The sequence below is a fragment of the Sparus aurata genome, chromosome 2 (assembly GCF_900880675.1).
Source record: "Sparus aurata chromosome 2, fSpaAur1.1, whole genome shotgun sequence".
Taxonomy (NCBI): domain Eukaryota; kingdom Metazoa; phylum Chordata; class Actinopteri; order Spariformes; family Sparidae; genus Sparus; species Sparus aurata.
The window spans coordinates 22,600,669-22,672,757 of record NC_044188.1 but is presented as its reverse complement, the minus strand read 5'-3'; the positions used below and the strand labels follow the sequence as shown (position 1 = coordinate 22,672,757).

The 72,089-nt window shown below is 43.4% G+C and overlaps 2 protein-coding genes and 1 long non-coding RNA gene across 5 annotated transcripts in view; 2 read left to right on the top strand and 1 right to left on the bottom strand.

Annotated features, from left to right (window-relative positions):
- Positions 1-1,785, bottom strand: part of ssr3 (signal sequence receptor, gamma) — a 2,356-nt gene extending 571 nt beyond the window's left edge. Inside the window, exons 1-4 of the mRNA XM_030394809.1 lie at positions 1,525-1,785; positions 932-1,058; positions 498-596; positions 1-33 (exon numbers count right to left, since the gene is read on the bottom strand). The exon at positions 1-33 is cut by the window's left edge and continues 99 nt beyond it. Of these exons, the coding sequence (XP_030250669.1) occupies positions 1-33; positions 498-596; positions 932-1,058; positions 1,525-1,657 (392 nt within the window). The 5' untranslated portion in view covers positions 1,658-1,785. The remainder of the gene's footprint in view (positions 34-497; positions 597-931; positions 1,059-1,524) is intronic.
- A 31,467-nt stretch (positions 1,786-33,252) lies between these two features.
- Positions 33,253-55,365, top strand: tiparp (TCDD-inducible poly(ADP-ribose) polymerase). 2 transcript variants are annotated; one of them, XM_030397744.1, is made up of 7 exons: positions 33,253-33,583; positions 34,683-35,735; positions 45,133-45,322; positions 45,789-45,976; positions 49,833-50,144; positions 51,790-52,047; positions 53,948-54,137. In XM_030397744.1, the coding sequence occupies exons 2-7, from the start codon at positions 34,708-34,710 to the stop codon at positions 54,135-54,137; spliced, it is 2,166 nt and encodes a 721-aa protein (XP_030253604.1). In that variant the 5' UTR covers positions 33,253-33,583; positions 34,683-34,707. The 2 variants fall into 2 exon arrangements, with proteins under 2 accessions (XP_030253604.1, XP_030253612.1); XM_030397752.1 differs by lacking the exon at positions 33,253-33,583 and having other exon boundaries at positions 34,708-35,735; positions 53,948-55,365.
- Positions 55,366-61,917: 6,552 nt separating this feature from the next.
- LOC115573502 (uncharacterized) lies at positions 61,918-63,279 on the top strand. Of its 2 annotated transcripts, none has more exons than XR_003982293.1 (3): positions 61,918-61,962; positions 62,305-62,599; positions 62,897-63,279. It is a non-coding gene; the product is annotated as an uncharacterized LOC115573502 (long non-coding RNA). The 2 variants fall into 2 exon arrangements; XR_003982292.1 differs by having other exon boundaries at positions 61,921-61,994.
- The last annotated feature ends 8,810 nt before the right edge of the window (positions 63,280-72,089 follow it).

The following is a 72,089-nucleotide window of genomic DNA, read 5'->3' as shown; positions in this document are numbered from 1 at the left end:
TAGTCAGCGACCTCATTCTTCTTCCACAGGATCCTGGACAAACAGGAAGAAACAACAACACTGTCAGTCACTTTAATGGTCAGGTAAAAACACTAACACAGTTAGTATTATGGAGGCATCACAGAGCACCCTTGACACTCAATAAAGAGACTTATTCTGTAACAGAGGAAGTCAAAGACAAGACTCTTACATCTGCCATACATTATAAATGTACAAGGTGATTATTACTAGAGGCTGTTGTGGAGCATGTCAATGCTTAGCCATTTAAATGTTGATGTCCCAAATTATAATATAGTTCTATGGATTATAGTTGGACTATAACATATATTTGCATATATAAAGATAGACGTCAGCAACATATTTATGTTTAATGCATAATGTCTGGCATCCTGCTCTGAAGTCACTTTTCATCGGTCAGAGCTAACTGTGAAACCAAAAGCAGACAACGAGCATCTTACACACTTTACTGAGGATTCACAAGAGTATGCGTGGCTCACCTCTCGTCTTTCTCCTTGCGGGACATCTTGCGGTTGTCTGCCTCAGACAGCTTCCTGGTTACCTCCTTGGAAACGGCGTCCTCACGTTTCTGGGCAACTCTGGAGGGTGAAGAGAGAAAGGTCAGTGTGAGATGACGATATAAACTGATGTATAAGAATAAATATTAACTACTTTTTTGTGCAGGCAATAATGCCTCCCTAATTTATTTTCAGTGGTTCTTTGTTTACCAGGCAGATAGTGTTACTTACCAGATTACTTTTTCCAAAGTTTCCCAGACAAATGCATCATGTGTCAATGACATTTTCAAAATATGTGTATCAGCATTGTGACAGTAATATAAGTGCACCCCTGATCGTACTAATGCACATGTACAGGAAAATCTGTAAACCCTCCAGAGTAGACACATGCAGAGTAGTGTGTTTATCTTTCTTACTTGTGTTTGAGAACAAACTTGACGTTCTTGTAGGCAAAGGCCACCAGGTAAGTGCTGACCAGAGTCATCACAGCGTACAGAACTGCAGACTGGACAAGGTCCATGTGCCAAATCCTCCAGAAGAGCCCTGGAGAGATAACAGCCATTCACTGATCAGTGAACATGCAGTATGTTGGTTGGAGACGTGTTGTTAAACAGAAGTTAGACTATAACTAAAATCTCATTAAGACTGAGAGTTCATCTTGAGCTTTTTATCAAGCTTTTAACAATAAATCAGCATCATATAGATTACTACATAACTATGTTGTTTATTACCATGCTCTTAACTTGTACTCACACCTACAGTAACTTCACTTTACAGCAGTTAGCAATGACTGCACACTAGCTTTAGCATATCCCAGCCATTCTTTCTGACTATATTGTGCTGTTACACTTTACCGCCTATGAAAGTGTGTGTAGTTTTAAGGTTAACTTGACTTCTCTTGATAAACCCATTATTCAGTCAGTATTTCTTTAATTAGCTTTACTCCTTCAATGAATCAGGGTTAGCTCAGCTAGCAGCAGCTAGCTCCTCCAGACTCTCTGGTACTCACAGATGGGGATGGCAGAAACGATGAGTGCGTTTCCGTAGAACAGAGCGGTGGACTTCGCTGAAAGGTTCCTGCTGAAGTCCTGGAGGAGAAGGTCTTCCTCTGACTGCTGCTTGTTGCTGCCTTTGGGAGCCATGTCTGCGGATTGAGCGGTCTGTGTGCTGCTCAGCTCTGGACACAAGAAGACTGACACGTCGGTGTACGAGGAGAAGAGGGACGCGTCAGCATAAACCCGGAAATACACAGGCGTCCGTCTTCTTCTTCGGTATTTAACTCTTGAAGGAGACACTTCAGCTCACTGCTGCCCCCCGCAGGAACACAGAGACACTGCACCTGTCACACAGGGTGAGTTCTTCCAACACGTTCAGCAAAAACCCAATATCTCGTAATTTCCCTCTTTACTTCATTTGCAAATTTGTGGGGTTATTCATTTCTAAAATTTCTCATGGGCTACTTCCCCTAACACAGCCTAATGGAGTTGAATGGATTTTTAATTATGGTCCTCACCGAAAACCTTTAGTGTCTTAATCTGGCAATTGAACCCTTTTCTAGGAGGAGAAAAAAATATTCCCACGGTGAGTCATAATTACAGGCTAGAGAGTCCTCATTTATCTCATAATTATAACTTATTATATCATAATTTTGACCTTCTTTTAATAATTCTGGCTTCTTATTGACTTACTGAGATTTTTTTTCCAAATCAAAGATACATTTTCATCTATTTTATTTCCCTGTAACTGGCGAAACTTGGCTTCTGATAAATCTAAAAAAACAAATCTGAAAAACACGACTTTTGAGCCACTACCTCAAAATTTTTACCTCAGAATTTCCAGGTAGTAAGTAGTTACATAGACTAATAATCTGAAGTTGTTTAAAGGTTTTAGCTACTTTACTTGGTCATTCTGAGTTAACAGGTTAAATAAAGTCCCTTTCTCAGACATTATATTTATATATGTGAGCAACCAACTCAAGCTGAAGCAAGATTGGAACAAATAGTCCATTTGATAACTGCACATTTTAAAGATCTTAAAACATAGTCAAAGAATATAACATTTATTCACCTGATACCACTTCTATGTTTCATGTAATTTGGGTCAACCGTCTCTTGAAGTTAGTTTTATATCCTTCTTTATTACTGTGAATAACTGTCATATTCTTACTTCTTTATTTTCATTTTCCATATCTCATTGTGGATTTACATTTGAATGAGCTTTAGTTATTGTAACATTTGCTGTAACTGTGACATCAGCGGCGCGAGATATTTGAAACAGATAACTTAAAAACACAATAAAGAGAAAGAAAAAAGGAAGAGGAAAAAAAATCAACGGGAAATATAAACACCTCTTAACTGTTTCAAACAAACGTGCAAACAAACCACGACCAGATGATCATCACTCCTGGCGATTGGGATGCTTATTATAATCTGACAAAAGAGATGAAACAACAAATGGGCTGTTCCTCTTTTCTCCAGAATTCGTACTTCTCCATAAATCATGCTCACTGCCCCACCACATCCCATCTCATTACACTCACATCAGCACATTTATTTGAGAGAACCGTTTGCCAGACATTATTCAATGGTAAAATAAATAACTTTTATGGTGGTACAGAAAATTCACTGCCTTCCTCTTTAGGTCCAATTTCTCGTGCACTGCTTTTTTACTTCTCATATCCACCTTCCTCCTCGGAGACACCACAAGTACTTCTCTCATTGCAGTACCTTAAAAAAAAAAAATACTAAAAATGATGATGGTTTGGAGAATAAGCTCCAAAATCATTCTGCTAGAGCTCCTGAAGCAGAGCGCAGAGAGCGACGTGCTTGTAGGATTCACACTTTGCCCACTAGAGGTCAACATCTACATGTCTCTACATGTCGGTTTAGGTATTCGGCTGACGCACATTTCCTGAGGGACCAGCAACAGTAAATCACAAGGATTACGAACAGACAAGAAAAGAAGGGTCATGGCCTCATTGTGCTTATAGAACTTATAGTGCCAGAGACAAAGTATTTATTTGGTGTTTCAGGATTTTTACAGAGCAGTAACTTTGTGCAGAGAGGTATCATTCAGCGCTGCAAAATGTGACTTACTTCTTGAGGAAAAAATGAGTTTTGAGCCCTGCAGCAAAACTTTAAACTGACCGGAGAGACTTTTAGGAGGCTGAAGGGATAAGCGAGCGATCTCTCCCCTCAAAAGAACAACAACAAATTCAATCTCAGACTTCATAAACAGGTAAGCACATGAGACTTCTCTCTACTCCACAGGCCTGGTCTCAAGTGTGCACACATATTCGAGATCCTATTTTAAAACCCCTCCTCTGCGCACACACATCCTCATCTGACAAACATGCCACAGTCCGTGGTGTGCATGAGGGTGTGACCACACGGCTACAGATGTATAACGCATTAGCAGAGCACGAGCATCTGCAAAAGTCCCTTCTTTTCCTTATCGTGTCCTCCGAGCCCGTCACATGCCTGCCGCTCAAGACATTTTAAGGCCAGGGAGGAAAAAAAAACAGACAGATATTCGTCCTGCTGCTGCTGCCACCGCAGTGCTTAACCCCCCGCTGAGCTCTTCTATGTCTTCCCCTGCGTTCGCAGGAGCAAACAGCATGTGCGTGTGACTGGTGAGTGCATGGGGTTGTGTGCGAGTGTTTTAAAATGCAATGCGGGCCGGCAGGTTTGCGTGATGTCCCTGTCTTTAAATGGGGATAGAGCTTAGGGATTAAGCGTGCACTTCAGGGGTGCAGGAAGGAGTCAAAGAGGAGGAGGCGAGGGAGGAGGAGATGCCGAAAGGCCTGCCAACACAATGCCAGGCACGGCTGCTCCCTTGTGTGTGAGTGCGTATGTTTGTGCCAGATTACTTTGGCTTTGGTGACACCACAGACATGACCACAGGGGCAAACACACACACACATACGCACACACACGCAGAGGCACACAGTGGACTCCTCCAGGGCAGTTTGCCTGGCAATGCTGGTATGTTTTAGCTCACTATGATCACACCCTGAGGAGCATTTATGACAGATCACCTCTCATAGTGACAAATTATTTTTGAGTTATCTTCTCTCACTCGCCCAAAGCTGAACTGCAGGAGCCCTACATCTCTTACATCTGCATGCCACAACATTGTGTGTGTGTGTGTGTGTGTGTGTGTAATGATACCGTGTAAAAATAGCGCTATTGTGCCATCAGCTCTCCAAGGCTTTGAGATCAACATGAGTCTCCTAGCACGTACTATTGAGCTGTGTTTATGACTGATGATTTCTACAGTCACACACAGTTGCATCAAGAGAAGCACGAGAGAAGATGAACAAGAATCTCATGAGACGAGTGTGACATTCATTTAAATGAGCCCAGGCTTATTGGATTTTAAAAGGTTTCTAAAACATACGTGGTAACAGAGCCAAGCCATTTTACACGGTGTTGGAAAATAATATGGAAGTCCCCGGCCGCTGCAAAAATAATTCACAAAATGGTAAAAAAGTATGACTGAGCAGGCACGTGGTCACACAACATCCTTCTGATGGTTAAAAGAGGAACAACATTTATTAATCTTTTATCACTGACATGTGGAATGGATTCATGGAGCAAGTTTATAGATTTTTTCCTCGTCCTCAAAACTGTTGGCTTCTCAGTTTCCTCTCTGAGCTGAGCTGATTCCAAAGAAAGGGATGGCTTCATTCTGCGAACTAGAGCTGAAATGGAGCTGATGTTTGAGCTCATGACGACTGTGAGGTCGTTTTATACAAAATGTATTCACTGGTTCCTTTTTCAAACACTGCTTATCCAATAAAATCTTCTGTTTTTACTCAAAGTGAAACCAATCAAGAACGTTGAAGGCAAGTCAGCCAAACACTGCACTTGGAACACAGCAGATTTGATATGTGATCTGCAGAGTTAGCAATAAACGGAAACAAAACACATGACACGGAAAACACACAAAACACAAGACAAGCACTTTTCATGTACACTCGACACCACAAGAAATCTTCAGTCAAGTCCAATACCAGTCACACCACACACTTGATGTGGTTATAAATGACATATCCCACTTCAGCTGAACAGTGTTGAGAAACTGTAACGCTCCCGAAACTAGACACTCAATTGTGTTTACTGTTGGGAGTGTAGCAACGCTCCATGAGCTCAGCTAACCTGGCTAAGATGCCTAGCACGCTACGGCAACAACTGCTGTAGGGTCCAAATTCACCAGGTAGAACGAGCCAGGTCCATATTCAGTTCAGCCTGTACAGGAAAAGCTACACAGGACATAATGTTACCCAGCCAAAAAATTTGGAAGCAATACACATACCATCACACCCCATTCACACTGAACAATATCGCCAGCATGCTAATGACCATGACCATAGCTGACCAGCTCGTCCATATTGACACCAAAACAAATGTTGCATCACATGAATTTTACACAATGCTTAAGCTAGCTCGTTGATGCTAACACTTAACAAGCTAATGTGAGCTCGTCAGTGCACGCTCACAGTAAAGTTATCTGGTTTTATAAGGATAGCATAACATTGGGTATTATTGTACAGCGTCCATTTTGGATCAGTTTAACCATTGTACCTGTTTCTCATTATCCTGGAGCAAAGAGGGTTGAAGGTCAGGTTGAAGGTCTGGTCCAGTCATTTCAAGCTGCCATCTGCATAAAGTGTGCAAAGGATGAGCCTCAATTTTAGGGCGCAGTTCCAACCCAATGTGCTGGGTCGCTATTTTTAAACTCAATGTAAGGCCAAACCTACCCAACCTATGACCCTGTAGCCTTAACCCAGAATATGGGTTATTCAAATAACCCAGGATTTTTAAACGTGCGCTACGGCCACTGAATTGTTTTGTGTTAAGTTCAACGGTCGACAGGTGAATTGAAATGTTGGACCAACAGTCGACCACCTTGACAGTGTTGACCATTGAACAGAGAGCAGAAGAGGAAGCTGCTGGTAACAGTACTGCACCAGTCATTTTTAGCTACCTCCTCTGTCAGAGTGCCATAGAAAGGAGGCATGGAGGCAGGATGCGTTCATGAGTGGTAAAAACATGAATCGTTTTCCTCCCTGAAGTTATTGTCCCAACAGGAATCAATGTCAGCTTTAGCTTACGTGCAAAGTAAACATAAAAGAACATGGAAATTAGCCCATTGAGCTGTTGTTACTGACTCTAACATTTTCCTGGCCCGTCAGTGTGTTGGCCCACAAGCAGTAGTAGGTCACTTGCTGTGAGAAGTCTTTATCAACAGTTTTGAGTCTTTCTTGTCTTGTATTGCCTGGTTTCAGACGGTCTCAGCTCTTAAGCAGTCCTGGAGGAATCAAGCCAACAGAGCCCAACTTTGGTGCGGTCACTATGGTCAATATTTCCGGTCATGTGATGCACAGTATTTGCAAAATAAATGGTCATAAAACATTTTTGATGTCATGGTGTGTTATCTTAACCTCAGGGACGAATGAATAAGTAGGCGAGAAGGAGGATATGCAGCATGTGAGGAGGTCGCATTACCTTTTTTACCACTTACCATCACCTCTCGGGCCACAGATTGTGATACAGCGATAACAAACAGTATCTTTGACTCAGGGTGAGAGATGAGTGGAGACAGAGGAGGCTGTAAAATGAGCAGATTAGAAAGGAGAGAGCAGACTGACAGAAGCACCTGTGTGATGGCACTGGAGGCGCCGCGGAACTGTCTCGGGGTCTGGTGACACGTCTTCTGTTATATCCTGCTTTCGTTGGGGAAAGGATTGTGTTCACCCTCCCAGCCGCACGTAATACACCCGGCCCCTCCACCCCTGCACCCATAACGTCTCTCCCTTTCACAGACATTTGCTGAAATGGTTGCGTGCGCTCCTCCACTCCTATCTCCTTCGTGTCCTGTGATTTATGTTCCCCCTCCAAGGCTCGAAGGCATGGAGCAGAATGAGATATGGTAGAGGTGGAGGTGAGGGGTGGAAGTGAAGGGTGGGGGTCCCTCAGAGAGATGAAGGGAGAAAGAGGAGTGAAACTTCGTCTTTTCAAAGGATGCCAGACATGTGTTTACACTTTCTGCCCACTTTCACCATAAATAGTTTCCTCACCCTCGGGGTTGCGCGCTTGCATGTGAACCTGCATGTAAGCATATGACTCTGTGTGTGTGTGTGTGCGTGTGTGTGTGTGTGAGAGAGAGATAGATGGAGATCAAACTAGACTTTGATCTATTTTCTCCTTTTTCTTTCCCCATGATTGGTTGAAAAATGTGTTTGTGTTCAAGATATGACATGAAACATTTCTGCAATACAATGTCTACAAACGACCAGTGCATTGTTAAAAGGATAAGTTTACCCAAAATGACAATTTAATCATTATCTACTCACCCATTAACTGATTTAAAGTAGGTAGTCCACAAAACCATTCTGGAGCTTCACAGCACTACAACAGGATTACACACCATTTTATATTTTCTTCCTCCATCTACTTCAGCTGTTTAGGAGGATGCTGTAATGCTGTGTTGCTGTGAGGCTCCAGAAAATGTCTTGTGGACTACGAATAATCACCTGACTTGAGATGAATTTTCACACTTTGGGCGAACTCATGCTTTAAGTTGTGTAGGTTGTGCGACGTGTTACAAGTGGTCACCTGTCTTTATTACTTCGTGGAACATCAGAGACTGACGGAGGAAGTCGGCCGATGTCAGTAAACATTTTTGATGTGAATGATATTATGTGGGTAGATTTTCGAAGGCAATGGCTTTTTAACTCCCATGAATCCAAAGCAACTTAAGTATTTTGTTTTGTTTTGTTTTGTTTTGGTTGAGAGACCCCTAGTGGCGGTAATTACATACAGGCAAGTGTGCATGCCACTTTATACATGCACAAAACCAAGATCACATGCTTGTTATTTTTTGTGATTATGCATCCATAATCATCAAATTAACTTTTTTTAAGGAGATCGTAATCGTAAGAAGGGTCTGTAAGATTTAGCATATTTCAGGAAATTTCCTAGAGAGTGATACGTCACACGAAGCTAGAGGTGGATATTTTGAAACGAAAACACTGTGTGCGCTTTTCCCTGCTGATGACGAAGGCGATGGTCTGTGAGTCATGTGTGTAGGTGTGGAGATGTGGCTGCGGTCAGATAGACATTATTTATCAGGTCAGCCAGACCCTGCCGTAGAGATTCATAACTATCCAGGCTGCGATAACACGGGCTCAGCTTCCCCTGCCAGAGTTATGGTGACCCTCCAGGCAGAGCTCGGTCCCAAAACAAACGCTCACGTGGCTCATTCCTTCACTCCAGTAGACCCCAGATTTTGCTGTGTACTAGAGAAACAAACAGATAAGACCGCACTGCTCTGTTTGAACGCGTGGATACCAGACAGAGCGCACTGTGTCCCGGTTGTCTGTTAACCGGGCTGTTTGCTGTTGAATGAATTAAGTGGGAATTTATATCCTTTAAGAGATCTAATTATGAGGGAACTGTGAGTGTGTGTATGTGTGTGTGTGTGTGTGTGTGTGTGTGTGCGTGCATGTTTAGCCAATGAGCAGAGACATGAAGGCTAACCTGCTGCCAACTCGGCTTGTCTCAAAAGCAGAGAGAGAGCAGAAGATGTTGACATTTTGGCAGCGGAGAGAAGCCGCTGTTCCATCTGCATCTGAAAGGTCACTGCGGTGGGTTTTGGAGCACAGTATGTGTGTGACGAAGCGTGTGTGTGTGTGTGTGTGCGTGTGTGTGCCCCAGTGCCTGCCAAAAGCAATGTTGTTTAATGTGTGTGTCTTTCTCATCAATTCTGTGTGAAAAGAGCAGAGGAGAGCTATAAACAAAGACGCTGGAAGTGTTGGGCATAGCACAAACAGAATAGTAGGAATCCACGTCCCACCTCTCTCTCTCTCTCTCTCTCACACACACACACACACACACACACACAGACAGACAAACACATTCATACACACACATTCTTGCTTTGAAGATGTTTATGTGCTGCAGACTAGCGGCAAACATTAGACATGAAAACATCCGCTAATGGAATAATCAAACCTTTCGAGAAATTCTGTTTTTCCAGTCAAGTCAAATACAGTTATTCAATCAGTTTAACCTTTGTGAAGATAGGTGACATGTTTAGCCTAGCGTAGAACAAATACTGGGAACTGCTAACCTTCAGCGAAACTGAAAAGCAGGCCACTATTATCCACAGTACCTGCGAGAGCGGTGTCTGCATCGCCTGGGCTCAGGTGGGTGTCACATGGGCTGCAGCAGCATATAATTCGGAATCTCACCGATGTTTTCAGTCACACGCCGGGGTCTCTGTGAAAATCCACTTAAAGATAATCTACGGATTGTCATATCCACATCGTGTCAGTGCTTTGCTACGGTTTCGATGTTTTCACCTGACGATTATGTCACAGAAATGATGTTTTTAGCTGTATTGTAAGAAATGAAACTTGTGTTTTCTGTTCAGAAAACGTATTACTTGGTTGGTCCTGTCCCCTGATCTCCAGTACACAGCTGAAAGAACAGATGTGTATATTGAACAGGTTCAGTGTGGACAGGGAGCTTCCAATGCTACATGATAGTCAAAGGTTAGCTTGCTGTTAGGACACGCTGCAAATATATTTCTGTTATGTTGACAATCTTAGCCAACAGTTGTCTATTTACACATCCAGCATACATAAAGAAATGATAACTAACATATCTAAGTCCACTGTTAATTTTCATTTTGCTTTGTTTTGATCTCCACCAACTCCTGATAGACATGTCTGCTTCTTTAGCTGCTTATTGCACCGCAAGTTCATGAGCTAGTTGCAAATTTTGTCTGCTGAGCAAATACTGTGCCGTGTTTTTAAAGAGATCTTTCATGAAAACAGCTGCCTGTTGCGGCTAAAAAGATTATGCTGCTAAAAGTGGCGTGAACCAAAGACTGTTAATTTGAGGGATGCTAAAACAAAACAATATGCTGAAAGATGCTAAAACTCTTCATAGAGCTGATCCCTGTGGTTTCATCATCACGAATGACTTCTTTCAACACTGCATATAGTCATTTTATGCATTACCAACTTAAAAATACTGATTTGAGCAGCTCCTTTTTGTTTGAAAATGAAACTTCTCTGCACTTATATGTAGAGAAGAATGATATGTAGAGAGAAACATATGTGGACGCTGCGGACTGAATCGGAGACATTTGTGCTGACCATTGCGAGGGCAGCTGTTGGTGAGCTGTACCGAAGAAGAGAGAAGAAGGAAGAGTTACAAACCTGCTGTAAAGATGTGCTGGCACTGCTCACTTTCAAAATAATGTGCTTCAACTGTCACCTCTGAGAAATTCCTCTCGTGTGCCTGAGGATGTTGACTAGAAGGTTTGGCAGTTTATTCGCTGTTGTGGCAGCAGCTGCGAGGTGCTGTGGCCAAAATATGTCCAGTGCCTGTCATGAAAGCAGTCTGACTGGCCCGGTGTCTAGTACCGCACGGCCTGGTGGTTGCAGGGTGCACATGATCCAGGCCCAATGCTGAGCCTCAGATTCATGAAGAACAACACAGATTCCGTCCTGGTCATGTAACCACAGACCAGCTGCTCACAGTCTCAGAGATACTACATGAATAATGAGAGCTTAGCTAATTGTGTCAGCACGTTTTATGGATAGGTAAAAGGCGAAGACATCCTGAGAGAAGTTTGTGTGGAGTGTGTAGAGCCAAGAGTTTAGCCAGTCTTTACACACTCGGTGTGAGAGCTGGGTTTGCATTCTTGGCATTAAGTCAAGCTCTTTCAAAGCTGGGTGTCAGATGTGCTTTTTGTGATGCTTGTGGATATCAAGATGCCAGAAAAGGTCTGGAATGTGTCCAGTCCAGTGACATTACAGCGGCTCCGCTGTTGTTTGCAGATGATATCGTCCTTTTGGTCTCGTTGGAACTTTCAGTGTGGCTGTTTTCAAACACGAGACTTGAACAAGGAGCGTCTGGTTATGACCTAAAGGTCCCATTCAGGTGGAGCTTATCCAAAATGAGCCAGCAGTGCTGAAAGGCACCGAAAGACTGAATGGTAGTGAGGCATCTGGAAAAGCCCAAACGGACAGGCATATTATTAGGTATGCATCCATTCATGTGCATTTTGAAATATCACACTGAAAAAGGATTATGGAGACGGCAGAAGTCAGAAAAACTTGCTTGAGATGGTTTAAGAGTTAGTAAATTTATCTCACGTGACTGATCAGCTGTTTTCACTCGGGCTGGAGCTTCATCTGAGACAAGAAACAGAGGACGATTAAAACTGTAATCTTGTTGTTTTCAACCGTTTTCCTCCGCCCTTTTCCTCTGTAATCTTATAGTAGTTCCCCATTTAGAGAATTGACATCACTTACTGCTTATTCTAATGAACCAACTCCTTACAATCACGTAACGGTATTGGATGGAAACATTAACATGCATTCATTTGTGTTCTCTTTTGTCGATTTTCTCGAAAAATTTGGTTCGAATTTTCGATACTTTCGAGCAAAAGGAACCTAGCTAGTGTATCAAATGTCAGCTGAGGGGTAAATGTGGAGGGATTGTTTGATCGTCTGTACACACAGCTGTTCGGCTGCACACATCCTGCACATGTGTATACACAAACACGCCGCTGTGATGTCTTTGGATGTGCACAGCGCACCATATGGGGAGCGTGCGCGATCAGACGGTGTGGTTGGAGAACATGTGTGAATTCGTCTTGGATACTCTGCGTGACTGACCTAGTCCTTATAAAAGACAGGATCAAAGTTGCTGCTGCAGACTGTCTGGGTCTACTGCAGATATCACCAAATTTAGATCCTGTGAAAAGACCACCATCAGCTTCATTTTAGTTTCAGTCTCACTTGCGTCTCACATCCATTTTTTGCTTTTTGCATATGTTATGTATTTGCGAAATCAGATGTCTCAGCATCTCAACAGCATGCACATTGTTTAACTGTGTGCTCAGAATCAGAATCATGTGCTCTGTGCCTGACTAATAAAATAAACAAAAGTGTTCGAATTTTCCCAGAAAAATGACGGTCAAAGGAGACCAGCTTCCATTGCCCTTGTTTTCCCCGGTCGCTATCCTCAGGTAATGGTGGAACAATTGGAATAACTGTGGAAAGTCTGCACCGCGAAAGAAAAAGAACCCCGCTGATGGAGGAGGTGAAGAAGGTGAAGAGGGAGAGTGATAGAAACCGAGGTAAAACAAGAGTGAACAGACGGGCATTAACTCTATGTCGAGTGCCGGTGTTGTGTCAAAGTCTGTGCCCTATCTTATTCATTTAAACTTGTGTTTTACTCTGCTGCTACTACTTTTGTTTTGCTTTAGACAGCAGCCAGGCTGCTAGTGGTAGCCATGTTGCTAATGCTATCTTTGCGACAGCGACACCAACAGTGGATACAGGCGAACTCTAGGAGAGGACAATCAGTCAGACAGACTTTTACAAATTGCTCCCTGCTAATTGTTTCAGAACAAAGCAGTGTTTTAAACAAAGCCACATGAATGGATTAGTAAAGACATTGTAGACTGTGTTACAAGCATGTGATTTCACAGAATTAAGACTTTTATGACACAGCATGATTATCATCCCTGTTTATAGAGATATTGAATTACATCAGCTTGAACTGGTTATGAGTCACCTCCAGCTCGGATCTTATCAAAGATTATGTCACCAGATTAGGTCACTGGATGCATTAATCAATTTCATGCAGCATTTTCTTTTTCTCAGAAAGGGAAGTGAACCTTTGTAAATGTTTTGAATAAAAACTCAACCAGAGGAATATGATTTTTCTTTTTCCCCCTCCTCCTTTCTGCCCTTGCCCTGGTTGTTGCTTAGTTCTAATCGATTGCAGCTATTTTGATAATCAAGCAATCGATTAGTTAATTTTTAAAGCAAAAAAGTCCAACATTTCTTGGTTCCAGTGTCATAAAAGTAAGAATGTGCTCCTTTTTGTTTGTCACTTATGATAGTAAATGAAGAGCCGTTGGGTTTTGCACTGTTGTTTGGAACAAAAGAAAGCTATTTGGCCCATCGATGATCGATAGGGAAAATAATTGTTAGCTGTGGCTGTAGTCAGTACAAGTTCAAAGACATTCCCTCCAAACATCATTCTGGCCTGATGACATTCAGCTGGCATGCACTCTTTGCATGTGCACTGACGTGTCAAGAAGGAGTTGTGTGCTGAGGCCACTGATGGCATGGTAATAAAAAACAGATTTGCATGATACCCCACATGTATGCACGTAAGACTGTGAATATAGAAGTACTTTGTTTGCCGGTGTGCGTGCCACTTTGATCATAGGCTCAAGGTGCATGTGTGAACCGGGAGTTAATGTCCAATTCCCTGCGAAAGGTTGACATATTTGCATGAGAGAGTGTAAAAGTGTGTGTGTGTGTGTGTGTGTGTGTGTGTGTGTGTGTGTGTTACTGGTTGAGGCAGGGGCCAGGGTCTCATGAGATGAGTGCTGTGCGTGTTTGTACGTGGGAAGAAGAGAAAAAGCGCGTTAGGGGATCGGATGCTAAATGAGGAGTGGACGAAGTGGGCAGGAAGTGTGTGAGTGCTAGTGTGTGTGTTTACATGTGTGAACTGTTGTCCTAATGAAATGTGAAAGCCCTCCGAGTCACCTCTGCCCTCCCCCTGCTGAATTGCATCCCGTCTGCCTCTCCCACACACACACACTCACACACACACACGCACGCAGGTCCATTCCCTCTCCGATTCCCTCCTTCACACACACAAACAGTTGTGTGTGCACGGCTCGTGTTAACATGGAAGCGTTAGCGTGGAAAGAGGTCTTCTCTGTGTCTTCCCTATCCTGCGAGGCGAGACTCTCTCTGGGTATGTTGAGTGAACAGCTGGCAGTCAGGAAGCCTCCAGACACACACTCACACACACATGCATGCAGACAGAGGCACGCTAGGCAGTAGGTCATGAAGCCGCTGGCGTGGAGGATAGACGGGTCTGACACCAGAAATGCAGACAGCTTCACATGCACCGGAGAGCATTATCAGCATAACAATGGCGTGTTTCATGGTGTGTGTGACTGTGTGTGGGAGTTTGTGTGTCTGTGTGTGTGTGCATGTTTAGATCCAGGCAATATTGTAACAGCATGCTCCAGATTGCCAGATTGCGTATGTGTGAAAGTATAAGAAAACACCAAAGAGACCACCGTGCCGACGTTTCTTTAAGAAAATGTTGATTTAATATTCTGGAATATTATACATGCGCGATACAAGACAGCGCTTTCCATGGATTCTGAAGATGTTGACTTTTTACCTCGAAACAAGTCGCCTCAGCCTCATGCTGCCCTGAAATGGAACTCATGAGCTTACAGACACGAGACGTCTTGTACACATGTGTTTGTCGTTGGAGTGGTTGAGTCGTGAGAAAGCCCCTGCTTGGCCACAGCAGTGCTTTCCACAAGCGCCGGCTGCCGGCCATATAGCCGACTACACAGTTAACTCCAGCCGGCTACTTTAATGACTATTATTTTTCGATTTTAATAAAGTTAAATGTTTTTCTAACAGACTGACAATAATGTCAAACTGAACCGCACTCATTAAAATTGTGATTCGCTGTGCTTGTACTGATAATAATCACAAATTACTCCAATCATCGCCGACTTCATTGATCACAAGGGAGAGAAACTCATCCGCGGCCCCGACACGCGGTGTGTGTGCGCGCGCACTCAGCGGAGTCAGTGTGTCGGCCGTCGGAGGCGAGAAGCAGGGCTCACCATAATACGCTTATTTTGTCACCGGTAATCCACTCTTCTCTTCCAGCGTCCATTTAGCAATACCTGCGACACGTGCTGGCATCAAAAAAAACTGTCGGTTGTACAAATGAAACCAAACGGACTCTAAGAGTGTATTTTCATTAGTTGCTAAGGGAGAAACGTTCACTGAGTGTTTAATTGTGTAGCCACCACTGCAGACTGTGAAGGTGTCATGCACCGACAATAAGATATTTACAAGCCCAGAACGCCTCATGATGCAATATTATGTGAGCTTGTATAGCCTATTATTTATTATTTTCAGTGCGCAAATCACAGTTTTTATTGGTGCATTAGCGTCTGGCATACTTAGTTACACTAATGAATAAAAGAAGATGCGATATTTTGTAATAATAATAATATAATATATAGAGTAGATATTGATCCTGATAATAATAATAATAATAATAATAATAGAGCAAATGTCTGAGAAATTAATATAGGCTGCCTGTTCTGCAGGCACACTTAGGCTAATAATAATAATAATAATAATGTAACATTATTATTGTTATTATTACATTTAAGACCAGCGTATAAGATCGTACCCCCCCCCAGCTGGCTACTTATGTATTATGGCTGGCTAGTCTGTGTCTTAGTGGAAAGCCCTGCCACAGCATCCAGACATCACTGAGGATAATAACTCCAATGAGCTGGTAAAGTAAGAAACGCAAAGGCACAAAAAATAACTGTCTTTAAGCATGATGCATGCAGTCATCAAGTGCATACTTAAGATACCCTTTCACGGGTTCTTATCTTAAACATTAGACATTCAGCCAACTCATAGGAGAGGCATTAGCGTAATAAGCTAGCTAACTATAGCTGATAGAATCTGCTAGTGGGTGACCAGCTGGAAATGAGAAGTCCCCTTCCATCTGAAATCAAGAGCACTATTTTGTGCGAGAGTGGAAAATGTGGCACCAAAGCATTATTTTGAACAATTGGTCATGAGACCTGTTAGTTCAAGAAGTAAATAAATGCTCTCCAAATCAGACCAAAAGCATGGACAGAGCCGGCAGTCTTAACTGCAGGGAGAGGGTGTACTTTCAGAGCACTGGGCCTTTGGGTCCAATGGGAGATATTTCTGTCCTTTATACTTGTTGTGGAGGGATTCTTTTAAATCGATCACAATGGGTTTCCTGGCATCCCCCACCAAATGTTCCCAGGACGTTTTGCAATATTTCCGGAAATTTTGTGAATGACTGTGCTGAAATCCGGGGGCCAACCAATACAACAGAGAGTGTGTGCGAGTGTGTGTGTGTGTGTGTGTGTGTGTATTTACTGCTGTGGAAGACTTGTGTGGGAGGATGGGGTGGGTTAAATCCTTCAGTTCTCAAGAAAGCCTCAACGTTTTTACACATGGCAGCTTTATCTCCCACACGTAGGCTGCAAAGACACCGATGTGTGTACAGAGACAAGGTCACACACACACACACACACACAAGCAGCACACTTGCAGCTGTGATCCAGATGGGTCAACGGTCCTCTAGTGAATCATACAATCTCTATGACTTAACTGTTGCACAAAGCCGGTAGCAAGCAGCACATTTTCCATATTACCACCTCCTCCCTACTGCTGTGTCAACTCCCACCCCGTCTCTATTTCAGTTTCCCTCTCTCACGTTTACTCCCCTCTATCCGCTCCACTGTTAAATATTTTCCCTATCCCACCTCCTCTGCTTTCTATTATTATGTCCTCTGGGGTTTACTCAATCTCCCTCTGTCTGTGATGGTGCTTCTCTTTCCAGCATTGTGTCCTCCGATTTTCTTTTATTTTGATCTCTTAAGCCATTGTGTGACGTTTTGGCAAAAATATACTTATTTGGTTTTGTGCTGAGGGTTGTTGAGAAGATGTTTTAAAATTGCTTGTTCCCTGAATGGAGTTTGGATCGATAAGAGCAATGCTGTGCTGCCCTGAGACGTATTTCCAAAACTTACCAGGTAGCCTGACCTTCTCGCTCACTTCCTTTTGAGGCAGCTCCTTATTTGTCCTGTCTCGAGTGGTACAAGTAGATGCTCATAGATGTCCGAACATCAGTAACATTATGACGTCATTGTGATAAGCAACACCAATACGTTTTTGCAACACAGCCGCGTGCGAAAATTTCCCTTGAGTTCAATGTTTTCAACTCACGGGAATGCTCGCTCGAAGCAGTTCTTCACGTCATCACCTCAAACGCGTCATTCTCGCTCCCCCGGAGCGAATAGACACAAATTCATGTCTAGGCGAGTTTTATCATTGACTTTGTATGAAATCTAGTTGAGCGAAATCGTGTATGGTCTGAACACGGCAAAAGCACCTAGACTTCCCTGGCTAACAGTCCGGACCACTGGTTCCATTGCTACGTGAGTTAACTAGCTAATGGCAGCTATTGTTAGCAGCACTTAACGCTAAATCTGGTTATGAATTAAGGCGGCAAATTCTTACGTTTTGCACTTTTGAATAATTATAAGATACATTTCCATTTTAAATGTTCTATATCTGTGAGAAAAAAATACGTTTGGGCACCCATGGATTGAATTATTGAATGAACTGATTTTTTGTCATGTGTTGGTAATTTTTGCGACTGGAGAAAACGAAAACAGTTCAGTTGTCTTTGCAACAGCCATACCAACAATAAAAAAACATTTGGAAACGCAACGGGGGGGGGGGTTGGCTATTGCCACTTTAGATATGAGACTGAAGCCAGCAGCTAGTTAGCTTAGCTTAACACAAAGACTGAGAACAGGGGGAAAAAGCTTTCCTTGCTCTGACCATAGGTGAAAAATCTACTTACATGTTATATTGCGTTTGTTTAAGTACTTTATGTCCGGGACTACAGTATGTCTTTACCTCCCTGTGCCTCAATGCAACCGACCAAGTCCCGCATATAAATCCCCATATCACCACAGTTCTTTTGATTAAGATAACCTTACCATGTCTTGGCTCCAGATTCTTATTCAATGGACAGACATGTGCGTCGTATCAATCATGTCAGCTAGCTCAGCAGGATAGCTGATAGGCGTATTTCCCAAAAACGTTGAACTATTCCTGTAATTCATGTGTCCGTGTTCAAGATTTGTTGAAAAACTTAATAGGCTGACACACATGTTTAGACTACAGAATACAGGACAGTGTGCATGTGTGTGTGTGATGTACTTATCCTTACTTAACAGGAACCAACTCGCTCAAATCTTTAGTTTTTTGACATAATCTCCTCCTTCTGTCTCTCCCATGCAGCGGGTGTATGAAAGCAGCAGGCCAGGAGGTGGAGCTAAAGTCTACATATTTGTTTATGAGCAGCACCAAGAATTAAGTGTTATTATTAATTAAATTAATAAGATAGCCTGTGGTTCCCTGTGGAGAAACTGTGTATTGCTTTGCTTCCTATTCAAGAGGAGATCAGGGTCAGATGCAGGGACAGCTCCTCTAGAGAGCGCCTTGCTCAAGGACACTTCAGCAGGGAGTGTGTTTATCCCCAAAAGGTCGTGAACTGTGGATCGAGGACGACTTGTTGTTCATTATACCACCCTGCTGCCTACACTCCTCTCCTCTCCTCTCCTCTCCTGCGCCCTTTTCGCCAGGAAATGAGGTGATTGACTCCCTTTCAAACCGCGCTGCAGCACAAAGGCAGCCGCTGTACACATGCTTCCTGTGGAGAACGCTCAGGGGATAGAGTTCACCCTCTGTGTGAGTCAGCTGTCCTAGAGCCCCACACACAAACACACCGGTGGGTTTACATGTGTATCGAGCATCCACACACCCCCCTTAAAAAAAACCCTGCGCTCACAAACACACACAAACTGTTCACCTTTAGCTCCATTACTCATAGTTCATCTCTGGCACTCATTGCAGCTTTATTGCGTAACGTGCAGGCTGCGGTTGCCATGCAAGCAGGAACACATACAGAACAATGTACAGAACAATGCGTGTGTGTGTGTGTTTGTCGTACCCTATGGTGCATGCACAGAGACGGAGGGGAAGCAATAAATGAATACTCCGTCCTGGCAACAAGCTGTTTTCCTGTCAACATTGCTGTTTCTGTGCATGAGTGTGTGTGTGTGTGTGTGTGTGTGTGTGAGAGAGACCATTCTGCCAAACTGTTTTTCCAGTCAGGAAACAGCCGGGTGTCATTCTCTCTATCATCCTCCACCACTCCTTCAGTCAATATACTTGAAATCTTAATGCAAGCCAACGAGCTGGCTCTCTTTCTAGTTGTTGTTTTCTTTCTGTTCGTCTGATGTCTTTGTGTGCTTGTCATTTGGAGTGATGGATGGTCAGTAAGGGAGGAGGATGAGGAAACATAATATGACAGGATAAGTAGAAGAAAGAGGTATCGCAGATCAGTAGGGAGAGGGAGAGACAGACAAGACAGACAAGAGGAGGAGACGTTACCAGACACAGTTTGGGAAATGGGTAAAGACAGAGAGGAAGCAGACGGACATGACGAAGTAATAGAAAAAGCTGCACACCAGATTCGGAGGCAAGAACTTACGTTTTTATAGTGATACAATATGTTAACGACATGACAAAACTTCTCCTGGTTGGAAATCAAACATTCATCGCATCCTATAGGGTGAAAGGTACAGACAGAACAAACAGAAAACTTTCCACATAATGTTTCTCTAAATGTCCAATGTAGAGAAAGATTCATCGCAGAATGAGTGTGTTCTTAAACGTTCACGATGATCGGCCTTCGTCGGCTGGAGACCATGAACAACCACAGCAAATCTGGTGGGACATCACATTCTTTGATCGTCTCCCAGAGACTAAAGTATTGATTAGGACAGATGAGGGGTCGATAGGTCAGCAAAATCAGTGGGAGTCATTCTTCGGGGACCGGGGTTTCTGCATGTATTTCATAACTCTTGCTCTGGTTTAAAGCTTTGGGCAGATGGAGCGAACGATTGACACTGAAACCTCCAGGCCAACTGCTCACAATCATACTGATCAATATTAGGACCCTGAAGAGAGTTATGAATATGACTGAAGAAGAAAACAAGACCAAATAAGTTTTTTTCTGCAGTTCATTAGTTTGTTTTCACAAGTGAAAAGGACATTTAATGTACACAAAAGTAATAATCTGACAAATAAAATATAAGAATTAGAGTTATATTCAAGTTCCTCTTTCCAAACTGGATTAAACATCTCACTAAGCGACTCAGACTGCATGTCTCCAGTCTGTTACTTCAGTCACACACTGACTAATACTGTATGTGGCTGATTACACAGTTAAACAGACATCCCCGCATCCTGTCAAATGCCACCATTCACACCCTTTATAGAGATGCAAGCGAAGCAACCTTCACCACTTCCCGAACAAAAAGAGATCCTTTATGTCCTCTTTTCTGTCTGTTTCCTGGGACCTCAAGTTTCTGTGGCTAAAACCTGCACGCCAGGGGCAGCGCTGATCACCATGGCAATGATGGCACCTCTCAGCAGAGTTCATCCGCTGGTCAGCCCGCATCTTGTACCTCAGACGTGGGGCGGTCGTGGCGGGTTTCAGGCTGCTGACTCTACAGCTGACTTTAGACAAATGTTCTCAGATGTATTTTCTAATACAGATATTCATCGCTGCCTTTTACATAATGAGCTGTTAAGCAGAGAGGCTAATTACAACAACAACAGAATGATGATAATTATCTCATGCTCATTAGATTCCTGTAACCTAAGCATGAAAATGTTATGTAGGAAAAGAGGATGAAATTATATCAGTTCATTTGTGGGGATTTTTTCAAACTAGAAAAGAGAACGGTACGGTTCGTTAGTTAAGTACAAGATGCTTAAACTAGGTGCTTAAAGTATTTCCATTTTCTGCAACTTTAAACTTCCACTCCACTACATTCAGGAGGCAAATATTGACATTTTTACACCACTACATGTAATTGATAACTTTAGTTAGGCTACTAGTTACTTTGCAGATTACTTGCTGCATCAGAGCCAAAGTAGCGTATTTTTAAATAAATTTATTTTACCTGCAATCTGCAAAAAGCAATGACAACACTGATTATGATAATCAGAAGAAATGATTCAAAAAGTATTAAATAAATTAGATTCCGTTAAATGCACCAAAAATAATGAATGTACGCATTAATTAACTTCAGTTTTTTGACTGTGTTTTTTGTGTTACCATTTTATTTATTCATGTATTTTTTTTTTGTTCATATTTATTCATGTAGTCCCTCTTGTATTATCTTGCAAAATGCCACAAGAGAAGAATACAGATATCAATACAGGTATAACTGTGTAAATAAACAGATTTAAAAATACCTACAAATGGGAAAGTTAATAAATAGAGGAATGAATACAAAAGAAATAAATACAGAAGCTATTTAGAACAGAAATATCAGTTTATGTCATGTTTTATAAATTAATTAATGCCCACATTTATTTTCAATATCATTTTGGTGCATTTACTGGGATATTCATGTATTCATTATGCCATTTGTTTATGTATTTATGACTTGATTTTGGAAGCATTAATCCTCCATATAGTTTATATATACATGTAAACACTTTTGGTACTTATCAACACTTATTTCTTTGCTTCTTTAAGATTTCAGGTACTATTTCTACAGGTGACTTTCAGTTTTACCAATGTCATATTTTTACTTTTACTCAACTATGACTTTTGGGTACTTTTTTTTACAACACTGCAAATGACTCATCAATGAATGGGCCAAATAAGATAGTGTAGGATATAATTCAAAGATAACATGTATAATTTAATCAGTAACTCAGTCTAAAAAAAATGAAAAGAAGTAAGAGTTAAAATGATCATGTTGTATTAAAGTATAAGTAGTATAACTTGTCTGGCAACCAGACGGGACCAAAACAGGGAAGGAGAATGAAAACCAAAACTGCCCCCTCCCACTGAGCACACACACAGACGTCACACACAGGCGAGAGGCCTGTAGTCATTCAACAACGCCAGCCAATCTGCAGCGGGACAGTGGAGTCATCTGCTCCAAAACTGATAGGAAGAACAGAGAGACACAGAGAGAGAGAGAGAGAGAGAGACGGCCTGACAGAGAAAGGAAAACGGCAGATCACACCACTCTGTGATCCACACGTCACGCTCAGGTCAAAGTTGAGCTTGGGACATCAGCTCAGGCTGGAAAAGGAAAGGTGACACGTAAGCTCTGGTAAACAGAAACTTAAAGAAATCATTAACTAACTTTCTACATGAATGGAAACAGGCCTCTGGGAATCAAAACACACAATGACACACACTGACGTGGAGGATATTGATAGCATGACAAGGCAAGATAGAAAGCTGATGGTGAGGATGATTCAATACCTCTAATATTTAACTCGACCAGGGTGGAGCGGTCCTCCCTCTCGCCGATTGTCAAGTCGAAGATTTTTGGAGGAGGACGAGGGAGGTATCTGTGGCATTCCACCCCTCCAAACCTGCCGGGCTGGTTTCTGGGTCATTAAAATTCCTCTTCTCCTCACTTCTCCCCTCTGAAGCCACAGTTTCTGCCCCAAGCGACATGTTGGCTCTTGTCCACCTGCTCGGCCTCGCCTCCTCTCCTCCACCGTCTCTTTCTCTCTGTTATCTCCCTGCTGCAGGAGCACACTTCTTTCTCCGTGAGTCAGGAAGACAAATTTCTCTAGAAGTTTTGTCTTTCTCGCCGCCTTGTGTTTCCCTCTCTGTCACCGGCCTCTCCCTTCTTTCTTTTCTACATCCAGATGTGATCGCATAGAATTGTCTTTGACGTATCGAGAAAGTCATCCCTCGTCTTTGTTTGCTTTCATACCCTCCTGACTCTTTTTTTTTTTTTTCTTCAACCCGCCTTCCTCTCCTCGGCGTCTGCCCCGCCCCCCCCTCCTCTCCACCGAGGCGTGTAAGGTGGTATTCTCTGGAGTGTCACTTCTGCTTAAATCTGAGAAGATGAAGCAAACAAAGTAAACATCAAACCTGCCCGGACTCCTTACCACTTGTTCAACCGTCCCCTGCCAACAACAACAACAACCACAGCCACAACCACAACAAATACAGGCATGACCCGACTAAAATATGTACAGGCAACCTGAGCTTCCAAGCACTTCCAAATGTCACCTACACAACAGAGAAAACAACGACTACAAGTAGTATAATACAGTCAGAGTTCTGCCGAAGATGCATATCACATCTTTCGGTAGCTGATGAGCAGATGACGAACGACTACTGTTGATCCATGTAAGTGACACAATATGAAGTATTTACTGGTATCAATACAATGGCTCCATATAACTGCTGCAATCTTAAACCATAAAGGCTAACAAACAGCAACACGTCAGAGTCTCTCCGCATACCAAGTCCTAGCCACCTACACTCATTAAACATGATGTACTGTACGTCACGTATGACTTGTTTGTTTCTGACTGCACGCAAGATATGCGAAGCATCCACATGACAAAACAAACAGGAGATCAGCTGTTCTTTGTCAGAAAACATTGGTCCTAGACATACAGAGAGGACTACTGGGCTTGAATTAGGCCAGAGTGTAACCAAATCATGATGTTACTGAATGTATAGTGACTAACATTACTGGTGACCAGATACGTGACCTCACCGTGCCTCTTGCACGCAGCTTATGGAATTTTTTTTTTTTTTTATATACAAATATGCTGCATCCGTCTCTTACTAGCTTTCAAAACAAATCTCTAAGACAAGAGGCTGTGGTGCTCGTAACGCTTTCGTCTACAGAGACCTCCAGAATCAACACAAAACAAAAGTTTCCCGTGGCTGATTTAAATTTACCACCAGAATCCTGTGTTACAAAGTGGAGTTTCCAAAGAGTTTGGAAGACGTGAGCATTTACTAGGCAGAGAGGGTCGAATGAGAAGCCACACTTCAAGATGCATCATGGGAAATGTAGGATCCCCTGTTTTAGGAGAATGAAAGTGAGCATATCTGACTCTGCTGCTTTGAATTCCCTTAAAGGCCCGTTGTGTAAGATGAAGTGGACTCTAGCAGTGTGGTTGCAGATTGCAACCAGGGAAATACCCCTCACCTCACCCTCCCCTACAGTGGCACCTATGACTTACGACCATACACTAAAGAAAACATAATTGTGAATATTATATTCCATAACTGCCAATACATCCTTCTAAAACCTACACATAATACAGTGTGATCGACTCACAGAGATAGTTTTGGTGCCAATCCTTTTGGGGTATATGAGTAATGTGACCTGTGACGCAAAGAGCAAATATTCTATGTGTACCATATGAGTCAGTTAATTCAGAAAGTCATAAAGCTTTATTTTCCAGACCAGAATTCTTTGTAAAAATGTCTAAGACGTGACTCATTAATGACAACTATTATTTGCATTGCAACCAATGACACCACTTGTTGATACACAACGGCAGTCTAATATTTTCTGTGACGGTTAAAGAGATAAAAAACCTCCTTCTGTAATCATAGAAACTGCTCTCTGGAGAAACACTGACCAATGACAGGGGAAATAACACAAGACCTGCTGACCCACAGCACACACAAACACCCACACACAAGCTCACACTCCCTCCCAGGCTAATCTCCTATTCTTGGCCCCCTACCCAAGAGCCAGAGCCTGCCTTTGATCAGCATACATTGTCAAGGCACACTGGGTGACCTCTGTGTGTGTGTGTGTGTGTGTGTGTGTGTGTGTGTGTGTGTGTGTGTGTGTGTGTGTGTGAGGGAGGCAGAGAGACAGAGGTTTGGTGGGGTGGGAGGTCCCAACCTGAAGTGCCGGATATTGTTGCGCTACTTCCTGCCCTCTAAGCCCTGACCCGGGGAACCACGGCCAAAGAGCCTTTTGTTTAGCTGACCCTCAACCTCTCCCCGGCCCCTCCCCGTCTCCCTCTCCCCCTCTCTCTTTCTTCTTGACCTTTCTTCCTTCTCTCCTTGAACCTCAAACATACACTAATGCCAAACTCTTGGAATTGATCATCAAAGAGACCACCAGAGCACAAGCTCACACAAACACACGCTCACACACACATGCATTCCTGTTATGTTGCCATAGCAGCACAGATCCCTGATAGTACACTTTGAACCTGTATGCGAGTAGGTCATTCTCACCTTTCCGGTCCATTCAAACAGATCCGATGTGACACTGGAGACAGGTCGTACTAAAGGTTAATGCATGGGTAGAATCTTGAAAAAGTCTTAAGAAAAGCTAAGATGCATTATTCACAGTGACATATCAGGAAGAAGGTGAATGAACTAGTTGATGGTCAGTGCTGTACAAAGACCAAATGGACGTGTTTTTTTTTTTACCACACTAGTGCCTCAGCTTATGGGACAGTGATTCTGCTCAGCAGGACTAAATTTGGTTTAAGTGTCCTTGGTGTCCAGACTGTGTCTCCTTATGTGAAACAAGATGTTCTCAGAGGAAAATAAGATGTTCTGAACACCATTTGAAGCTAGAAAGGTGGCAGGGTCTGCCAAATATGAACAAAGTAAAACATAATGAAACTGTGTTAACTGAGTTTGTGTATTCAGTTTATTCAGTCAATAAAAAATGGAAGTTTGTTTAGGCACCAAAAACCTGTCAATGAAGATCTTACTCTTATAATTAAAATGTCTTCCCAAAACTACATAGAGCACCTTTACTGAACAAAAGTACAGAAATAAACAATGTAGCCTTAACATGCTGGATTTAGCAAGAATGCTAATTTACATGAGTAATCTCTTAGCAATATCAGCATGTTTGCATTCACTGCACATTGTATTCTACACTCGGTAGAATTATCAACAGAATGGGATGCAATAACAGTTTTACATTATAATATCTATGTATTGTGTTGCACAGGTATCTAAACAACTGAAGTTAGCATGCTTACCAGCGAGCCGCAGCCTGCCCTGGTGCCCAAAGCTCCTGCACTAGTGGTATATACACGTCTGTTCTGTGGTGTTCAGAGCTCCCAACACTGGCTGCATGACCTAACTAGCTTAAAACAGCTACAGTTAGCAGCATTTAGCAGCTAGCCTACTGTAGTGACATGCTGACCCCTATTTGTTTTGATTATAAATTCCACAGGGGGCCAATTTTGCACCTTTAATTAATACATTTAAAACTGAGGCTGCATTTATGCTGCTTACACACACGTCAGTCTATTTACTATAATGTATCCTATGTTATCACAGATGTTATACCCAGCCAAAAGGGAAGAAGGTGAAATAGATAATACAAAAAGGCAAAGATGATATTTGGTATGATTTCAGCCTCCACTGCATCAACAGTTTGAACGCACATGCTACTACATGTGACTCGGCTGAAGGAGTGTACCAGGGCACATAGCTCACTGTGTAAGAAAGTTAATGTCTGCCAACTGATGCACTGGCACATGTGCAGACAACATAAGCAGTGCAAAAAACTCATATACTCATCTCATTTACACACACACAGCGCGCGCGCACACACACACACACACACACACACACACACACACTAGAACTACTCAGTATCTTTGGATTCCAGTCATTCTACTTAATGTAGCATGCTTGTGATAGCTCTTCAGGTTATTTCAGGATGTATGCTGTTGTTAGAGAGAGAGAAATTACAGGCAGCCTGACAGGGTGTTGTGTCTGCGTGTTTTATATTTTAGAGCAAGAGAATAGTGTGCAGGGTGAGCTTGAGATGTGTTGAAAGAAGGTGCAGTAGAGAAATTCCTGGTGCCACTTAACACTGCAGCATTGTCATGGGTTTGCACCACCACGGAGTGTTCCCTCCAGCACTGTGGCCCATTAACATCCCATTCAACCATGTTAGTTACCTGGTTACATCATCTCACTGCTTTTTCAATGAAAACCCCATTGTACCTTTGTACTCTGGTTTCTCAGAAGTAGATTTTGCTACTCACTAGCACACACACATTTCCGACAGACAAAAAATATTAATATTAATATTAATATTATTTAGTTTTTATGTGTGTTGCAATTGTATTTGTATATATTATATACTAAAGATCAGCTGATAATCAGCCTGGCCTAAAAATACATATGATATCCAGTATTTTCTGATTCTAAATAAATAAAAAAAATTCTAACTTATCTAAGCTTTGTCGTCCTTTTAACTAACTTCCTGTCCGCATTGCAGTTAGAAATCCCCTCCTTCCTCTCTACTTCACCACATTAACGCAGAGCAGTAATGACCAGACAAAACAGCAAACAGGAGGATCCTGCTCTCTGCGCTTTTGCAAGCAGACAGGACCGCCTCTCAGTGGAGTTCTCTGTCCTGATTGGATAAAGTGTGCAGGGATGCCAGTACTCTTCTACTGCATTTGCAGAGGGAGAAGAGACAAGGGTAACCGACCAAACACTCTATAACAGTGATTACTGTAGGAATAAAGAGCTACACTAATAAAAATATATCACCTACGGCAGCTTTGATTTGAAAAGGCTCTACTTTGGCCCACGATGAAGCACACAATCTGCAAAGTTTCCAGTAACTTAAGTCATCAAATAAAAGTAATGGAGTCAAATATACTATGTGACTTAGGAATATAGTGGAATGGAAGTACGTAGGAAAAAATGTAAATACGCATAACATTATGCTTTAGTACAGTATTTCAGTAAACGTAGCTACTTGGATATATTCCATTACTGCTGATACTACCCATGTCTCTGTAAAATAAGTTTTGGGTCACAAAGTCCTCAAATTCAGCCGTGTTTGTCTTCTTGTTGACTGTGTAGATGTAGATACGGTTCATGCTGAAATCAACACAAAGCAGGTGTTTGGATTTCATCAAACCAATGACCTACAAATGATCTGAAGCAGCCACTGTGAGACAAGTATGTGCAGGTAGGCGTGTTTTAATGTTCTGTTTAGCTGTACTCTTCTTATCTTACTGCTACTTCCACTTATGCATGTCTCTTCTCCTCTCGTTGGGGCTCCACTCAGTTTTCCATGTGCTTTCTGCGGCTGGATTAAAAGAGGTGGAAATTGAATCATAAAACAACACATAACTACCCCTCATTTGCCATTATCGACAGGTTTTTTCCAGTCTTCATCTGGCAATTTCACGCAGCCTATGACCTCGTCAATTTTCATTATGTTTCGTCTCTCACACAAAACAATTAGTCATAAAAAAGGTTTTGGCACAGCTCAAAAGCTTGTATGAGACAAACACGGAACCAGTTTCAATGTGATGGAACAAGCTGTGTCGCTGACTCACAAAATGAGGCACCTGCTATATGGGCGTTGGGAGTTACACGTATCTGGATCTTTAGTCATATCAAGCCAACAGTGTCAGGTCACTCACAACTGCCTTTATATCAGTGAAGCTTGATATGTGCTGGGGGAGGTATGCAGAACCCTCACTTCCTGTCACGTCCTAAATTAGAAGTTTACTTGAGTGACGAGAAGAAGGATTAGCAGCAAAGTACTCGGCATGCCAAACGTTAAAATGTATGAGATAATTAGTTACTTTCCACTATGAAATCTGCACTTCTTTACAGTTGTATAAAATCCAGAAATATTCCCAATGCGATTGACATGAAAGAGACTAAATTACTGGCCATAATGACAATAATTATACGGCTAGACTTTCATCAGTGTTTATGGCACCCGCTGCCAATCCAACGCCAATTACCACAATAAAATGTATTTTTATGTTTCCATGCCGTGGAAATGTTTTGTGCGTAAAACAGGCGTGTCGAGGCTGCAGGCCCGTCACCGTGTTAACTGATCTGCCCCCAGTAATTGCGTTGTGTGCAGGCATGTGAACAGATAAGATTCAGAAGGTGGGGGCTGAAACACGGCACCTTATTGCTGACACTCACAAAGACCCGCCTAATATCCTTTCATGTGGTTTTGGTTCCTAGAATCCATTTACTGTCCGTTTTATTTGGGGCTAAGCGTTGGTTTAAAAACACACACCTGGGTTTATGTTGCTGTCACTGAGAGCTGGCCTTTAACCACAACGTTTTAGCAGTGGAGGAAAGTGAGTGAGTGCATTAGCTCAATGTACTTAAAGGCAATTTCAACTTATACTTGAGTATTTACATTTTCTACCACCTTATACTTCTATTCTATGACTAATTATAGGTTAATATTGTGCTTTTACTCTACTTGACAGATTTAGTTTAATGATACAAAATGTAACTAACAAAAGAGAAAAAAGAAAAATCTTTATTGGCTCCAAGAGGAAAATCATAAACCAAGCAGCAGATGGTGAAAAGTGATGTTTAGTTTTTGCGCTGTCCCGTACCACCAGACTACAGAGCAGCGCCGTCCCTCAGGTTGTAAGACCCCTTGATTCCTCTGAAGCACTCTGACAGAAGAAAAAAAGTTTTGATTTTATGACCTACCCGACCCAGATACGTGGATATCCATAATAATTATACAGAAATAGCCTATCTTCTCACTAATGGTCTCCTTTGCTTATGTAGGTCATACAGAGGCTTCAGTATCACACTGAGACTGTTTTAAAACCAGTTAAAAGTTCCTTGTGAGTACAAGACCTGACTACTTGTGGGCAGAGATGTTGCCACAGGGACTGATGAGGCATCAGTACATTTTATCCTGTATTTGTCAGCGTATCTGAGTTATACCAAGTTAATACTCTAATAACGCTCCCAGTACAGATACACTATATGGTACATTATGTTATTTCTAATCTGATCCGACTATGGTTTCTTTAGGGTTGTTACACTTCATAGCAGCACTCCTTCGCAGATGTATTAAAGGATCATTGCCGTACTTGTTGTTTCATGTGTTAAGATCACTCACTGGCTTTTGTAAAACAACAAGCAAGCAGGAGTTGGCAGGCAGGTATCTCTTTTATAGGGCGTCCTCTGAGACAAGCCAGAGCTTGAACAATAGGACGTCGTTATGCATGTCAGCCGAGGAGGAATGCTTGAGATCCGTCGGTATGCAACCAGGCAATTACTCTCATATACGTCAGCTCTCCCATGTCTTCCGAGGCAAGCCTGTAATTTCCCAATTACCAACCCTCATTGGAGCTGCTTTGACGCTTTCGGTGTTTGTCTGAGAGATAGTTGTACACATTTCTGTTCATCTCTGACCTCTTGAACCGCAGCCTGCAGCCTGGACATGGAAAAATGTAAAACTGCACAGGGGTCCATTGGTGGTTTGTGGGTGTTATGGCGTAAGATGGTTTGCATGTAAATTGCTGCGGCACAACATCAGGATGCTTTTGCCCTTTTGACCCCTTGTCGTTAAAGCTCAGGGGGTTAATGATGCGAGATGTTAAAAGGGGGCAATTAATCTTATGAATAACATATTTAATTTCCTCCATAGTGGCTCCCACAAGGATCCTGAGGGGGAAATGAGGGTTGCTTTAATTTCCTGTTATTTCACTTTCTAGAACAATAGGAAAAAAGTAGACTGCAGGTTTCATCCCATTGTTATCTCCCCTCCATACAGAGACAAACACGAAACACAAACAGGTTTTAAATGCTTGATTGAGTATTTAGATGTCTTGATATAACCTAGTTGTAGAAATGTGCCTCTAATTCCTGTTGAAAGGGAATAATAGAGCACAGCTTGTGACTGCCACAGCAGGCTTGTCTTAAAAACCACTCATCTAATGTCACATAGGCAGTGTTAGTCGAAATTCAATCACAATGAATGATAACTGTCGCCACACGCAGCATGTTGCGTAACATCCGAGAACCCCTGAGTTGCTGCTTTTGTGAGCTGACGTAAACAACTACGTGGTAAATTGCATTTTTGAGTGCAGAGACCAGCCCTGTTCCAGAAATCCACTCTTAAGAAACTAGAAACTGTTTGGTTGAGCTGGCTTGTCTGCAAACAACGAAACTTACAGCGGAAGGCGGTGCAGCGCAGCAGGTTCCTAAAAACCTACTTCTGGTAAAACAGGGAGGAGAGGGAAGCTGACTCAACGCACAGTCAGTAAACACTACACTCCTTTATGGAGATGTGACGGATCAGCTGCAGAGGACAGAGTCTGCCTTCCTAATTACTTTTAGAAACCAATAAACACCAGAGAAGCTTATGGAGGTGACTCATTCTCTTCACAGCTACCTTTGGTTGAATTATAATTATGTTTCATGTTTAGTCTCATGCAAAATGATCTGGTTTCACCTCTTTGCAAGAAATGTCATGAGAGGAGTGACAAAATCATTTTCAAGCAAGACTTTGCAAACAAATTATTAACACATTTCCTGTCAGCACACAAGTTCTTTTGCTTGACGTATACATTTGCTTTGTACCGTATATATATACAGTTTTGATTGTTGATTAACATTAAATGCTTTTTACCAATTTCTAATGAGACAAATAAAGGGTTGATAACTGATAACTAATGTTAATGTTAACCTTCATGATGTTAATTATTATAGAAAAATCCATTTGGTGGGTGAATATGCCTGTGTATGAACCACTCCTCACAGTGCATTTGTTTTAAAGTCAGAATAGCAACCAGGAAAAAAAATATGAAACTGCCCTGGGGGGCTTCATACCCGCGGGGTCTCTTAAACCCCACTTCACTGCAAGTCAATTTGTTCAGGAATGTGCACCGCTGGAGTCAAACATTAAAAAGGGTCTGGCATTATTACCTATTATGAAACTGTCTCGTGGGGGGGTCTCGTTGTTGTAGCATCTTGTCTTAAGAACCTTTATGTTGTGTTCATGTGATGCATGTACCCTAATAAATAATGTGTTTAAACTGATTCACAATGGAAAACCTAAAGCTGAGTAGTACTGGTCCAGTATTGGACTGGTTCTTTTTTGCTTATTTGTGTGCAGTCTAGTTAATGAGAGCTTGGTGACAGGGTACACAAAGCACCGGGTGGGTCAATAGCAGAGATGCGGACTGTATTCATCGCTTTGATGGCTTGAAACTTGACCTGATAGAAAATAGATTACTTGAGAGTGGACTTGGACCTGGAAGTAAACACTCGTGACAGAACTTGACTTGAGACGCGACTACTTGAACTGTGTTCAAGTTAAGTTTTGTTTAGTTTTCCTAGTGGTTTTTCTTTGGTCTGGCTGTGAGTATTTCTCTGTTTTAAAGTGATGGGGAGGGATTATTTTGATTGAGAAGAAATTTAGAAATATACTAGCTTTTATAAAGTTTTTTCTTTTGGTTACGTGACATGTATTGACCTAAATATCAATGATTACAATACAAACTGAATTGTCATGGTGTTTGAGCAGGTTAGAAAGGTTGACCAATACTATCATAGTTAGACAGACACTAACACTGTGTCCTCTCTCTTTATGAAGATTAAATACTGAAGGCGAGACTGCAGAATCTTAGGGGGTAAAAAACATGGCTTGACATGCCGTAACAAAGGACTCATCATGGCTCGACCTTACTTGACAGAACTTGTGACTTGACTTGACTTGGGACCAAAACAGGGGCCCAACTCCTTTTCCTCCCTGGGGCCCTTACAGGTAAACCCAGCACATCTAAATGCACATCATGAATCATATAATGAAACATGTGTACTCTACTGACCTAAAAACAATTTTAAAACATGGGTTTTACTTGTAGTGGAGTTTTTGCATGTTGAGGTATTACTACTTTTACTGAAATAACTGTCTGTCATGGATATGTGAAATAATGACATTTTTTTGTTGCTTTTTATTACTTCCAGGACCCCTGAGGGTCCCCACACCCCCATGAAGCGTCTTCAACCAGACTATTTTCTCTCTTTCTTTCACACTCTCCCCAGGTTGGGGATAAGGGAAGGGGCCCTGTCTTTCGTAAAAACGTGGGAGACAGGAGGTGCACGGTTCTTCAACCCGAAATCTCTCCCTGCTCTCATCCTGCTGGTAAGGCATGAATCATGATGATGTATGCTTTTAATTTGTATTTGAAACTATGAATACGCTTCGACCACGGTGTGTCTTCTTCAGGCCGAGGCACACAAAGAAATGAAGTAGCCGTGCTGGCAGACTGTCAGGTGTATGACTTCTCCTCTTCCCCAAATGTTAGGGTGAAGGATAGGGTTAACCCGAACCCGTCTCCCCCTCCTCACCCTCCCTCTCGCTGTCCCCCTCCCCCCCTCCGTCTCTGGAGCGAAGCCCCGCCCCTGACCAGGTTACGGGGGGCGGGGCCTTGCTGTGCGGAGCCTGGAGGCAGCCAGAGCGTCCTCTCGGCACAGCTGTGCTACCCCACTCTTTGTCGGTGTCTGCTGCTTTCTCCTGCGCTTCTCTGTCCGGTAGAAGGATACAAAGAGAGAGGCGGACAGCATGAAATAGAGACGGAGCATGAGAGCGGCGGGGGCAGCAGAGGGACGCAACAAACCCAGCCGGACTACAGTCTAGTCCACACACGGATACTATTATCTCCGGACTGGATACGGAGCTCCGCCGATGTACGCACTGGATTTCACCCACCAAAGAGTGTCGAGACCGGGGGGAGAGGGGCGGACTTTATCACGCAGGTAGGGTTTTTTGTCGGAGAAATGCGGCCCGAGGGTTGTTCGTCTTTTTTGCTTGAAGCTTGAAATTCGCTCCGGGAGAGCTGCGCGATCACTAAAAAAAAAAAAAAAATCACCCCGGCCGACTACTGCAGTGCTTCGGTGTTCGGCTTTTGAGAAGTCCCGCACAGCTCCGGGTCGGCCGGAGAGAGTGTTCGTGAAGCGGCGGAGAGCTGCTGGTGGAACCGGGGTGCCCGATGTAGCTTTTGTCGCTGCTCCGCCGCAGTGCCTTAAGTGTGTACGTGTGTGTGAGTGTGTGTGTGTGTTTCGACTGTAGCCTACGTGCAAACTTGCTCGGGCAGCGATGTGTAAGCGGCACGTAGACGGCAGGGGCCGCGTATCGGACTCCCGTGATCAAAATATATGGTCCCGGGAGAGAGGGGTTTTGTTATACTGCTGATTTTATCGCTCCTGCTCGGAGACGCAGCTGTAATTGCAGGCATGACGTTAGCAAAGAGACCAAAGACCGCAGAATAAAGAGCAACAAATACACTGATTATCTGTGAATCCCCGTGTTTTTTTGTGTGTGTTTTTTTTGTTGTTTCTCTCCCTCCTCCGTTCATATGATTAATCTGAGGCTGCTGACTCCGTGCTCGAGATTAGGTAATATTTTTCCGCTTCAGCTCTTCTGGCTGCGAGCGTGAACCCGTCTCTCCTCTCTGAGACCGGAGTGACTCTAACAGGCTACACTCCTGTAACACTCCTGTATGGGCTCATCTGATAATGTGCCTGTGTCAGCAGATCATTATGGTGGATGCTGCTGCTGCGTTATTCCTGTTATATCTGCAGGGTCATTACGGGATCAGACCCAGCCTGTGGTTGTTGTCGGAGAGGTTAGACAGGTTTCGTTTCGGCACACAGAGCGAGGGCTTTCTTTTCCCTTTCCTTTCCAGGAAAGGAAAGATGAGTTTTCACGGTTATTTTTATGGCATAATTGCGCGTCCCAGCAGCCTATTAATCATGACTCCGTGCGCCAGGATGACTTCACCTTGGGAAACTAAGATTGGGGGATTATAGGTGTTAAGTTTGATGACTACCCCTTTCTTTCTTTCTTTCCCCTCAGGACTGTCGGGCTGTGGTAGCTGACCATGGATAAAACTTTGCACATTCTCCAGAAATCCGCAGACGGTGTGCCGACTGGGATCTCGCTGGATATGAGTCTGAACATGGACGAAGGGGAGGATTTCACCGAGCAGCAGATCGTGGGGCTCCCGGACAAAATACCTCTGGTGAAACCTTATTTCAAGAAGAAGCAGAGGAAATTGGACGCCAAATGCCTCCACCGCGCCCTGGAGGATCCTATACTGACCACTCTACTGAGCACGGACACGCTGGTCTCCGGGGACGGGGTGTTTGTTCCCCGGAACCAGCCGGGCCGGACTCCGGGCACCTTGTGCGCGGCGGCCGTGGTGAAACAGAACTGTATGGGCCAGGTGTGTCTCAAAGACCCAGGAGCCGCCGACGATGCCACAGCTGGAGCTGGAGTACCGGGGTTGATGACCCGGGACGGTGATGTGGAATTAGCCGATACTACTGCAGAGCTGGAGGAGACCGAGCGGCGAGGGGAGCGACCCAAGATCACGGATCCCACCCCCGACAGCCGCTGCTTTCAGCCGAAACCTGGCCTCAGGGCGGCTGGGAGCCCCGTGACAATAACGCCCCCCAGCAGGGATATACCTCCCGTGGTGGCACCCCAGGCTCCTCACCAGGAGGGGGGCATCAAAAGCAATGACCTCTTGACCTCTGGGTCTAAGAACCCTCCAGTCAAAGACTGCTCAGACCTCCAGGACCCCCATCCCCTCATCCTGCAGCCCAACAAAGGAGTGCTATTTCAGGATAAAAGTGAGGAGGCCTCCCTCGACCTGGTTTTCGAGCTGCTCACCCAGCTCCAGTATCACACACATCAGTCAGACTCGGTGGACATTTGTGTGGATTTCCTCCAAGGACAGTGTGTTTATGGCAATGACTGTGCCCACCACCACACCGTGTTGCCCTTCCACTGGCAGATCCGCAGGAGCAGTAGTCAGACGTGGCAGAGCGTAGCAGACGACTCCCAGGAACAGCTGGAGAGACTGTACTGCAACCCGGACAATGAGCAAGTCAGGCTCAAGTTTCAGTAAGTATCCCTCTGCAGTGTGTGCTGCAACCTGCAGGCTGTGTTATCCTGTACTGTGAGTGTGTGTGTGTGTGTGTGTGTGTGTGTCCTCTGGTTAGATACAGGTACCTGCTGCTGGGGGAAGCAGTTACAGAGTGTTTCTGTATTTCTGTTCTGGATCTGTGAAATCTTTTCGGTTCAATCATTTCAGAATGGGAACTGAAAGTGTGATATGCGCACTCGCAGAGGAGCTTCGGTTTCTATCATGACTTGTTTATTCTGGATAACAACACGCACATGATATTAATGGTACTCCCTCAAGAAACAATTTGAATAACATTCTGACAGAAGTCCTCTCAGTGGATTGAACAGGTTGCACAGTCCAGCACACTGTAAGTTCCCGCTGAAAAGGCCACTGTGTGGTAAACCGATAGGTGCATTGTTGTCATGTCACAAGTACCTATGAATTAACAAATATTTGACACCTGTGACATGGCAACAATGGCACAGTAAGCTGATAGGCTGCCCGTCGATGATAAGCACTTCTGGTGTGGCGTGTCTGAAACAGTAGACCTCGGGCCGAGCTTCCTCTTTGGTTTCACCACGATGACTCCACAGCTGTCCTGTGCATGTGCAGGCCGGTGGACTGCAGCCAAGTCAATGTGCCTGTAAGTGTTACTGTGTGAAAGTGTGTGTTATGCATTGTCGTGTGTGTGTGATTTTGGCCTTCACGTGTCTTCTAGTTAATCTGTATCATATACCGGCTATGGTGCCCTTGTGTAAGACATGGTGCTCCACCACCCGGCCCCTGATATTAGTTATCTAATTCCTGTATTTCCCTGCTCCCAAACTCGGCCCCTGATTGGCCCGGAGCTCCGTCTCAAAACCCAGACTTTTTTTTTTACGGCACTCACGGCACAAAAACTGTGAACTTCAATGACCCTCGGTTGCCTTGTGCGGTCACTGACACAGACGCACTTGGCAGCTCCTCTCCCTCCCTCAGTCATAAACATGCGCACCGCTGTGTACACACACGCACTCTCGCGCTGCTTGGCACGCAGACGCTCACACGAACGGGTCGCATAGAGAGGAGCTCAGTGGCTCGCAGCGCTCACACGCACGCCTTTTAGCAGACAGCAGATAAACCTCTCTTTCACTCTCTCACACACACCCACATAGATACACACACATGCAAGCACTTGGCAGGCCCTGGTGGGGTGACATAAAGGAGCACGCAGCGCTTCCTGTGAAACCGTACTGTATGCACGCACATTCGCACGCAGCGAGCGCGTCTGTGCGGACTACACTGACTTTATTGGAAACACAGGGTGATCAAGGTTTTTTCCTGTTAACGATACACATGACTGAAGAAGTCCCCTCCATGGTGGCCAACATGGCAAAGCCCAAGTCCCACCTTCCTTCAGCCTGGACCTCATGTCTTGTTACATGATCACTTGCAGTGTCCCACAAAGAGCTCCAACAAATTTCAGTCAGTTTCCAAGCAAAATGTCATTGATTTTCTGGTTCCAGATTCTTAAAAGTAATGACTTGCTGCTTTTCTTTGTCTTTTATGACAATAAATGAAGAGTGTTTGGATTTTGGACCAGTGATTGAACAAAAGAAGCAATTTTAAGCTTTCACTTTGAGCTCTGGGAAATTGTGATGAGCATTTCACACATTTCTTGATTCTTTTGTTTTTTTTTTGACAAAATGATTATTCATGAAAATTAAAATAATCATTGGTTGCAGCTCTAATCCCATCTCAGTATATTAGAGATTTTGCAAAATATTGCCAGCATACTGCTTTTTATGTATTTTTGCTTTGTCGTGACTTATGATTATTTTTTTTACTACTTCTTACAGCCTCCTGTGGCTTCTTCAGGTATCAGTCTTGTTTCGTCTGGCCAGCAGTCTAAAACCCAAAGATATTTAGAACGCATCACATAAGTTTAAGATAAACAGGGAAATTGTCACAATTGAGAAGCTGGAACCAGGCATGTTTAGCATCTTTTGATCAATTGTCTGTTAAATGCTTGCACATGCAGTGAAGTTCTGATATTAGTTTAAAAATATTAACTTAAATTACCAACAGAATGTGAAGAAATGACAGATTTTATGATGTATCAGAGACGTTTTTCTCATTAAACCTCTCCGAGCTTCCAGTCTGGACCGCTTACTGTGAGGCTAGCTGAGCTAACTAGCTAACAGCAGTTTCAGTTAGCAGCAGTTAGCAGTTTCTCTAGGTAATATGCCGCTCCCTTTTTCTGGGAGTATGAATCGTAGAAGTGGGTGATACTTACATATTTCACCTTCAATCGACTCACTGTTTCAGCTGTCACAACATTTGCATTTGCAATAAGGTTAAAGTTATCATTTCACTGTTTCATTTTATTGTTTGATGAAGGTGAAGACATATCTTTAAAGCAGTTAAAGTTTTGAAATGCAGCACATTAACTGTCTATGTTTACTCCAAGCATGTTCTCATAATGTGTTAATCAGGAGATGTGAATGCACGTCAATGACACAGCGTCATCATCCCGAACTATCTACCGCATCCTTCACATCAACTGGTCGTACATGATTAACCGAGCCCTTTGGGACCATGCGTCTTTTGTCTTTGTTTATATGTATGTGTGTCATGCACACACAGTTTCGCGTGTGTGTCCTTGCGTTTGACTTGTTGACTCATGTTTTCAACTGAAACTCTATGCAAAGTGCATATTGCTCCACAAACAGGATATGCACCTGGCGGTGTCAACCCAAATTCTTCAGACACCTTCTAAGTGTGTTACGCTCTCACACAGTCAGACAGGACCATCTGGCTCGCTTGCCTGAAACTACAGTAGAAACTAGAAACACCGCAATTATTTCACCAGTATGTTTGAGGTGCATTTGTTGTCATTGTTATAATTCAAATCATTATATTCCTTTGTGTTGAATAGAGCTGCAACGATCACTCGATTAGTTGTTACCTCTTTAATTAACCACCAACTTTTTTCCGGCCAATGCCCCTGTGGTAGCGCGGGGAAACACCAACACTCCCCTGGTGCTCAAATCTTCTAGGCTGGACTGCTAGATGCACAGCTAACCGAGCTAACTAGCTAATGGTAGATATAGTAAGCAGCAGTTGGTTATTCTGGTGATATTTTGCTCCATATTAGTTTTGAATTCGTCAGGATGCTAGTTCTTACATATTGCACCTTCAAATGAAATCTTGGACATGTTTTATAGGCCAAATATCCAATCAGTTAATCAAGAAACAGATTCATCCACAACAAAATCGTTCGATGCGGCCATGACAGTGTTGTGCAAGCAATTTAGTTTGTAATGCGCACTGAACATTTTGCACAGAGCAGATGTGATCAGTATTTGTTCGTGGCTTGACTAGCACACGAGCCATTCGAGATCTATCTTTTGATTTCCTACAAGTTCAGTCTGACTCACACATTTGATCTGATAATTAGCTTTTGAAGCCTCTTGACACACGGCCAACTTTTCTCACAAGCTAGATAATCACGTAATTATATCATCCCAGGCACCGTCACCCGCTTTTAAATGTCACCTATGAGGACGTAGCTCTGAAATACATTCTCACCGTGACTGTTCTTTATCATAATCCTCCCTGTTGCCTCTTCTGGAGTGACATTTTTGCAAAGCGCTCGAGGCCTAACACTCAACCCAAGAATGTCTATATACGTTTTTGTAACCCTGACCCTAAAAACAGGTTCGACTGTTTGAGAACGGTGAAGTGAACACACAATGTAAAACATTTCACATGACGTATAACATCTCCAGTCCCGAGACACACTGGCAGGATTGTAGCCATTCATCTACAGGAAGTAAACACAGGCTAATTCCTGGTTTGAAAAAGAGCTTTATTCTATTGTTGCACTCCTCTAATCCAGCACCACAGTCTACAACTGCAGTAAGGTTGTGACCTGCCTCTAGTGGACATGGATGTGATTAAATTGTTTGTTTCTTTGACATGTTGACGCTGGGTAAACTCACTGTTGGTTTTCGGTGCTCTTCGAGCCGAGCGGCCTATCGGGTGATGAGATGACAAACGCCAATGTCAGTAAACTGCGCCGTGCTCACACTGTTCTGGCTATTCAGCGCACAGTTCAGTCATTTACCCGAAGCTTTGTGTTGCGCAGGGTGTGTGTGTGTGTGTGTGTCTGTGTCTGTGTCTGTGTGAGCTCTTTTGATACTTTTTCTTTAGAGAACCCAGCCCGTCTTTTCATGCGCAAGTACACACCAACTGGGCGCAGGCATCACTGTGGTAACCATAGCCAAATGATAACATCGTTAGTAATCTAAAGAGCAGCAGATGACTTAACAAGCTCTTCTGTCGGTATGGCAACACAGGCCTGTTTTGCCTCCTGCCCTGTGTGTGTGTGCAGACGAAAGGGAGTGGATGGGATTTTTTTCTGTGTGTGCATGTGTGCCTGCATCTGACTACGTCCTGCATGGCCTTTTGTAATACATATGTGAGTGTGTGTTCCGTGTTGAGCTGTTCCCATGTGTGTATGATCCATAGCACAGGTTAATCCCATCCATATGATAAGCAGGAATGGAAGTCGGGCTAATCCGCCTTAGTCATGAACTCAGCAGTAAGAGGGAATGTCGCAGTCATCGCTTCTAAAAGTTATACCGTGATAATCTTCTGCTGTACACTTGCTTGCTTACAGATTTATTTATGCTGTGCTGTTGTGTGTGTTTGTGTGTGTGTGTGTGTGTGTGTGTGTGTGTGTGTGGGAGAAAGAGAGAACATATGAGAAAACATCTAATGCCCCTCAGCTGATTTAAAAGACTATTACGTGATGTCTGTTATTTACAGGAGAACCAAATCTCCTATAGTCGCGCCTACCTCCGATAATATCTGCGTAAGAAAAACATCTGCGCAGCCAAGAAAGAGCACCCATTTTTCACGTGTGTGTGTGAGAGAGGGAGAGAGAGACTCTTTTGTCGGCCAGATGATAAAAGCCTCGCTTGTCATTAACTGACATAAAAAGTCACCGGACACCAAGGGCAGAGCGACCTGACACCAAGGTGTGTGTGTGTGTGTGAGCAGAGTCATTGGTGTGTGCGGCGTTGGGGATGCCAACAACCCCCCCCCCCCCCCCCCCCCCTTATTGTGTCACCAATAAAAGAAAATCAAGGATGGTTGTGTCTTTGAGGGCTTTTTTTTTTTGCATGCGGTGATTGTGCGTGTGTGAAAGAAGAGGTGGTGTCGAGATAATCATATCGCGTGTGTGTTTGTGTGTGTGTCAGACAGCCCATGCCATGAATCAGCGGGGCGAGGTCAGGGTCGCTCTGCCTCTATTACTCAGAGTCTGCCTTTACCTCTACCTTTCCTTTTCTCACTCCTCTTTCGCTCCCTTTATCTCTCTGTGTATCTCTCGTTCATTCCTCAATTGTCCCTAAATCGGTGTGAGAGATGTGGAAATGTTTGTGTGATTTTCTCCTCTGTTTTACCGATCAGCTCCTCCGTGTTATTTTTAATGTCAAACTCATTTATATCTTCCCTCGGCCCTGTTTATTTCACGCTCCCTGCCCGGGGGGGGAGAGTCTTAGAAATTCAAAGAGAGGTTCGGAGGACTGAGAGCGAGGACAATCTGAACTGTGAGCTTAATGACCTGCTACAGAGGAGGACAGAGACACACTCTTAACAGGAACAATCCAGGACGCGCAGGAGACGACAGAGTACATTTCTCCCTGTTCTCGCGCCGTGTGTGTGTGTTGGCTTCATGTAATTCGCTCGGAGCCCAAAAACAAAAAATCAAATGAAGCACATTTGAACAGATAACTAGAGAAATGAATAGCTAGTGAACGTGAGGAAATGGCTCATGACATCAAGGTGGCGTGTGTGTGTGTGTGTGAGAGAGAGAGAAAAGCCTTCGTCAGCAGACTTGGTTGACTGACTGACTTATCAAGGTGTGCGCGGTCGAAGATTGCGCGCACGTGTGTGTGCGTGTGTGTATGTGTGTGTTAATTTGTCGAACGAATGTGTGCGTGCGTACGTGTTTTTTTGGGGGATTTTTTTTCCTAGCCTGTGACGTTCACGATAGCATGACTGATGCTGGTATGCGGGTCCTTGTGTGTGCAGCCGTGAGAAAGTTCAAAGTTGGGCATATGTTTGTGTGCGCGCTGAAGGCAGTGTAAGGGATTAACAGCCATTTTGACAGTGCGGGGAGTTTTCTTAACCTTTATTTATCCAGTGGAATGTTTTGCTGAACATAGTGTCTCTCTCTTTTTTTTCCTTTCCCTGCTGTGATCCACACATACACACCTGGGAGCTGCCCGCTACAAGAACAGAGCAGGTTTTGGTGCATTTTCAACGCCACGTGCTTCGCTCAAGGGCCTTCTTCTTTCACCTTTAGCGTACAGACACCCCTCCCTAGTCAGGACTCTCTCGTCTTTTTTTCCCCCTGGAAGACTAAAATACACCGCTTCGAAAACCTTCTCTTAAGATTTGCATTTTCCGTTGCATGTGTGAACCTTCGCACAAGCTCGGAGCGGTCCAACATTTTCAAGCACGGTCTTGAAAAGTTGTTGACCGTGCCAGGGTGGGTGTGCCTCGCGTCTCTTTCCAACTTTTGATTGGCCTCGCTGTGGAAGCACAGCATCTCAGTGCACTTAATTTAACCGACGGAATTTTATTTTTAGAACGGCACAAACTAGTCTGGGAGCGAGGGTAGGGGAAAAAAGGACTGACCTCTCTGGAGACCCGTCTTCAGCTGAGTGTGTCAGAGGGAGAGGCTCAGAGGCTGCCTGTAAATGTGACACAGTTAAACTTAACTTCCTCATAATAAAACCAGAATGTGTGTGTGTGTGTTTGTGCATCGTACAATGCTCCCAAGTTCACACACGCAGAAGCCCTAGACATCATAACATACTGTTGCAGGCAGAAAGCGTTGTGTACTCTGAGACGGGGACAGGGAAAGAGAGAGCAGGCCACGCAGGTGCAACCAGCCGTCTGCTTCAGACAGAGTACAGAGAACAGAGATCTGTGGATCGACAGAAAGGAGCAGTGAAACAGAGAACAGAGCAGGGAGACGAGAGAACAAAGTGAGGAGAAACTAAGAAAACAAAGAGAGCAGGAAAGAACAGGGCTGACCAGAGGTGAAATTAAAGCGGTAATGTCTCCACGGTTAATTTGTTTCCGCTGCCATCATCCGTTCTTTTCTGTGTCTCTGCCTTTGTTTTCAAATTTAATTCTCTGTTTCTTTTGTATGACATGGAAACACACTTTTATTGTTAACCGAATGCCTGAATGCAGTTTAGAGTACTGTTAAGTCTTTCATAGGCTGTGATCTGTCACTGAAATAAGAATGAATGCCCAATCACAGTTCAGGAAACCTACATTTGCGTGATATATCTGCCCCGTTTCACTGATAACCTGGTGATCTGATAACGACTGACTCATTCCTTAGTTGCCTAGTTTTGTTTCCTGCATGTGCTCACTGAATGAATTCCTTTTTCACTTCCTCTTGCACAAATACAGTCACCCCATGACTTAGCAGAATCACTGTCTTTAAATATACTGTTTATAATTAGCATCTGTATCCATGTGCGTATATGTTTCTCAAAAAATGACTCAGCAGCTCTCATTAGCACCTTCGTGACCGAAACTGACACGCGTGCATGTGCCTGTAACCCCAGTGACCGGTAACTGTAATCATAGTAGATGAAACTGAATACTTGATATGAGGTTTTCGCTTCTCGAGGCTGCTGAACTAATAATTCATCGCACTTCCTCTCGGCTTGTCTGTGTTTTTAAATGGGAAACATCTAAAGGCTTTAATTTAATGCGCTTTATTTCGAACAAACCTGAGGCAGAACACAACCCCTGCTTTACACACACACATGTTTCCAGACAGACACACACTCACCCACGTCTAACCTTTGACATTACATCCAATTAGTTTCCCTGCGAAAATCGATGAACCCATTAACACCGTCAGGCTGGGTGGCTGTTTTTGTGTGATTTGGCCATGTGGCTGTCTTGCAAAGTTTGCCTGTCTCTCCATGTGTATTTGGTGTGTGTGTGTGTGTGTGTGTGTGTGTGGCCCTCTCTGTCTGTCTGCAGTCCATGGCATAGCGTGCCATGTGTGATGCCCACATTTATCTGAGTGGTATGTCTGACCCAGAAAGGATTTGCCAGAGGCCTTATGGAGGGCTAATGTAGAGAGACTGATGCACACACACACGCGCTGACACATACATAAACAATGGGGTTTTGACCCCGCTTCCCGAGACAGCGAGGGGTTAAAAGAGGTTCTATGTACATGAATAGATTATGTTTACACCATTTATTTGCTTAGCGGATGCTAACATTTAGCAGATGTCAACACTTAAACATGTTACAGAATCAATGATCTTGAACGCAAATGTCAGTACCACAAAAATGGAAGAGTTCGACATTTTGAGAAATTTGCTTGTTCACTTTTTTTGCCGAGAGTTACATGAGAAGGTTGATACCACTCTCATGTCCAATGCTAAATTTGAAGCTACAACCAGAAGCTGGTTAGCTTAGCTTAGCTTAGCATAAGAACGCTGGAAACGGGGGGAACAAGCAAGCCTGGCTCCGTCCAGAGGCAATTAAAAATCACTACAAGAAGCTCGGACACTCACATATTAACTTTATTATTGTATTAACACAATATAGGCTAAACTATCCAGCTAAGCTAAGGCGACAGCAAGCATATTAGTGAACTCTATAGACATGACAGTGATATTCTTCTCATCTTAGAAAGCACCTAACATCTTGAACTATTCCCATAAGCATGTCATCATGCTACATTTTTAAATGGCATATTACTAGAAAGTCTACTTTATGTCATGTCAATCTGGACAGAATCTCTCAGGTTCTGGGCTGCTATATAAGTATGTTAGAGGTGCAATGCGTATCAGAACAAACAAAAAGCGAACGGCATATTGTAGAGTACCTGCTAACTGCGGCTAACTGTAGCTGCCGTTAGCTTGTAAGCTCACTTAGCCATGCAGTAAGCAGTCTTGGCTGGGAGTTTGGAGAACCGGAGGAGTGTTGGTGTTTACATCACTCACACAGAAACTTTAGCTTTAGACTAGGATGGGATGTGGCTAGCTGGTTAGCATGCTGTCTTTGGCATATAGATGTTATAACATCAGAACTCTCATCCGCATTGTTGATGAACATGAATCATTACAGTTACTGTAATTATTACACCCTCTTCTGACATTGTATTGACCAAACCACCAATAGGTTAATTCAGAAAGACAGATTAATCAACAATGAAAATACTTGTAAATCGCAGCCCTAGGGTAGATATACGGTTTTGATCGACTGTCTAACTTTGTTATTTCATGTTAAGTTATTTCATGCTGGCTGCAGTGGTTAGTTATTATATTCACAATGATTTTTCAATCTGTGTTCCAGGGGTCGAGTGTTTTCCCTAGACTTCGGGGCGATGCGAGTGTGTGACCTAGAGTTTGACCGTGTCCGACGACTGACCACCCCCGCCAGCCCTCTACCCATCCCAACGACAAACCCGCACCCCAACCCCAGCTGTCACACAGTGTGGAAGTACTACTGCAGAGACAACTTTGGCTGGAGGGAATACTCCGAGGTGAGCCCGTTAGTGCACGTATATGTGTGTGTGTGTGTGTGTGTGTGTGTGTGTGTGTGTTTGTTTGCGTGCACGCTCTATGAACATGAGGCCAGACACATTAACTCTGCCCACACCAATCGATCGTCTCGCCACTGTGATGGGATCGATTTAGACACACACACACACACATGCTTGTAAACACCTAAACACCCCTAAACACCACTGCAATGTATTTCCCCAAATCAGTAAAGATTGACTTGTTTCTGTCTGTGTGAGTTTGTGTCTCATGATGAAACTCATTCCAAGCTTGGCTTTGTGTTATCAATAGATTGCACCACACCTCAGACATTTCCCCCTTTCCAAGCTCTCCCTTCCTCCTTCCTCTGATGAATGGAAATGCAGAAACAGTCGGATGTTGAGTCTAAACTCTTCTACTTGTCTTTGTCCACCCCTTCCTTTTTTCTACCTTTCTGCTCCTCCACAGCCGGTGGTGAAGCTCATAGAGGAGGCGAGTTCAAGGGGTCTTAAGGAGGTGCGATTCATTACGCTCCAGAACCAGTATATCCTCAACATCAGGGAGGGCTTCCAGCAGAACGCCGTCTTCGGGTTCAGGCGCCAGATCAAGAAGCGGCCCATGTTCATGTCCTCCGTGATGCTAACACCCCACCTACAGTAAGTAAAGACAATCAAGACATTCTTGCTCCCCTCTGCTCTTGAGGTGACCTGACATGTAGACCCCCAGCATGGATGTTACTGACCCTGAGTTGTTTCTGTTGTTTTAGTGGCTCTTGGGACAGCAGTTGTTTGTTTTTGGATGAATTGCTTTGAAATTTTGGATCGATGTTCACATCCCCCGCAGGATAAACTGTAATCTGTGGTGATTTTTCTGAATTTTGATGAAGTAAAAATTTTTTGATTTTTCAGTTTTGGTTTATGAATGAATGGATGAAAAACTCAGCTGCACAAAAAAAAATGGCTAAGATGATGAACATGGTAAACATTTTATTTACTACACATCTACCATTGTTATTGTGAGCTTGTGAGTGTACTGACATTGGGCCGTAGTCTCTCGTTTCTGCCAATAATCCTATCAAATAAAGGACGAGCTGACCAATAAGCTAATTGTCTTGGTGTTGTCGCCAAAACTATTGTTTCTGAGCAGTGTATTATCCTCAGCAGTAGATTTATATAGGGTGCATTATTTGAAGGCCATATCGCTCAGCTCTACCTGGTCTATTCACACATGGGTTGAATCAGAACATTACGGGGACTGGACCGAACCAACTGATTTGGACATTTTTGGACATGTCTGGATAAGTTCTGGGTTGCGTTGCATGTTTGACAGGGACTCTCTATGACAAATAACAGAACATTCTGATCAGCAGTAATTGCAGCTAATTACCAGTAAGGCAGCGTGTCAGGAACATTCAGTGCCCAGCTGAGAGGTTAAAGTCATTCACTTGATTGATAGTCTCTCTTTGTCTTTTACTCCCTCCTCTGGTTCCTGTTGTTCTCTCTGGCAGAGCCTCGCAGATTGTTCAGCACTCAGATCTCAGCCTTGTTAGAGAACATTTTGTATTTTGGATATGAAGCTTCATTGACTATTAGAACAAAGTCCTCAACTTAAAATGCCTGGAAACACACACATACAAAGACAAAGTTGGCTCTTCAGTATGTGATACACTGTCTCTCATGGCTCTCTGTGTTCTCCGAGTCCCTGTTTGGAGGCTGGCAGGCAGACAGAGGTCCGTACACAATGCTAATGTCGCAGTCAGGGCTGAATACTCAAAAGCCTCTGAACGCCACAGTCACCTTTAATCCGTTCCACACTGGCAGCCTCAGCTGAACTTGAAGCCCAAATTAATACTGCAGTTTTTCTGGCAAATCAGACAGAGTCACCGGGACACAGGAGCCGTCATGTGCAGGGCGAAGTGGGCTTGAGCCAGACAGACGGAAAATGAGATAATGAGGCAAATGAGGACAGATGAGACAGAGGACAAAGGACAAAATCCATTCAGCGAGGTCCCACAACTCAAGAAATATCCACTGAAGTGATTGAATTTGGTCTTAAATCAAATTTTTTCTCATAACTAGGGAGAAAAATCTGTGAACAAGATGAGATATGGCCACTTCTTTCTGGAAGAAAGAACATAATTTAAGGACTTTTCATCTTTCAGCTGCTATTTTATTCAAAGCAGTGAAGCGACTGGCCACCGCTGCACTCGCCTCAGTGATATCCCTGAAACAAGTGATACCAGATTGGAAACAAGTGGAGTCATCTCACCCCATTTGCAGAATGTTTCACTTCCTTTGCTGAGCAGGCTGCCGCTGTGGTGTCCTGCCAGTGTCCCGCACAGACAGAACGCTAGCACGGGCTGTTCCTGCACCGGGGGCTTCGACAGTCATGAGAGGACAAAATGGAGAGCAGGGGATGGAGGAGAGGAAGCGAGAGAAAGAGAAAATTAGATGTAGGGAGAGGGAGTCGGAGGAGAGAAAAGAAGACAAGCGAGCCGGGGAGGAAGTGAGAGAGGGCTAAATGGCTTCCAGACTGGCTGCACAGCAGAGTGGAGCTGGTGAATGAAGGAGTGTGAAATGTGACTGTGGGGAGCTGGAATTTGGATCGAGGGATTTGTTCCTGGGACTTTTTTCATCCGTTTGTTGTGTGCGCGCGTCAGTGAATCACAAGAATATGATCACACAGTCACATTATGATGAGAGAAAGCAGGAGGAGTGTCAAAATGTTGTGTGTTAACGCTTGTTTTTAAGCGCTGAATTTGGTGTTTTGAAAGCAAGTCAATGAGTGTGCTCAGTGTGTGTGTGTGTGTGCGTGTGTGTGTGTCGGGAACAATCTGTGCTAGGCTTAGTGTTTGGGGTCATTAGCTTGATTGGCACTCCCTCTCTCTTCTCTCTATCCCCATGATGTTATTTTTCAGGCGTCTCCTCCCTCCGTCCCTTGTTATCCGTCCCAATCTTTTCTCCCCTTTTTCACTCTTCCGCTCCTCGACTCCGTCACTCTCTTGTTATCCGTCCCTTTTCATTTGACGCTTGTTTTCTGCAGCAGGCTGTCTGTGATCTCTTCAAAGCGCACAGGGGAATAGAGACATCGATTGCGGGGAGAGATCGAGACCGTAGAGACAAGATAAGAGAGAGAGAAAAGAGATGAGAAAGAAGAAAAAAAAAAAGTGTCACACTGATCACAGTCTCTTGACAGCACACACATGCACGCACACACACGCACACACACACACACACACACACACACACACACACACACACACACACACAAACACAAGCACACACACACAATCACTCGGTTATGTCTGAAAGGGCTAACAGCATTTACACTTACAGAGCGATAACTTGACAGCCCAACCACTGTTACTGACTTAGATGCCAGACACAATAGTTTTTTTGTCACTTCCATGACAGCTCAGCAATTGGCATTTTCATCCTCCTCTCTCTTGTTCTCATTCCTGTCTCTCCCTCGCTCTTCCTCCCCTGTCGTCTTGTTTGGTGTCTGGGTTTCATTGTCGCACAGCCCTGCTGTTTTGTTTGGTTGCTGACGGCTGGCGGCTGCTGTGGAGCTTCTCCGCACCGCTCAGCAGTGCTGTGATGTCATTGTTGACGGTTGGAGAGCTGATGATTTCGGAAAGGTTCATCGCAGCGGGTTTGTTTGACATTGGGATGCCGCATTGAGTGGAAACACTTTGGATACACATGCTTTCGTTTGCCTTATTATCAAGCTCCTGCCATAAACGTGTGCTCCTGGTATCATTATACCAAATGTGCTAGTGATATAAACACCAACACTTCCCAGGGGCCCTGTCCAGGCCGCTAGCTGCACAGCTAACTGAGCTAACTACCTAATGATATGCTGCCCGCCATTTGTTTTTGAGTTGTTCTGTTTAATTGGCTATATGCTCAAAGAATACATTTTAATATGTAGTTCACCTGAAGACAGAGTGACGGTTGCGTCCTGGATCTTGTTTGTTGTTGTTGTTGTTTATGTATCTTCAAAGTTTTCATTTATTATTTATTTATCCTTTGAGGTACTATTTTCCTCGAAAATTTATTTTTACGTGCTGCCGTAAAAAGAGTAAGCAGTACATTTTCAGTTTGTCCTCCGACTTTTGGACCCCACTGTATTATGTTGTGCTGGATCCTTGTCAGCGGACAAGTTTCACATTTTAGCATGTCGGCTGTCCTGTTGAGCAGTCACTTAAGACCTTTCCCTTTCATTAGCACTACATTAAATAGTTCCTGCAAGAACTTTCCTTTGAATTTACAGTTCTATCTCATTTCCTGTTTAGGAAATTAAAGGAAACTATGGGCCCCGTAAAATAAAGCACTGCCACATTTAGATGAAAGAACTACAAGGATATAGCTGTAAGGACAGGTTGACTATGTTATATACAGTAACTGTACTGAGTGTGTGTGTATGTAATTCAGTTCAGCTATCTAGAAGTACAAAGTCAAAAAAAAAAGCCAATTGTAGTTTTCTAACCACATATCTGATTTCTCCTTTTAGGACTTTGGGCGGCCTCTCTTCATCTCCCCTCCCCTGTTCCTCCACCTCTTCCTCCTCTTCCTCCTCCTCATCCATGGAGCTCTCTGCGTCGCATCCCCTCTCGCCGACGACCACAAACCCACCCAGCCTCTTTCCGGAAACGTGGTTGCCCATGACGATGAGCCAGGACTTCCTGCAGGTACCGGTCTCACGTGAAGACCGCAGCTACCGGACGGTTTACAGCCTTTTCCACAAGACAGTTTCGGAGACCAAATTCAGGATCATCAAGATCCAGCGTGTGCAGAACCCCTTCCTCTGGGAGAAGTACAAGAGGTGAGCCGAGGAGCGCAAACATTTTATTTGATACTTTCTTTAAGCACTTCCTCTCTGCTGGAGATATCGTCTATCAATCTGACCTCGAATCTAACCTAACAAGTCATTTCCAGTAATCGTAACCAAGTGTTTTTAAGGAAACAGAAACATTTTTTTCGGGGTCAGAAAGTTCTCTCTCAACAGGTTTCAGTGTCTTCAATTTTTTTTTCTTTGCATGCTGTGTGGTGCAGCTGCGGCATTTAACTTTGACGCACTTGTGGTTGTTTAATTGAACATAAATCTGCTGAAATGATCAGCAGCTACTATGTCACAAGAGTGTTATGAGTTTAAGTGGTGGATGTAGCACAGTTGATAGCAATTTGTTCCCACCGTCAAGAGATCTGACCACACTTGGGGACCTAATTAGATTAGAAGCACAGAAGTAAGTCTTTCATATATATTTTTATATATATGTTTATTTAACATGTTGGACACAAAGTGGTGCAGTGTCTCTTGTCTTAAATCCTCTTTTGTCATAGTTTTCCGTATTTTGCTGTTGTGGCACAGAATTCACCTCTTCATCTGCATTTCTATCGCTGAGCACAAGGGTATTTCAGACGACATAGCTGCACATTTTGTTTCAGACATAAACACGAATAAGAACATTTTTTTTTAACAAACACAGGGTGGGTGCGGAGCAACATTAAAGGAGGAAGAAAAAAGAGAAAATAGGCCAAATGGTACCAGCTGTGTGGGACGGCGGTGGTGTGAGAACACGGAGGATGGAGAGCTGTTTGGTGATGAGGATGTTCCTCTCGCGAACACACAGCGGGCTAACCGCTGTGGTTAGAGCAAGGCAGGTCCTATCTGCTGTGACAGTTAAACTCTCACACATTGACTGGTACCGCACGGTTTCACAATGACTGACACTGTGTGTTTTGTAAGTGTGTGCCGCTGACTCTAAAAGTGATGCCCCCTGTGAATGTTAGTTGTTTTTCCTCTTTCCACTCTCGGGTCGTGACAGGGTAACCATAAGTACTTGTTTGTATGTTTGTGTGTTGAGCAGCTCCATCTTTATATTTTGGAGCAAATAGTATGGCAAGAAAACTGAGGTGTGTGTTTGCATGTATGTGTGTGTGTGTGTGTGTGTGTGTGTGTGTCTGTGTGTGTGTGTGATTGAAAGCATGCAGTGAATGTAAACCTGTGTCAGGTCACAAGCTGCAGGGTCACAGGAGGTCATGGCTGGGTCACAGCCTCTCTGTCTCTGCAACGCTTTCGCCTCTGCATGCCTGATTGATCCGCTCAGTCCATCAAACGAGCTGGGAGTGTGTGTGTGTGTGTGTGTGTGTGTGTGTGTGTGTGTGTGTGAGTGTGTGTGTTGCTCAAGAAAACGGATTAAGCCCGATGTTCTTACCAAGGTTCAGAGCAAGTGCGGCTGTGATCACAGCCTTTGAATAGAAACAGCAGCTGTTTACTAATTTATTACCTTAGAGATGATCTGTCTTAGTGTATCAGCATATTCACATAAAGGATTAACTGTACAGAGGGGTCTTTTGTTCATTCCTTTATGTTTTTGGCAAGTAAAGTTAAGAAAAAGAAACGCACTGAAGCAGTTAATTTCATCAACAAATCCCGTCTGACCTCCTGCCTCTCTGTGCTCTAACAGGAAGAAGGAGTACATGTCCCGGCGTATGTCGGAGATGGACCGGCTGCTGAGCGAGCGCCACCTCTTCCACGGCACCTCGGCCGACGTGGTGGAGGGCATCTGCAAGCACAACTTCGACCCCCGAGTCTGCGGCAAACATGCCACCATGTTCGGCCAGGGCTCCTACTTCGCCCGCAAGGCCGTCTACTCCCACAACTTCTCCAAGCGCTCGCCCAAAGGAGTCCACTGCATGTTCCTGGCCAAAGTCCTCACTGGCAGGTGTGTGTGGGTGCCGCAGTTAACAAGTTGACAGTGGGAACATTTCTCATTTCTCTGGTGATGGATGGGATTTCTCACAGCTCTTGCTACTTGAAACTTGAACTCTGCAGAAAAACACACTATATGAGGGACTGAATGTGAGAATACAGAATATTTTAAGTGGGTTAAAATTGAGAAACCAGGTGGGAATGTCTGGTTTTGGCTTAATATTTGATAAACCAATACAATACAATATTGCCATAAAGCAGTCTTGCCCCTTTATTTGCCACATTGCCAGCAGTAACCCAGTGCAACCAGAGATATCAAGAATTACTGTGCTATTGCCTCTTGCATTTACTCGAATTAACTACTAACAAATTAATTCTTTTAGTCTTATTTTTAAGCATAAATGCAAACATTTTCTGCTTCCAGCTTCTTAAATGTAAGGATTTGCTATGTCTCTTAGTCATTTATGATAGTAAATGAAGAGTCTTTGGGTTTTGGACTGTTTGTTGCACCAATTAAGCAATGTGAGGACGTCACCTTAACATTTTTTACAGTTCTTTGACATTTTATGCATGAAACCACTAAACGATTAATGTCGACAATAATCAGCAGATGAATTCATAATGAAAACGTTTATCAGTTGCAGCCTTAATCTCAGCTATGACATTGTGCTTGGGTTTGATGTGTTTGCGGGAAGTGACACAGTTTGGTGGATGCAAAATTGAGGTTTTGTGTATCTAGTTTTTATCAGGGTTTCCTGTCTGAAAACAGTGGTGGAAAATAAAAACTCCACCAGCTGTATGTGGTGGGGCAACAATTTGCAGAAAGGGCACTGGAAGGGCACATCCCTGGGCATTCAATCATGCTTTAGCTACACCCAAGAGGGCACTTTTGTGGGGCCATCATGTCCCTCCCTCCCCAGTCTTTACCAGTATGTTCCATCCAGCACATCCCTCTGCTTCTGACCCTATCACTATCTCGCTCTGTCAAACAAAATTTCCAGTGCACACAAGCATTAATTTGGGTCATGGAAATGTTGAGGTTCTTTTCCATAAACCATTGTTCAGCCATGCTGTACACTATACTGCCCCCATTCCTTAAAATGCCAAGTCAAATCTAGAGCCACTCATGTAAAACAGCTGATTTGGCTGATTCCATCATTCATCACAGGCTTTGTTAGGCTGCGGCAGGGAGCCTGTGCGCCCAGAGGATGGTGTGGTGGTTTGGATAGACACCATACATACTCTCCTCCCTCCCCCACAACACCAAACCTGTGTTTAATCTGTTCTGCGGCACAGACTTCCAGACCTGAGCAGGGCAACAGACATATGAAGAAGATATCTGTACAGTGTGGTCAACTCTCCTGTCTGAAGCCACATCCGGCACGCAGACTCTTCAATGTCACTGCCTTTGTCTATGAAGATCCTCATTTTAATATGTTTTATTTATGACCCCAGAGGAAATGGAACAAAGATTGATGGATTACTGGTCTTAAGAGCTTGACGGGAATATTTAACAGAAGAAAAACAAGCCGGTTACAATGCACTGGCTGATTTCATACACATACAGCACATTCATCCCATGCACTTACAGCATATGATTATATCATTTAGATTTCCTTAAAACAGATAAAGGTGCAGCTTTTTTTAGATTCATTCATGCAAATATGTAAGCAGCATTTTTAAAAACGTTTGGTTAAAGTTTGAGATTTTGAGCTGTTTGACTTTCGTAACATGTCTTTGAGTGCTTGAAAGGAAATTATTCAAAGTGAACAAAATGCACATTAAAGTGTTAATCAGGTATTTTAGTTCTTTCTCCTCTGGATATTTATACAGATATCATTTGATGGTGATTATATTATAACCCCTTCACTTTTAAAGTCCTAACCCTGTCCCTCTCCTCTGTGTTCATGCAGGTTAACTGTAGGAAACCCCTCCATGCGGCGACCTCCACCCATCAACCCTCGTGACCCGTCCAGTGACCTTTTCGACTCCTGTGTGGACAACTGGGTGGACCCCCAGATCTATGTCATCTTCAACGACGACCAGAGCTATCCTTACTTTATCATTCACTATGAGGAGGTACCCAGCACTGTCGCCATCTAAGCCCTGGATCAGACCTGGATCTGTCTGTATTTGCACATACTTTGCTCATGTAGTCTGTCGACGTGCGAGATGGGTGGAGTTTTCCACTTTGGACGAAAAGGAGCGGAAATTTAGATCGGGACTGTTGCTTCGACCAACTGAACTTCACCAATCTGCTGCGCTTAACAGGTTAAAACCGTCTCAGACATGTTTGCAAATACTCAGTTGTTTAGGTCTGCAAGTCAACTGGATCCAACCAGACTGGACTGCAGTAAGGACTGGTCCAGACCGGATTAAACTGGAAAGAACTGGACTAGCAGAGGACTGTTTCATCCAGTGTTCCGAGGTGGATAACGGCAGACAACTGCTGGGATAACAACAGACTTGACTGGACTCATATACCACGCTTTGTTATCTAGCATGAACAGGAGCCTGCAGTGGCGATCACGGGACACACAAGGATTTATCTACCTTATTGATCTGGAGCAGATGCAGGAAAAACCAAACCCAGTCCTCTTATCATTTAGTCGTATGGCTGTATATGAACTCCACATCAGGACAAAGGCTGCAGTAGACAGTTAGCGTCCTGCCAGTACTGTGAATGACCAGCTGGCCATATTATTATTATTATGAGGAAGCAGCAAGCAACCAATCAAACGCTTCCATAGAGAAACCACGGCGACACTGACTCCTGTCGGTCTCTTACAAAAATCATAATAGTGAGTGTTTACCCAGCCTCCGACCCATTCGTTTTTATTTTTCCAAGTCTATGTGCTGCGTGTTTGAATCTTTTACTTTAGTGGAAATGAATCTTGTGGCCTCTTCAAACAGACAATGGACATGAGTTTCAGTGGGACCTTTTACAAATGGACATCCACATATTGTAAAGCCCCCATGCAGAAGTATCACATGAAAGCCGGTGCTGTTTCCGGTTGGCGTTTTTGCCTTCGCGCCCACCGCTTAAGTTCCTCACGGGGTGGATTGAAGAGTGTACAGTTTCTCGCTGAGACTATGTGCTGCAGCAGTGCGGCGGCAGCGCTGTGGCATTTTGTCGACGAACCCCCCCCCCCCCCCCCGAAACTCATCTCTCTTGGACCGCTCTCTCTCTCTGAGACAGTAGACATGTGACAAACTGTACAGACGTTCTCTTTGTTTATATTTGAACTGTGTGCCTTTTGTTCATAAAAATTTTATTTATGTTAGTTTAATGTAACATTGATTAAATAAAGAATCTAAAAGAAAAAAATGACTTATTGGTGAACTTGTGTTTTATTTGAATCATGTCGATTCAGATGCAGAAGCATTGTCGTGGTAATGATGGTAAAACCTTACAGCAAGCAGTGTTCACCGAAGGCCTTAGAATCGGATGAGTTTTTATTGGGTCACAGCAAAATTAGCATTTAATCAGTTAGACATGATTTAATTAACGGTCAAATATGTAAGAATTGGCCACCTGTCAAATTCATACGTACAAATAGGGGGCAGCATATCACCAAAGTGACCGCTAAATGCTGCTAATTGTAGCTGCTCTTAGCTAGTTAGTTCAGTAGGCCATACAGTTATTCCAGACTGGGAGCTTCGGGACCAGGGAAGTGTTGGTGTTAACACTCGTAGCACAGGATAGGGGTGGGTGGTTCAATCCAAATATCGTTAGTATCAATACCAAGGTGAGTATTGGTATCAGATCGATACTAGCGTGATGAGATCGATATTTTTGTCGTAGTTTCTCTTTAAGTTCAGCAAATCACTCGTATTTCTTCACAGAGTTTGTGTGATTACAGCGTCTCTCTCAGTCCTTAAGCACAGTGCTCCTCTCCACCTCTCTCACTCCGCTTACTCAGGTTCACTCTGAGGTATGAATATGGCAGAATATAACAACTCTTTTGTGTGTCTGTTGAAGGAACATGAGTATTCCTATTTAGGCTACAAGCAGATAGGTTATAGATTTAATTATGTTAAATACTATTTTCTTATTTGGCTAAAATCTTTGTCCTGTGTTTTATAATCATGATCAGCTAATTAAAGACAAAAGTACAAAATCATTAAACGATCAGGAATTTTCAAATAAAAAGTAATAAAAAAAATTGGTATCAGCAATACTGGCCCTGTAATTACTTGGTATCGGATCGATACCAAAATTTGCGATATCGCCCACCCCTAGCACAGGAGCTTTGGACCGGGATTGGCCAGTGCTCGCTGGTTAGCTTGCTAGCATAAGTAGATTTCTCTACGATAGACATCACAACGTCAAAACTGTAATTTCTTCACATTCTCTCGATATTTTAAGAGTGTTTTACACTCAAATTCCTACATATCACCCCTTTAATTTATTGAGATAATCCTTAGAAGCTGTTAATGTAAGATAAACTTAGTTGTGTATCTTTACATAACAGGGTTCTGAAAAGTAGAAAGTAATAAAATGTTTTGACGTTTTTGGAAAGAGTGACACCACTCTTACATCTGCACGCTAAATATATGAGACTTGAGGCAGGCCATGATTCGCTTAGCTAATAGTAAAGCCTGGAAATTGGTAAATAACTAGCCTGCAATATCAGCCTCTTAAACTCACTAATTCAAATGTAATATTACAGTGTTAACATGACATACTGTAGTTTTAAGGTGGTCATTTAGCTGGGAGACAACCAGACCAGTTATAACTAGCCCCAGTGAAGAAACAAGATATCTATCTATCTATCTATCTATCCATACTTGTTTTTGTGTATGAGTTTGTGTGTGTCAAATGGGACATACAGTGTTTATTAGTTAGCTTTAGAGGTGCTTGTAGGTGTTTTTAACTGAGGACAGAACCAGGCTCTTTCCTCCAGTTTACAGTTTTTATGCTAGGCTAAGCTAACCTGCTGTGCTTTATATTTACAATACAAATGTGAGAGTAGTATCAGTCTTCTCCTCTAACTGTTGTATTTCAAACAATGACTTTAAAGAACGTCTGGCCTTACACTGTAAGAAAGGTGGCTCTCAAATGTTGGTCATACCGAGGAGAATTTTGTTTATCTGATTATTTGTTTTCGCCTTCTTGGCCCACTGTGTATTATAATCTGAAAGGAATTCTCCCGTGCTCAGCCTTCCCCCTGTCTGTACCCCCTCCCCCATCCCCAGCAGTGTATTATCTGAGCGCCATGTCTAATGCGGTCCAGAGGGAGGCTGGCGAAGGTAGCAGTCTACCCAGCCTGGAGACGGCTCACATGGGGCACAGCAGAGCTCCTCCACCTCTCCTCCTCCTCCTCCTCCTCCTCCGCCTCCTCCTCCACAGCTCATGCACATCTCGTTTCTCAGGAAAACTTTTCCGTGCTGTCGTATCTCTCACCTCATCTCTTATCTTTCTGTGTCTAATCCTTTTATCTGAGCTTCCTTTCTTTCAATCTGGCGTGTTCTTGTTGCAGGTTTGATTTGTTTCCTGAACCAACGTGGACAATGAGGTCACGTCCTCGCTATTCGTTGTTTTATTCTTTTTTTTTTTCCAGGGAACCTGCAGGTTAATGGAATAGTTTGACTTTTTGGCTAAACTTGGTTAAGAAAAAAACACAACTCTTGTGTTTCTACGTTAATCATGAAGCTATAGCTAGCAGGTGATTAGCTTAGCTTGGTACAAAGACTGGAAGCTGGTGGAAAAAGCTAGCCTGGCTCTGTCCAAAGGTTACAAAATGCGTCTATCGGCTCCTCCAAAGCACATGTTATCGGTTGTATGTTTAATTTGTGCAAAATCTGAAGTGTTAAAACAACAAGACGTGGTTTTGCAGTGGGTTATGTGCGGAACTATATTTTGGCCGGACTGAGTGACTTCCACTTATTACATGGCAACATCACGGTGATGACGTAGCCCCTAGAAGAAATACCTCCAGCCCATACACTGAACCGCTGTTGAACTATTCCTTTGAAGCTGCAGATGGTGGTTATTTCATTGGCTGATTTCAGTATTCATAGAGTCTGTCGTTGTTTAAATTTAGACCAACCAAATACATGATAAGCAAAATGATCTAATGCATTTAACCCCCAGATTTTGGGAAAAAAAATAAAAATGAATGAATAAATATATAAAGATGGTTTAAAACAAAATATCACAAAAAAAATATTCTAGAATTCTGGTGAAAATGAGGAACTCACTTTGAGGCAGGTTTGGTTTGTGGCACATATAAAAAAATAAATAAATAAATAACAGTGACAATAGACTACAAACAACCATTTGAAAAAATCATTTCACAAACAATTGAAAAACAAACACATTATGATAATGATTGCCATCCTAAATGTAAGTAAGTACTTGAGGAAATGATCCTCATGCAGGGAACCCTCATCCGTCAGCACGTTCCACCCTTTACAACCATTTCAGTCGTTTCCTCTGCGAGTGCCTCTCGGCCTCCGTCTCGACCCCGCTCTCTGATCGGCACCGGGTCGCGTAAGACTGTCGTGCCGAGCTCCGCTTTTTTGGCACAGGAGCGAGGGGAACGGGAGAGATAGAGGGAAGGGAGGGAGTGGTGGGGGAGATAGAGAGGGATAGAAAGAGGGGGCAGGACGAGTTATTTTGCTCTCTTCGTGCCTCCTCGCTGAGCTGCGTGCCTGTCTGCTCCTCTCGTGTGCATGCGAGATTGCGCAGGTTGCCCTCCATTTGCCCCCATCTCGCTCTCTATCTTCCAGTCTTTCCTGGCTTCCCCCTCTTAATCTCTCTTACAGCCTTTCGTTCTCTCTCCACTTTTTCTTTTTTTCTTTCCCCAACCTGCCCCTACCCTCATCAGCTCTTAACATCCTAAAACCCTTTTGCCCTCTCATCTTAATAATTCTCCTCCTCCTCCTCCTCTGTCTCTCTCTCTGTCTCTCTGGGTCTCTGTCTCTCTGTGAGTCATGCAGCGGGCACTGGCTGGGTTTGTTTGCCTGACTGCCCTCCAGGAATTGCTGCTGGCGGCACAGAAAGCACCACTTTGTAGACCTGCTGGCCGGGGTTAGAAAGGAGAGTCGGTGGAGGGAGTGCAGGGGGAAGGTGTGGAGGGGAGGATGGAGGGAGTGAGAGGAGAGGAGAGATGAGAGAGAGACAAGGGGGGGTGGGGGACAGAAAAGGGGGACAGAGGAGGGATGAGGTTGCAGAAAAAGGAGGACTATGCGTCTGTGCGGGGAAGATAAAGGCACGCGGAGAGTGAAGGATTGCCTTCATGAGAGCAACGACAGAACTTTGAATTATTCAAAGGAGTCAAGATTGCTGTGTGTGATGCTTGATGCAGTCCCACAGCAGCAGTGTTTCCACGCCGTACACCGCCGCAGCCACACACTGCCGCCGCCGCCTGCTCAGCTGAAGCAAGGCTCTGAATGGGGAACGGGCCCCTACAAATAACCTGGGAGTCATACACCCGAGTCTCGTTGTACAATAGATTTTAATTGTGCACCCACAAATACAAACACGCACATCGGCTTTGAATCTAGCTTATTAAAAAACTTTTCAATCCAACCTGTTCAGTGTGTAAAAAAAAAAAAGGAAACGAGACAGTTAAACACTCCCACGCTGATTTGTTACACGCAGTTTTCTGCGATGATTGAGTGTGCGCGAAATTGCCTCTGCTGATTTTTCAATCAGGGCTTGTAATAGACTCGTGGTGCTGTTTGAAGCCCTAATAGATGACGCCGTTACCAAGAAAAGCAGCAGAACATTGCCCCGCGTTAATCTGCCGTGCGCCGCGACACATTATTGCTCCACATGAGATACAGTTACATAGAGAGTCGTTCAGGAGGTTAACTCTGTGTAGAACTAGAAGTCAGTTCATTTCAGTGAGTCATTCAGTGCTTATACATTGCAGAAGACACAATTTTAAATGTCTCTTTGGACACAAAATGATGTAAAAGACTCTCTAACAAGCTCTTTTCTTTTTTTTTTTCTGTAGCTTTCTAAGACGCCCTGCTCTCCTCTCCTCTGCTGCTCTGCTCAGCTCAGCCAAAAACCTCTCCATCCCCATACTTCCGGCTTAAGCTTTCTCATATTGCTCTAATATCTCTGTCACTCACACACACACATGCCGGCATGCAAGCAGACACGCACGCCAGGGCTTGCATACGTGTGTGTTTACTCTTTTCACACACACACACACACACACACACACACACACACACACACACACACACACACACGTATCTGGAAATGTCTAAGCTTTGGTCCGTATTAACCCAATATCTCGTTCCCCTCCTCTCACACGCATGGCCGTGTAAACACACTGACGTTTATGCACATATGTATGCACACACACACACACACACACACACACACACACACACACACACACACACACACACACACACACACACACTTCCTGCATTAAGCCCAGGTCCATATTGCTCCAACGATGCCCAGCTGCAACCAATGAACATTCCAGTTACTGTTTTTTTTTTCTTCCTCCCTCCCTCTCTATCATTTCAAATTTTAGCTCTAAGCCCTTAAGAGAGCCAGCAGCCAAATATGGTCAGCCTTGTGTCATGAACTTTGCGCGACCTTCTAAACCGGCATTGGGATCGTGACCTTTAAGACCCTGCCTGAGGCTGAGCTTTAGGCACCGCTTGGCATGACCACGGAGAGAAGTCCGATGTGCATGTGCATGTATGCACGCCGCGGCGGCTAAGTCCGAGGGAAGAGTTCACGACCTGTGACGTACTAAATACTTGTGAACGTTTAATGTCTCATTTTACTGTCTCTGCATCCTCAATTTATGGCAGCCTAATTATCTACAGCACTCATTTTTATGCTCTCTGCTATTTTATTTCTTCCTCTTAATGCAGTAAAAAGATTTAGGAAACAGAAGTTTGGAGTATGAAGTGGCAAGTCCCTCCAGCCAGTGAGTTTTATTTCTGTAACCAGAGACGGAGGAAGAACTTGGATTCCTAAAAGTCATACATTTAAATATTGACTCAAGTAAAAGCACGAAAGGATTAACATAAAAATAACAGTACTCACTATGCAGAATGACATAGTTGCCAGTTGTCATTTGCCCAGTTGCCCAAGCTTTTTAGTGGCACTAAGCAGAATTTGATCTGGGGCCCCCCTCCCACCACTGCGGAGTCACCTGTGCTTGACAATTATTGACACAAACGTCACACTATAATTTTTACATTATAAATTGTATTAATGCAGTGACGGATTATGAACTACTGTCTCCCTGGGCACAGATGTGTAAGGACCCCCCCTACCTTATTTGTACGAAGTGGGTGCATATGGGGGAAGGGGGATATGGCGGTCCTCCCCCAGAAAATTCAGAATTTGGTAGATGTGAATTTCTGTATTCTGGTGCATTTTTGGGATGGCCAGCTGGAGAAGGGCAATACCTAAATGTTTTCAGATTCATAACCTCTCACATGCCACAAACACTGACTGAAACACTGGCAAACACAGCAGTTGTCGGCAGGTATATTGATCATGAAATCAGAATCATCTTGTCTTGAATTATTCATTCATTCATTTATGTCACTTGTTTGGGAGTGGATTATAATTGTTGATGTATTTATGTGTTCAGTACTCGGCAAATGTGGTTTAGCAACTTCATATAGCTAATCTGCTGGGTAGCTGGGTTTTGGTTGGTTATTACCTGTTTAATTTAGTATTTATATCCTCTAGTGTCTTATTGTGTTCCCAGTGGTCTGTTTCCCTCCTGTGTTCCTGTGTTCCTCCCCAGCCTGATTCCCTCCACACCTGTCTCACATCAGCCTCATCAGCACCGCCCTGTTCCCGGTGTCTCTCCACCTGCACCTCATCCCCTCGTTAGTTTGGTTTGTATTTAAGCCCGTGCTGTTCTCTCTCTCTTTGCTGGTTCGTCTGTTCTCGTCCAAGCGTCTCTTGTGTCTGTTCCCCAGTCCTTGTGTGTGTTCCTTATTTGTCTTGGTGGTTTTCTGGTTTGTTCTTACTTTGGTATTTTCTTTGCCTGCCTTTTTCTTAGTTGGATTTTTGGACTTATCAGCATTAACGCTCGCCTTTTGTCCCTTCACCTACCTGCCTCTATGTGTGTCTTGCATTTGGGTCAATTTTTTGCATAAACGTTGACAGCTTGTGAATTTACCCCTCAGGGATCGAAAAAGTTACATCCGAAACCTTTTATATTACATCAATCATAGATTATTTGATGATCAGATTGTGTTTCATTTAATGATAAATTCATCCAAGAATGATTCTGATTCTGTTATTATCTACTCTTCCCCATGCCAGTGGAAAGTCGGATGAAGCGTCATACTCCACAAAGTGTTTCTGGGGGTTCAAATGGCTCCATACAGCTTGTCTGATGTCATCTTAGTCTGTGGAGCCCACACCCTCAACGAGCGGTCCAGCTTGTGCACCCACTTCAGATTGGCTACGTGCTAACACTTTTAGCTCAGCAGCCAGTGAAGATTTCTTCTTTTACATTCATTTACATACGTTCTTTTACATTTTAAAACATCTCCCCATCTACTTCAGTTGTTAAGGAGTATGCTAAAAAACTTCACCTCTTTCCATCAGCATGATGGTGAGTATATCACAACTGAATTTTCATTTGTGTGTGAACTGTTAGCTTTAAATAAATCTGCATTGTAACAACTAATTAAAGTTGTTGTATAAATTTCGAGGAGTAAAGAGAAAATTATTTACCTCTGAATTGTAGAAGTATGTGTAGGGCAGAATATGAAGTACTAGAGTAAGAACAAGGACCTCAAAATTGTACTAAAGTGCGATAGTTGAATAAATGCACTTAGTTACATTTGATCTCTACAACTGCTAAACAAACAGTATCACCTTATAATAATCTGTCTTCTCTCACAAGAAGTGGTGTGAAGTGGTTCCCACACTGGAGCTCATTGCTGTGAAAGGTGAACATGGAGCTTTGAAATTTCCCAAAGGCCTTCGATGGTTTTTAGCCGCCGTTTTGAAACCACAGAAAACAGCAGATGACACCGGTGCTTGTGCCAGGGTGAGGAAGAGGAAGAAACCACAATGATACCAAAATTCCTCTGAGCTGCCACCACTTTATTGACATTTCCCTCTAGTGCATCCCCCTCTCAGCGTGTGCCAAAGCAATGACGCGATGTGGCATGGAAGAACCAATCACACGAGAGCGTAAAAGTCCACCTGTGACCGGAGAAATACTACGTCCCGCCAGTCACCATGCTCGATCCAAGCAATATTAAGGCCTGTGTCTCTCTCTCTCTCTCTCTCTCTCTCTCTCTCTCTCTCTCTCTCTCTCTCTCTCTCTCTCTCTCTCTCTCTCTCTCTCTCTCTCTCTCTCTCTCTCTCTCTCTCTCTCTCTCATCACCATCATCTTTCTCTCTGGCTGTGCTCCACCAGTCCTGCTGTCATCTCCTGTTTATATAATTGGGGTTCAGAGGACTTCAGTCTGGCAGGGAGGGGGACAGGAGACGGAGATTAGGAGGAGGAGGAGGAGGCGGAGGAGGCAGAGGGACAAAGAGACTTCGGGAACAGGCCTATTAGGAGTCTGAGCAGGCGGGAAGATTCAAATCGAATTGAACTAATCTGTTTGGAGTGCTGGTCTGCAGCGTCAGGGAGCTTGGAGGGTGGAGGGTGGTCTGCTGTGATAAAGCCACTGAGGGATTGGCGGTGGAAAAAAACGCTAACATATATGGTGCAGATTAAGTGAAAAAACTGCATGGAGCGGGGTAATCTCTCTGTCTTGGCTCATCTGTGGCTCCGACTCCAACATGCTCTTAAGACATGAACACCGCTGCTGCCGGTGAATATATATTTTGTAATTTCTTTAGTTTGTTATAATCCTGGCAAGTAGCTCTCTGTGTTGTCAGATCATATTCGCTGCATTACCCAGCAAAGAAAAAGAGGATTTAGGCTAAAGAACTAGGGATTGATAACTGATATTGTTGGCCTATCAGAAACAAGGCCACAGGGAGTCATTTTGAGGCTGTTCTGCTCGCTCAATGTGCCGTAACTCGACATTAACAACCGCTTACTGTAAAATGTTCACGTTGCAACGTTAATTAATGTCTTATTGTGCTCTAACCAAAGACAAAGTTCCAATTAGCGACATGTTGCTTCAATGTGAATGGAATACTATTTGATAAATGGATTCAATTAAATAAAAAAACAAGGTTATTTGTCCCCGGGGGGAGTGTAAAGGATTGCCCATTGTTCCGACCCCAATAGTCAAGAAATGTCCAGAAACAGCTGCCCACTGTCCCTTCGATTAGCCTGTTTGTTGCTTCATTGTGGTTAGTGTTAGAAAAACAAATGTCAGGATCAGAGCCAGCCAAAGCCAGAGGAGGAGCAGGGCATCATGAAATACAGATGGGGAAATAAAGAAGTGGAATAATGGTATGGCTCTGTCGTGTACTGGATTGGACCATCATTTTAGCACTTTCATTAAACAGGTTAAAGGTGCACTATGTAGTTTTTGGAAAGTTTTTCATCGATTGTTTTTTTTTTATGCCTAAACGAACTAAATAAACAAACTGTCTTTGTTTTCATAACTGAATAAACCGAATGAACAAACTGACTTTAAAGGACAACACATCTCATACTGTATTACTTAATTCATATTTGGTGGACCCTGCCACCTTTTCTTGCTCTTGTACAGCTTGCTTATTCGGGTTATGGAAAAAAACCCCAATATTTTTTGAGTTAGTGTTATTTAATGTTGTGAATATCAAAATTCTGAGACTCTATTTTCAACCCAAGACATATTTCATAAGAGGGACCTATGATTCATAGTTTGAAACTTCTGTGTTTGTCTTTTTGACAATTAGATGCGACGGTTGGAGTTTGCATGAGCCCTGCTTGACAACCAAAGGTATGTAAAGCTTTACAATGAGGCAAATTTTTACATTTTAAATGTAAAGCATCCAATTGATGGTGTGAATTAGGAAAAACAGTCGAATAAGGCTGCGACAAGTCTGCAGGGATATTCAGCTCACCAAGCCCATCATATAAGATGAATCCCCAAAAGACATCCTGTTTGCTGCTGCTTTACTTTGAAGAGGCAGCTAAAAGCAGAGAAAATGGGTCTTTGTCGCTCCTAATAACGAAGCACTCCTTTCTCTCTCCAGCAAAGTGCTCTCATTCAAATGCGTGAGAATCAGGTAGTTTCTGCACACATCAGTCGAAACCATGTGTAATGCGGCCTTTCAACAAAAAGAAAGACCGGAAAGGTGGCTTCTAATCAAGGATTTATTCCAGAGCCTTCAACACACTCGCCCAAGGTTGCGTGTAAACGTCTATAATGTGTGCGTATCCATGTATGTTCATGTGCATCCGTCTGACTGTGTGTCTGTTTGAAGTTCAAAAGGTTAATTGTGCCATATGGAGCGTGCGTGCGTGCAGGCGCATGTATGCCAGTATGCATGCGAACCGAGCTCGTCTTTGCTGAGTTCAAAAGGTTAGACGTGCCACGGAGCCGTGGATCCTGCCTTAATAATTGAGGCTTAACAAGCACATGTTAAAACATCATGATCCCCCCCTCTCTCACTCAGTCATGGCTCAGACATGAGAGCGGCAAAAACAGCTTGTTTGTCTCAAACTCAATTATTCACCAGCTCATGTGCTCTGTGTAAACCCAATCTCTTTTCTTATACGTGCCTGGAAAGTTTCATCTTTTATCACCGGGGAATTTAGGGTATTTTTTACATAATGGCTTTGTAAATCCTTTAGCTCTTGAGCTCTTCACACATTTCAAATGTTGTGATGTGCAGTAGGAGGAACACACCTGCCCACTCACCTATTAGTCACCACTGAAAACACCATCAATCTCCCTCACAGGGAAGGTGTGATTTTTCTTTCTGCCATGCTAAAAAACCTGGATCCTGATATGAGTTATTTTTTCTTTCATAGTATGACTCCACACTTTTTTTTTTTTTTATCTGCAACAGAAATCTAACATTGAGCCCTGTGTTGTGTGTTTAACACTCAGACATAAACCAGCAGGACATGTCTGAGATTCAAAGGGAATTAGTAATATAATTTCAGATCTCTGTCTGGTTCCTCTTTTAGGCAACAGTATCGGCTTTACATGCTGGATAACACAGTGAGCAGGGACTGTGTGTTGTGTGCTGTATGTGTATTTTATATAATTACTGACATTACTTAGAATCATCTAGGCTGACTTTAAACATGTTGCAGTTTGCAGTTTCCAGGTGTAAGAATAACTTTTAGAATTTTATATATATATATATATATGTATATTCTAATTTCCATTTCCATTTGACAGGCTCGGTACATGGCATACATATTTTATGGTTTTCCAGGGTACTGGAACACATGACACATTGTTTGTAAGATATTGTTGAGGCAGGCTCCACCACATAAAGTAAAAACAAACAAATAAATGAATACATCCAAACAGAAAGAGATAGTTATCACTTTTGATATTGTTGTATTTGATATCTAATTGAAGTTATTGTACTCTGCATTGTGTCATACAAGAAAACATCTCATGATTTATATCTTTTGAATATAAAAAGAAAACAACAACCCTGCTTTATTATGTTTAATGCATTTGTTAAAATTACATTCTTATTACTTGAGCTAAATTGTCTTTGTTATAAGTAAATGTAATAAGTAACAATAAGTTAGTTTGTTTATGTTTTCACCCATGTCCATTTGTTTGTTAGTTAGTTGGTTGGTTGGTCTGTCAGCAGAATTACACATGAACTACTGAAAGGATTTCAACTATATTTGGATGGAGGATGTGTGTCGGCCCAGATTAGCTTCACATTTAAAAACTAATTTTTATAAAAGTTTTTTTAATTTTTTTTATTCTTAAGTGGGCTGGTTGGTTTGAGTGCATTTTCGTCATTGTCCTGGTTTCATTATTCTTATTTTTGCAATTTTATCAATCTTTTGTGTTGTGTTTTTGCATTATGTGGTTTTAATTGCATTTTAACTTATCTGTAAAGAATGTTATTTTATTTTACCGTACAAACATCTTGTGACTTTGTGAAGTAAAGTGCTATATTAATAAAGATTGTTTTTATAATATAAAGTAAGTAAGTCTTGGTGCGGATCTGGATAAGGGGACTGATTTTTCTTGCTTTCTTTAACATTATGAAATACTGCGTTGTTGATCATTTTCATTAAGTCCTAAGGGAATAAAACATGGATCTTGATCAAAATCTATGAGTGAGTACAATTTGATGCAGATCGTAGATCTGGTGAGCATGAATAAGGTTGCCAACTTTACACCTTTATGACTTTTGAATATTTACAGTAATAGTGATTGATTTGTGCTGTCCCTGAGAAAAAATAAACTGGACCAATAAAACAAAATCTTTGTATTGCAGGTGATTTAAAATTTAAAGTGGTAAAGAAAGGGCTATCAAGTTTGACGGTGGATGTTGGGTCTTGGTGGAAGTTACCCTCACTGAGTACCTATCTAGTTATTGTACGTTTTCTTTCATATGTGACTGGCCTGTAGTCTGAAAAAAAGCTTGAATTCATCCTTGCCTAAACTTTTTAAAGTGAAGTCTGACAGAAAGAAAACTGAAGGAAGGTCAATTTAGCTAATCTAACCCTACCTCCCCCACCCTGGTTGTCATTTACATGTATATTATGTTGCCACTACTTTGAGTGTCAGTGTTGTGCTGACAGGCGCACACAATGTAAATGCTCAGCACAGCTGGCAACACCTCAGCCCTCTGAGGCCTGTGCCCATTCCCATGGCAACATTATCAAGCGCTGAGCAGCCATGTGGCAGCAGTCTTACGTGTTCCAGAGAAATGGTCATTCAAATGTGGATTTGAATAAACATGCTCTTCCCATCCATTCAAATTGTAATTTGCAGAGCCGTGGCTGGAGAACACAGTGTGCAGTGAGGAACAGCGTGCAACAGAAGAGCACAGCCCGGTCTCTCTGGGTGTTCAGTAAGCCTACATCTGGGGATTTAGAGCCAGGGAGGAGTAGAAGGAGGGAGGAGGCAGGAAGGGTGAGGGCCAGCAGGGGCTCATTCCCAGTGTATACAGGTGGAATTAATGGGAAGCAACAGGAAAAGCCTGAATGTGCACACACCTCCCTAAGGCCTCAAGGATTATAGCTCGTGCACACACACACACACACACACATCACACAGGCATACACACACTTTTCACAAATACTCGCTCAGTCTTGCACATCTAATCGTTACTCAGTTTTTCTCTGAAATGGACGATCTCGTTCTCACAGACACTCAGTTTTGTATCAGTCACGCCCAGAACATTATAAATCCTTTCCACTCCTTATTTACTCAGACATGTGTGTGTGTGTGTACATCTTTACCAATCAGACTGTACGTGACTAAATTCCAGCAGTTGCCAAATGACAACTGGCTATGAATCAGAGCACTCGTCCTATTTTCACGCTCTGTGCCGTGGTGTTTCTTAACATAATGGGCTGGGACTCAAAGCGCGTCTGGCCGCTCCCGACGTGATGAATGAACTTGTATGTCTCGTTCCATCCGTCCGAGTCAACCCAGGCTAAATGTGTTGGAGCAGATTTTTGTCCCCAAATGGGTTCATGGAAGAACTTTGTGTCCACACTCTTCATATTATTTTAAGCAAGTAAACTCTAGAGGTTCATACAGGGTTTATGTCAAGTTGTTCTGTGTCACGGCCCGCGGAAATGATTACAGGCCTGATTACAGTCAATGATCAGATTAAAAGTTTGACGAAAGGATTTACGTGATTCACAGTTTACAAGTTCCGGTAACAATTAAGAGATGACGTCCAGGTTCGGTTCAGGTTTGATATAAAAGCACATATATATTTTTTGTGCCTTTTCACAGAAATCTACACTGCACATGTCTGCAATGAGGGTATACAGGAACGCTGTCACCATGGTAACATGTATGTGTCAGGGTAGCACAAAGTCAGTGCTTCAGTTTACATTGATTACTTAGTTGGATATTGGCTCAGATTGCTCAAGTCTTAATGATGATAATGATTATACCAATGTCACCTAGTGGTTGGATATATACGTTGAAAGACCCGTTCAAATGTACATGTATCAATCCAATCCCCAGAGTAAATTTTCAGGTCAGTGATGTGACAACGCTGTGCTCATGGGCTGGTTAGGTTTGCGCACAAAAGACACTTTGTTAGGGTTAGGAAAGAATCAAGTCTTGGCTTACCTGGTTCTGTCACCACATGCATGGCTGGAAATGATCTTTGCGTCTCATCAAATATATCAACTTTTGATAATAATGTTGTGAAAAATAGGTCTGGTTAGTTTTAGCATAAAAACTACTTGGTTTGGCGCGCAGGCAGTCGAGTGGTTAAGAGCGCATGCCACATAGGCAGCGGATCCTGGCTGGAGGACCTTTGCTGGATGTCACATCCCCCTCTTCTTCTATTTCCTTATATCCACTTTCAAATAAAGGTTTCTATGCCTGAAAAAAAAAAACCACTTGGTTAGGAAAACATGATATCTCCAATAAAAATCATCCTGTTTTTTGTCGCCACAGACACGGCTGAGGATGTCCCAACATCTCGTCAAAAGTATCCTGGTTTTGTCGCCACAAACTTCACACTTACAAATGTTGAAACATCATAACCAGAAACCGCAGCCTCTGGCTCAGCGGCTCGTCTAGCTGAATTGACATCACTATCCCATCCATCCTTTAGACATGACAGTATATCCATGGTTTGCGGAATCATAAAAAGCCGACATTGTATTGTGGCATTGTATTTGTCGTGCACACACGTCTGACTAAACCACAGAGCAAACCTCATATCATACATATGATGTTTTGTATGTTAAATTGCATTTTTCTTGATTTACATAATTTTCTTGTTAATGTTACAATGTCAACCGAATGGAGCCATTTATGGTCAGGTCACTATCCAACCAATGTTTGCCGAGCTACCTTCTTTCTAGCTTCTTTCCTTTCATTTTTCTCCCTGTTTGTCTCTCTCCCCACATGTCCCCTGTCTGCTGCTAAACCCTAAAGCCAAATGATGCGATAATAGGTTACAGGGAGAGATGGGCATGAAGGAGGACGGCATGCAGGAGGGAGGAAACTCGGCTTATCAGAAACATTTTGTTCCCCATCGTCCAGGTGAAATGGAAAACAGCTCTCCCAGTCAAAGGGAAAACACTGGTGCTCGCAGGAAGCGGCATGCGAGGGGAAAACAGTAATGAGCTGGCAGAAAGAAAAGAAAAAAGAAAGAAAAAAAGTCACCACTTCCTGTCCTATAGGGAGCATGCTGGAGGAAGAGTGGGCACCATTGTGGGAGGAGGAGGAGGAGTAGTGCATGTTTGAGAGTGTGTGAGGCGTGCGTACGTGCCGTGTGGTGTGTGAGCTTCGGCGGAGGTGGGGACGAAAAAGAACAGGATGCACAGCCCTTGAGGAATGCGTACAGCCTGGTGGCACGTCTGTGAAACTCATCCCTCCCTCCACGAGCCTGCACCTCTTTTTCCTTTCTCCCTCCATCTCCCCTCTGCTGTTCTTTTTTCTCTCTCTCTCTCTCTCTCTCTCTCTGTGAGACAGCACAGCAGTCACACGGGCGAGCAAGAGGGATATCTATAAACAGAGATAGTGAGGGGAATTAAAGGAGGAGGGATGAGCGTGAGGGATATTAAAAAAAAGGTCAGAGAGATTGCTTTAGAACAGAGGGTTTGAGATTGAAATGACTGCAGTGAACGGGACACGAGCACACGATCCTATTATCACTTTGCGCCCTCAAAACCCCCCAAACTTCAGTGCTGCGTGTCACATCTTGCTGCCGTAGCATGAGTCACCCGGGGATCCCAGGGGAGCCCCGTGAGTGGCTACAGTTTGCAGCTCACGACTACAAGAGTTGCCTTGTTGACCTTTGTGTCACATGCCGCCGCCTCTCTCAGCCTCCGAAAAATCTCTAGAAGTGGAGAAGTCTCTCATCTGACTCCTAATTGCAATTGTTGACATTACACCTGCACTTTTACCTCCTGCATCACTGCAGCCCTCGTACGCATCAGGCCGGATCTTATGTTTTTTGACAAGTAGCCTTGGGCATGTTCCCTTCCATTCATTTCATCCACATTCTTTTCCCATGTAAAAAAACGCTGCCTTTCGCTCTCGCACCCCCGACTCCCCCAACTACGCCACCCCCCCCCCCCCCTCCTTCCGTCCCGCAGGCCCCCCCCCCCCCCCCCCCCCTTCAAAAAAACAGCTGCTCTCCATTCGTCCTGATTATCCCGGAGAACAGAACAGAACAGACCATGTAACAGAACAGCACAGACTGCACTTTATTTATTGTGCCGCATGCTGCCTTAGCTCTGGCTGGCTAACTAGCCACAGCAGGCCTGCATTCCAGCCTGCTGCAGTCAGCCTGCTCACTCTATACCCGACTTTGCAATTTGTAGCTAAAGTAACTCACCTTTCATAATAATAATGATAATAATAATAATAATAATAATAATAATAATAATAATAATAATAACAACAACAATAACAACAATAATAATAATAATAATAATAATAATACACCTTTTGAGACAGCACTTTTCAAAACAAAGTTACAACAAACTTACTGCAGTTGAACCAGGAATGATGGAATTCATACGCCAAATTGAGGACAGCACATCACTAGAGTAACTAGCTTTTTGCAGCAATACATAGACGTCATAACATTAAAACAGCTGTTTCTTAACATTCTATTGATAATTGTAATTGTAGCCAGATTATACATTAGCCGTAAGGTAGCAAGCATCAGCACACACACCGATGGTTTGCAATTCTGTGTGTTAGAATTCGGGTCAACTCTCACTAAACTCAGCACTCACCAGAGAATCTGGTTCTCTCTTTTCTTTCCCCTCTCCCCTATGTGATGCCCTTAAAGAACAACATAACAGTACATAACGCCCAACAACGGAGGTCACCCCCATGGATCACAGCTGCACTCAGGTTGTTAAACCAGAGTGAGGATACCCTTTTAATCCCAAAAATTTAAATTTAATCTCTGAGCCTTCACCCTGTCTTCCCTCCCACTTTGGATCAGAGCAAAATCCAATGTGAATCTGGGTGTTACACTTTCATAACACAACACTCA

Bases quoted from the DNA above. Each gene is read 5' to 3' on its own strand.
- tiparp (XM_030397752.1), top strand. From the start codon at position 34,708: ATGGATAAAACTTTGCACATTCTCCAGAAATCCGCAGACGGTGTGCCG. The intron at 45,323-45,788 runs GTGAGCCCGTTA...GCTCCTCCACAG, and splicing joins GCTGGAGGGAATACTCCGAG to CCGGTGGTGAAGCTCATAGA. The intron at 52,048-53,947 runs GTGTGTGTGGGT...GTGTTCATGCAG, and splicing joins GCCAAAGTCCTCACTGGCAG to GTTAACTGTAGGAAACCCCT.